The sequence below is a fragment of the Paramormyrops kingsleyae genome, chromosome 17, assembly GCF_048594095.1.
Source record: "Paramormyrops kingsleyae isolate MSU_618 chromosome 17, PKINGS_0.4, whole genome shotgun sequence".
In the NCBI taxonomy this organism is placed as follows: domain Eukaryota; kingdom Metazoa; phylum Chordata; class Actinopteri; order Osteoglossiformes; family Mormyridae; genus Paramormyrops; species Paramormyrops kingsleyae.
In genome coordinates, this window is record NC_132813.1 from 22211807 (window position 1) to 22283895 (window position 72089).

At 43.2% G+C, this 72089-nt stretch overlaps 5 protein-coding genes across 5 annotated transcripts; 2 read left to right on the forward strand and 3 right to left on the reverse strand.

The window, feature by feature from the left end:
• Positions 1-1039: 1039 nt before the first annotated feature.
• LOC111837885 (olfactory receptor 2AT4-like) lies at positions 1040-1978 on the reverse strand. The gene has a single exon (XM_023800334.1). The coding sequence runs from the start codon at positions 1976-1978 to the stop codon at positions 1040-1042; it is 939 nt and encodes a 312-aa protein (XP_023656102.1).
• A 28039-nt stretch (positions 1979-30017) lies between these two features.
• LOC111837888 (olfactory receptor 2AT4-like) lies at positions 30018-34252 on the reverse strand. Its single transcript, XM_023800337.2, has 3 exons — positions 34243-34252; positions 30588-31534; positions 30018-30071 (listed from the first exon to the last, which is right to left on the reverse strand). Exons 1-3 carry the CDS (start codon positions 34250-34252, stop codon positions 30018-30020), a joined length of 1011 nt encoding a protein of 336 aa, XP_023656105.2.
• Positions 34253-35976: 1724 nt separating this feature from the next.
• On the reverse strand, positions 35977-45667 carry LOC140579231 (olfactory receptor 52E8-like). The gene is made up of 3 exons (XM_072701635.1): positions 45643-45667; positions 36837-36929; positions 35977-36749 (listed from the first exon to the last, which is right to left on the reverse strand). The coding sequence occupies exons 1-3, from the start codon at positions 45665-45667 to the stop codon at positions 35977-35979; spliced, it is 891 nt and encodes a 296-aa protein (XP_072557736.1).
• Positions 45668-50106: 4439 nt separating this feature from the next.
• On the forward strand, positions 50107-51084 carry LOC111837890 (olfactory receptor 52E8-like). Its single transcript, XM_023800340.2, has one exon. The coding sequence runs from the start codon at positions 50107-50109 to the stop codon at positions 51082-51084; it is 978 nt and encodes a 325-aa protein (XP_023656108.1).
• Positions 51085-54405: 3321 nt separating this feature from the next.
• Positions 54406-58171, forward strand: LOC140579233 (olfactory receptor 1-like). The gene is made up of 2 exons (XM_072701636.1): positions 54406-54451; positions 57231-58171. The coding sequence occupies exons 1-2, from the start codon at positions 54406-54408 to the stop codon at positions 58169-58171; spliced, it is 987 nt and encodes a 328-aa protein (XP_072557737.1).
• The last annotated feature ends 13918 nt before the right edge of the window (positions 58172-72089 follow it).

Genomic DNA, 72089 nt, shown 5'->3' on the forward strand with positions numbered 1-72089 from the left:
TTGTCCTTAGAAGGTATATAATAATTCATCAAATGTGAATTGCATCCTGTGTGATATAAAAGAGCTTCATTAAGGAAAACAGGCCCCTGTCAAAAAATGGCAAACTTATTTTCAGTTATCAAGTATAATTGTTTATTTTTATGCTTACATTTCCTGCATTATACTTGAGTGACACCACAGAATTTTTTCTTCATGTTAAAGAAATAGATTAAAAATCCTCAAATCAAAGTAACAACATTTTGAGTAACTGAAAATACACATTTTCATTTAATGGCAAATGGCTCAGATGTCATTTCAACTATTCATACATTTTTGAAAGGACAGACAAAAATCACAGACCTTTGTATAACTATTTTCAATGTTTCTACATGAGAGGCTCCAGTCTGGTTTGTTGCCATATGCATTTTGGGATGATGGCTTTACTGGTTAAACTACAATTCAAATAACATTTTACTGAACAAAAGGCAATTAATCCTTATGGAATGCAAAGAAGCACCGATGCATTTTGGGAGCATCTATGTTTATAAATTGATAGTACTTAGGAGTATGAGGCAGTTATGGGGTACAAAGCTGCAGGACATTATAGCAGAATTTAAACAAACAAAAACACCTGAGGTAACAAAATCACAAAACAGCAAGGCTCCTGTATTACAGAAAAGCAAAATGAAGTTATGAAACTCTGAAACCACAGGCAACCAGCAGCTTCTCTACAGTCCCGTTTATTCCAACAACTGACCCTGAAACCCTGTCGGCTATTTGAGATAACACAGGCCTGTTGGGTTTCACTGACTGGCCTGCTCATCTGTTTAGGCCTGGGGAACCATCACCATGGCAACAAGAGATCAACCAAACCTGGGCCTCTCACTGGTAAATAACTGAGTAAATAGATATTAATATTTTAACAACAATGTTGCACTTTTATATTTCGACATGTTTTTCCATAAAACAAGAAACATTACTGCACTACATCACAGTACATATTCCACTACATAATGTTATGCATAATAGCTTAACAATTGTTAGCTGTTGTCCCAACCTCTCAGATTTTCCACCTTCTAACCAAAGTATCTTTGATTTCTTTTGTCTTCAAGCAGTATATCAGAGGGTTCACCATGGGGGGAAAGACGCTGTACAGCATGATCATCAGGATACGGAAATCTGCACTGAAGTTGAGATTTATGGTGTTTGCAATGTAAACAAAACACCGGGGAATGTAATGGAGACATATGATGAAGAGCTGCGGACTGCAGGTGGACAAAATCTTGTATCTTCCATCTGAGGATGCGGTTTTCATTACTGACAAAATGATGGAAATGTAAGAAAATATTATAAAAATAAGTGCAGCCAGCCATACTAAGATGGCAACAGAAAGGTTTATAACTTGAACCTCCTTTGCATTCTCACATGCTAGGCTGGTTACTGAAATATGGTCACAATAACACTGTACAATGACATTAGAGTTACAATAGGGCAAGGAGACTGAGTGAATAAGACTGTTAGTCATCCAGATCAAGGATATGAGCCAGCATATGCCACATAGGATCAGAATGGTGGAATTTTTAATAAGCGCTTGGTATCGGAGGGGGTTGCATATGGCAACATAACGATCAAGAGCCATTATCATCAGCAGCCATGAATTGAAGCCCCCTAATACATGGATAATGAACATCTGTAAGAAACAGGCATTGAAGGAGATGATCTTGTCCTCTGCCAAGTACCGGGCAATGACTTTGGGCAAGGTGGTGGTGGCAAAGATTAGGTCTGACATGGCCAGGTTGCAATACAGGAGATAAGTGGGTTTTTGGAGATTTCTCTCTATGACAATAACAGTAAGAATAAAGCTGTTGCCTCCTACAATGGCCAGATAAACAAACAGTAAAACCACAGATATGAGTCCAAAATAACTGGGCTGAAGTCCTGGAAACCCAAGTATTATGAATTCTGTGACCTTTGTTGCATTGAAGTCTTGGTACGACATGATCAGCTGAAACGTAGTGTCCCCTGAAAACTGTTAAAGGAATTGAAAGGGGGAAAAAAAAACATATCAAAATATGCAAACTTTCATGGTTTAATAATGCAAACACAGTTTTAGCCAATTTTTATAATTGTTAGCATAGTACAAAATAATTGACATAAAAATAAACATAAAATAGTTATTTGTAACTGCAATGATTTTAACTGAATTATTGCCCAAAAGGAAAAAGTCATTAATCCTTATTGTCTGTTAAGATGAAAAAATACAGTATCAACTAAAGGTCTCTGCTCTGGTGAGTCTATGGATTCTGTTTAAATGAATAATTTTAACAAATTATCCTTAATTCTTAATACGTTTTATGAATTTTCATTGTCTATTTATCAATTTGGTATGAAGTGTCCTCTACATAAATACACCATTTACACATGTATAGATTACATTATATAATTTACTCACATACTACAAAAAAAAACTACACACATTAATTTAGTGCAGGTTGAACAAAAGGATACAATCTAGTATTATTAGACCAGACATAAATTTGTGGTTTTAATTTACCATGATCTACACAAACCTCAACCCCATTTGGGTAGGAATCAAACAATGCCCTTACCTGAAAAAACACGGAGGCACTACAGTTATGGACCACACACAAGTGAGTCTGCAAGGCTCTCTGTTTTGTACCTGGTATTTAAATACTTTGTGTTGCATCAAAAAGCATTCCTGTTATCGCCTTACATAATTATTAACACCTCTTAAGGGACATTTCCACCTAAAGGGAAATAGGGCATGCAAGGATTCCCTTAACCGGCATAACCGACTGCCTGCTAGTCGCCTAGAGTCGTCACCTAGGGTTCATTTTATTGAGACTGTGTCTGTTCCCCGCATTTTTAATCATGGAAGCCGATTCCACCGTAGTGTGTGCCATAATAACTTAATAAAAATTACAATGAATCCGTTACTAGAAAACAGCTGTGATGCAGGGCTTAAACTTAAACTTGGACTTCTGAATGTAAGATCACTGGCTCCTAAGGCACTATTAATAAATGAAATGATTACTGATTTTAGTCTTGGTGCCATATGCCTCACGGAGACCTGGCTTAAACCGAATGAATTCATGGCACTAAATGAATCTACTCCAGCTGAATACAGTTATAAGCATAACCCTCGACCAAATCGCAAAGGTGGTGGTGTTGCTGCAATTTTTCAATCCAGCCTAGGAGTGACTGAGAAATGTGGTCTGAGTTTCAGCACATTTGAAACTCTTGTTCTTAGTTCTGCTGGCTCATCTCTTTCTTGCTCTTCACCCAAAATCACCATTGTTATTGTTTATAGACCACCTGGGCCGTACAGTAATTTTCTTAAGGAGTTTGCTGATTTTTTTAACTAACCTGGTGGTCAGTACTGACAAAGCTATTATTGTGGGTGAATTTAACATTCATATGGAGAAAGATAGTGATCCTTTAAAAATAGCGTTTGCAGCTATTCTTGACTCTCTAGGTGTACGTCAGAATGTAGTCGGGCCTACTCATGTCTGTAACCATACCCTTGATTTGATTATTAGTCATGGCATCTTGGTGGAACATGTATCTATTATGCCTCAGAGTCCTCTGCTCTCAGATCATTACTTGTTAACATTTGAAATCCAGTATAGCCTCCCGTTGACCACAGCTCCAAAGTACAGAATCAGACGTTCCATTGCCTCACTAACTACAGTAACATTTATGAAACAACTTCCACAGTCCTTCAGCCTTACATCTGAAGCATCGTCTATAAATGAACTTAAACAGGCGACTGCAAACATGGATAAATCCCTTCGTAGCACACTAGATCTTGTAGCTCCACTTAAGATGATAAAGCATAGAGATAAGAAACCTGCCCCCTGGTACTCTGATCATACACGTGAACTCAAACAGGCATCATTCAAGCTAGAGCGCAAATGGCGCTCAACTAAACTAGAAGTTTTCAAATCTGCATGGAAAGAGAGCCTGTCTAAATACAGACAAACACTAGTGACTGCTAGGTCTGTGTGTCTCTCCAGATTAATAGACGGGAACAAAAACAATCCAAAACTCCTATTTGAATCCGTGGCTAGGTTAACACAGAATTCTCCATTAAACTCGCAAGTCCCACAATCTCTTAAGAGTAATGACTTTATTACATTCTTTAATGGTAAAATAACTAAGATTAGACAGACCATCCAGTGCCCGTCCTTAGCTACCTATGACTGCCAGACTCCTGCTAGTCTTATGCCTATCAATAATGAGACTTTTGAATCTTTCATTCCTTTAAAAACACCCAGAACTCCTGAGCTTAATTTCCTCCTGTAAATCCTCTACAAGCCTCATAGACCCAATTCCTACAAAATTCTTCAAGGAAATTGCACCGCAGATTAGCAATACCCTGTTAAATGTGTTATCCAAGCTTAAGAGATGAGTTTATGTTCCAAGACCCGTCCTAAAGAAACCAAATCTTGAACCTAGTGTTTTCGGAAACTATAGACCGATCTCAAATCTTCCTTTCATTTCAAAGATCATGGAAAAGGTTGCAGTTCGTCAGTTGTCTTCTTTCCTACAAAAAAATAATACTAATGAATTATATCAGTCTGGCTTTAGACCAAACCATAGCACAGAAACTGCTCTAGTCAAAGTAATGAATGATTTACTTATGGCTTCTGACCGTGGCTTTATATCGCTGTTGGTATTACTAGATTTATCTGCAGCATTTGATACTGTGGACCATAATATCCTCTTGGACCGGTTAGAAGGTATGGTTGGCATTACAGGGACAGCACTCTCTTGGTTCCGCTCATATTTAACTGATCGCTATCAGTATGCATATGTGAACAACGAATCATCCAAGGCCACCAAAGTCACATACGGTGTCCCACAGGGATCAGTACTGGGCCCACTACTGTTTACCCTATACATGCTACCACTTGGTAACATTATTAGAAATCATGGTGTTGGGTTTCATTGTTATGCAGATGATACACAGTTATATATATCTGTTAACCCTGATGATACATCACTCCTATCTCAGTTAGAAGATTGTCTGTTAGATATCCGGTGCTGGATGGCAAAAAATTTCCTAATGTTAAACACAGAAAAAACAGAAGTACTGGTGATTGGTCCCAAGGCTGCAAGAAATAAGTTTCACCACCTCAGCATTAGTGGCCTTCCTACACAACCTAACACAGTGGTTAGAAATCTTGGTCTTCTAGTAGATTCAGATCTATGTTTTGATGGTCACATAAGAAGTATTACTAGAACTGCATGTTATCATCTACGAAACATAGCCAAGCTTCGTAAGATGCGCTCACTTCGTGATGCAGAAAAATTAATACATGCCTTCGTAACTTCCAGACTGGACTACTGTAATGCCCTCCTTTCTGGTTGGGGAGGAAGCCGGTCAGACCTGGTAGGCCCAAGCGCATAGTCAGGGTCTGCTGGGAACGTCTGGCAGAGGCTCCTGTTCGCTGGAGCTTTAACTCGTGCCTCCAGCAGATTTCCAACTGCATGCCGGGGGAGGTTGGGGACATTGAGTCTGAATGGACACTGTTCCGGACCTCCATTGTGGAAGCGGCCGTACGGAGCTATGGCTGCAGGGTGGTCGGTGCCAGTCGTGGCGGTAACCCCCGTACCCGATGGTGGACACCAGAGGTGAGGGGGGCTGTGAAGCTGAAGCAGGTTTACCTGGAATTATTAGCCCGGGGGTCTCCGGAGGCAGCTGACGGGTCCGCGGGCCAGGCAGAATGCAGCTCGGGCGGTCGCAGAAGCAAAAACCCGAGCGTGGGAGGAGTTCGGTGAGGCCATGGAAAGTGACTTTCGGTCGGCCTCAAAAAGCCATCCAGAGTATCAGGAGGGGGAAGCAGCTCCTGGTTCCTACTATTTATAGTGGGGGGGGGGTGCTGTTGACCTCACCTGGGGACATCACCCGGTGGTGGAAGGAATACTTTGAGGACCTCCTCAACCCTGCCTCAGATACATCTACGCACACTGCCTTTGAGACATCTGAGGGCACAGAGCCTGAGGGTGCTGGGGGAGGCTTGCACATCACTGGGGCTGAGGTGGCCAGGGTGGTTAAAGAGCTCCGTGGTGGCAGGGCCCTGGGGGTGGACGAGATCCGCCCAGAGTACCTGAAGGCTCTGGATGTTGTGGGGCTGTCGTGGCTGACACACCTTCTCAACAGTGCATGGAGGTCAGGGACAGTGCCGCTGGATTGGCAGACTGGGGTGGTGGTCCCCTTATTTAACCCCCTGGGGTCTGAGGCCTCTTTTCCACTTTCGGGGTAGTCTGACATGCCTTGACATTTTAAAATATTTCACCTATCTAAAAAACATTTATCCCAAAGTGTTACATTTGCTTTTATTCAGCACCAATAATCTGAGACCTCTTAGAATGTTATTATTCTATTTTTTGTTAAAATCAACTTTAAACATATACTTTTCAAAAACCTATTTTCAGACATGCTGAGAAATTGTAAAAAAATCACATTATAGACATTTCTAGGTAAGACTTTTGAGCTCTGAAGCTTATAGACTTTAGAGTGACACTCTTTTTCTCAAAGTCAGTGGCCTTCACAATGAATATTGATGAGATAGGTGTCCTCACACCTGTAGTAGTTTGCATACTGTCAATGGCCCATCAGTCTGGAATGTCACTGCACCCCACACCCATGACTTTGGAAAGCCAGTTTGAAATCCCTTTCACAGTTTATTGGTAGATGGAATGAAATTAAAAACTGTGACTATATAAATATAGAAAGCGATAAGTATGATGCAGTGACTTAACGCTCTGGGGACGAGGGCATCATCGACCGCGTATCTTTCTCATGTATTTCAGTTTATATCTCGCTAAAATCATTATGTAGAATCATGAAAAAAAAACCTGACTAAATCCGTTATCCGTCTTCTTTTCAAAACTTCCATTGTCGGAAGTATTAAAGTTTTTAAAATTAGGTTAAATAGGCAAAAAAGCAAATCGTGTCACCTTTCTTTGTTTTACTTGTATCGGAAGCGTGTAGGACCGCTCTCAGCTGAAGATCGCTATTCACGTTCTAAATACGCTGCGTTTGAATCGGTGACGACATGATTGCAGGCACACAGGCTTAGCCCACTGAGCCATGAACACAGGTATGAGCTTCGCAACACTGGCGCAAAGCTTCAGCGGCAGAGACGTATCCGTGTGCTATATTGTAGCCTATCAGTGTAAACGCTACCCAGACATGTGCTCTTGTTTATTTCGGTCACAATGGGCGTATTCACATATTTCTTTACCCAATACTAACTGTCGGATTATCATGTTTTTATCATGCGAATAGCGCGATTTGCAAGTGGGTGGGCGATCAGAGCCGCTTCGAGATGCAGACGCTTAAGTCAGTCACTCTTGTTCTTTCTATTTGTATCACGAAGCTGTAAAAATATATTTAGTTTCTACCTATATATATTTGAAAAGTAGACCGTCCAAGGTTTGAGGGTATTTTTAAAATGTGTATATGACAAAAACTTGCGGAGTTTTAAACGGTTTTGCGAAAACACCTCGCTGGAGGGAGTATATCTCTCGGCTAGCCTGGGAACGCCTCGGTGTAGAGAAGTAGCTGGGGAGAGGGAGGTCTGGGTGTCTCTCCTGAAGCTGCTACCCCCGCGACCCGAACCCCGGACAAGCGGCAGATAATGGATGGATGGATGGATTTTTTTTTTTTTACAAAAACACAATTATTGGCACCCCTGGAAATTATAGCGAACAGAATGTAACTGAAGTGTGTTTCCCATGTAAATTGTACATCTTTCAGTTGATTGGTGTGTATAGGAACCTTCAACATGTAATCCATGACTTTCTGATTAACGGGTAAAAATATGAGATGACAGACTAAATTCCCTTAGTCATCCATCAACATGGGAAAGATAAGTGAACACACAAACTAAATGAGGGAGAAGTGTGTTAACCTTCATAAGTCAGGGAATGGGTATAAAAATACCTACTCAGATGCCCATTTCTACTGTTAGGGCAATCATAAAAAAGTGGACATCAACTGGAGCAGTTACAAACCTATCTGGAAGAAGACCCAAGTTTATTTTGCCCCCACGTACAATGAGGAAGATTGTAAGGTCAGGTGAGATCAGGTTGGGGACCATGCACTGATGCAGCATGTTGCAATAACCACCACATGGTGAAACTCCTCAGGATCCCAGCTGGCGACCCCCCAAGCAGACACACAGTCCAGTCCCAAACTCCGGAAATGGCCATTCATCTCACATCCCCTCGGACTGGTATAGCTGTTCAGGTCCTCATAAATGAGGATCATGCAAGCCGGATCACACCAGACGGCCATAGTGATGCTCCCTCACAATGCAGGTAATGTGGCTCTTTTGGGACTCCTCCAGCAACCGCTTATTCGACACAAAGTTAAAACAGCAGTACCTAAGGATTCTCCAAAGAGACACAGTAATGAAGAAGTCCAGTCTGTCTCAGCTTACTGGATAGTGTACATGTCTCACAGCCATACAGCAAGACAGGGAGCACCAGGATTCTAAAGACTTGATATTGGGAGCACCATAAAACCCTTTCCAGCAACCTCATGAACCCCCACGCTCTCCCAATCCATCTGCTATCTTCAAAGGAAGAGTCACCAGAAACATGAATGTCGCTGCTGAGGTAAGTAAATCTCTCAATGAGGTTGACATTCTCCCCGCAGACACACACTACTGATGGCTGTGCCTAATAAGTTATTAAAGGCCTGGATCTTAGTCTTTATCCAAGACACTCGCAATCCCAGACACTCAAACTCCTCACTCAGCCTTTTGAAAGCCCCAATCAGAGCCTCCATGGAGCAAGCGAAGATCACAGCATCATTGGCAAAGTCAAGATCAGTAAATCATTCTTTACCAATGGATGCCCCACAACTGTTAGTGTGACACCCACAATGTGTGGTCAAATTTGTATTTGTATGTTGTTGATGTTTGACTACCCTTGGCATTACATTATGGTTGATCTCATTTGTTTTACGACGTATTTTAAAGAAAAGGAAGGATAATAGTCATGTTTAAAAAAATAGTGTTTTTTTTGGCATGTAAATGAAAAATAGAAACAGTGGTATACGGTCGATCAGTAGGTGGCAGTGAACCTGTGGCTATACTTCATGTACACAGGGTTCTCTCTGAACTGAGTGACTTTCATGAAGGCCAGACACGGAGTTCATTGTCTCCGTTTCCACCCTGTTAACCAGGTGAGAAATGTTAAAGTCCCTTAGTAACTTTGATTAATATTGTTGTATGTTAAACATAGACATGTATTTTCTACGCTGGTGTATGGAGCCGACACCTTATCTTGGTGGCTTTATGCCCCTGGTAGGCTAACCCAAAGCAAACAGGTCCTGGGTGAGGAACCAGACGAAGTGCACCTCACTAGACCCCTTATGGTAAGAAAAACATTGGATCCACGATTTCCCTTGCCCAGACACGGGTCACCGGGCCCCCCCCGGGTGCCAGGCCTGGGGGTGGGGCTCGATTGCCTGGTGGCCAGGCCTGCACCCATGGGGCTTGGTCGGGCACAGCCCGAACAAGGCACGTGGGTCCTCCCTCCAATGGGTTCACCACCCATAGGAGGGGCAATAGGGGTCGGGTGCAGTGCGAGTTGGGCAGTGGCCAAAGGTGGGGACCTTGGTGGTCTGATCCTCGGCTGCAGAAGCTAGCTTTAGGGACATGGAATGTCACCTCTCTGATGGGGAAGGAGCCTGAGTTGGTGCGTGAGGTTGTGAAGTTCCGACTAGATATAGTCGGGCTAACTTCGACGCACGGCTTGGGCTCTAGAACCAGTCTCCTTGAGGGGGGTTGGACCCTCCTCCACCCTCGAGTTACTCACGAGGAGAAGTGCCGAGCAGGGATGGGTATACTTATTGCCCCCTGGCTGGGTACCTGTACATTGGGGTTTACCGCAGTGGACTAGAGGGTAGCCTTCCTTCGCCTTTAGGTGGGGGGATGGGTCCTGACTGTTTGCGCTTATGCGCCAAGTGGCAGTTCAGGATACCCACCCTTTTTTGAGTACTTGGAAGGTGTGTTGGAGAGCACTCCTCCTGGGGACTCTTGTTCTGCTGGGGGACTTCAATGCTCACGTGGGCAATGACAGTGAGACCTGGAGTGGCGTGATTGGGAGAAATGCCCCCCCTGATTTGAACCCGAGTGTCGCGGCGGCAATCCCTAAACCCGCTGGTGGACACCGGTGGTGAGGGATGCTGTCAAGCTGAAGGAGTCCTATCGGGCCTTTTTGGCCTGTTGGACTCCAGAGGCAGCTGATGGGTACTGGCGGGCCAAGTGGAATGTGGCTTTGGCGGTTGCCAAGGCAAAAACTAAGGTGTGGGAGGAGTTTGGCAAGGTTATGGAAAATGACTTCTGGACGGCTTTGAGGAGATTCTGGTCCACCATCCAGCATCTCAGGGCGGGAAAGTAGTACTGCATCAACAGTGTTTATGGTGGGGATGGGGCACTGCTGACCTCAACTTGGGATGTTTTGGGTTGGTGGAGGAAATACTTCAAAGACTTCCTCAATCCCACCGACACGCCTTCCAACGAGGAAGCAGAGTCTGGGGACTTGGGAGTGGACTACACTATCTCTGGGGTGGAGGTCGCTGAGGTGGTTAAAGCTCCTCAGTGGCCAGGCCCCGGGGGTGGATGAGATTCGCCTGAAGTTCCTTAAGTTCTATTCGGCGGTTCTGGAGAGGAGGGTCCATCAGATTGTCGAACCTCGGATTCAGGAGGAGCAGTGTGGTTTTTGCCCTGGCCGTGGAACAGTGGACCAGCTCTATACTCTCAGTCTTGGAGGGTTCATGGGAGTTTGCCCAACCAGTCTATATGTGTTTTGTGGACTTGGAGAAGGCATTCGACTGTGTCCCTCAGGGAGTGCTCCGGGAGTATGGGGTGCGGGGCTTCCTTATAAGGGCTGTTCGATCCCTGTACGACCGGTATCAGAGCTTAGTCCGCATTGTCGGCAGTAAGTCGGCCTCGTTTTTGGTCAGGGTTGGACTCTGCCAAGGCTGCCCTTTGTCACCAATTCTGTTCATAACTTTTATGGACAGAATTTGTAGGCGCTATGGGTAGTGACTGAAAGAACCGGATCGCTAGTACAAGTGGCCGAAATGAGTTTCCTCTGAAGGGTGGCTGGGCTCTCCCTTAGAGATAGGGTGAGGAGCTTGGTCATTCGGGAGAGGTTCAGAGTAGAGCCGCTGCTCCTCCGCATTGAGAGGAGCCTGGTGAGGTGTTCCGGGCATGTCCCACTGGGAGGTGGCCCCGTGGAAGACCCAGGCCGCGCTGGAGAGACGGTCTCTTGGCTGGCCTAGGAACGCCTCGGGATTCCCCCAGAGGAGCTGGGCGAAGTGGCCGGGGAGAGGGAAGTCTGGGTTTACCTGCTTAGGCTGCTGCCCCCGTGACTCGACCCAGAAAAACAGTAGGAGATGGATGGATGGATAAGTGTAAAGGAGAATTAGAAAAATATTGTAAATATTGTATACTGAAATAAAGCAGAACTGAGGGACTTTCATGAAGGACAGATGCGGAGTTCGTCGTCTTTTTCACCCTGTTTAACAGGTTTTAATCTAGTAACACAGACTAGGAAACCGGAAAGTGTTACAGTAGACTGCATGACCCTCCCCAACACCCAGTCCATACAAGCAATGAACAGAGTAGGAGCAAGAACACACCCATAGCAAACACTAGAATCAACTAGGAAGAACATGGACGTTCTCCCTCCTCTCTGCACAGTGCTCGCCCTCACAGTACCAGAGTACAGGCTGGCCATGACGTCCAGCAATTTAGCAGGGATTCCGCGAAGTCTAAGGATATCCCACTGGGGAACTCAATGAACAGAATCAAATGCATGTAGGAATTATTAGCTAAGGTAAATTTTTATATCTCCACCAATATGTTTGAATTAATTAGAGTTTAATTAATTATTATGCCGAATGGTCGGCTCCTCCAAACTCGATTGCGGTATCCCCATGAGTCTGTTAATGTGAGACTTAAACGGGATTCACTAATTACCAGTATCACTTAGTAACCTGGGTTAGAAGGCTCGTCCACCGAGCTGCATCACCAGGTAATGTAAACAATTGGTAGCGAAGCCCCCCTCACGGCCGATGAGAGAGAGTCTCGCGATGTTTCAGGCGAGTTTGAGGTTCAGAGCGTGTAGCAAGATCGCACAAAGGCAGGAACTTATTATGAGACACACAATGACGGAGGCTAAAGTTGTGTAAAAGACATGCATTTATTCCTAGCTAACACTATAACTAACATAAGACAGACATTACACCTAACACAAACAACAAACACGAAATAACGGAATAAAACAAACAATGGAATTATGAAAATGCAATGACCGGATTTAAATGAGTAACCTTAAATGGGAAATACTGTTCTGCAAAGCAAGCACAGTTTGTGGAAACACGACCCTAAAGTCTTATAGCAGGTTAACAGAACAGCTTAAGTTGTTAGAATGAAAGGAAGTTGGTTTACTTGGTTGAAGAGTGGGGGGGGGGGGTCTTGGCAGTTGATGGCAGAGCTGCTGAGTCGATGGCACTCAGGAAGGCACGGCGTTTGGAGCAGCGGAGTGGAGCCCCTTTCGATTCTCTCTCCTGGTGAAGCTTTGTCTTGGGTGCTGTTCTCTGTTCAGCTGGGCCTTCACCGGAGGGTTCTTGTGGGCTTCTCTTCTCCCGGGCTGATGGTCTTTTCTGCGCTTGATGATCTGTTTGCCCCGGGTGATGTTCTTCTTCGGGCTGGCGGTTATTCTCTGCGCTGCTTTGTTCTGAGGTCCAGGGTTTTATGGTCTAAAGTTCATGAATAGAGATGACCAGGAATTCGACTCCTGGCCCAATGGCTGGCCATCCATTTGGCGGGCTTTCGGAAGGGGGTCTGTATCAGTCCTTTTGGGATTTATGGCCCGACTGATTCTCCCTTTACTGATGATTTTCATTAAGCTGTTATAACTTTTGATACATCCATTTTTATGGTAATCACTGACCAGATTTGGAATCAGGGGTGATTAACAATCAGTTTGACACCAAACATGCCATACCAGCTTCACAGGTACATACCTCATACCATCTGTATTAATTGATTAAACAATTAATTATTTTATCTATGTGACTGATTCACATCAGTATAGGATACAGGTGTTTTGGGTTGCACCTCAACAGATGTTACACTTTGTGCGGATATTACATCAAATATTCATATTACAAACAGCACATCTTATCCATAGATAGGCGTGGCCGTTAGTTTGTGGTAATATCAATATAAGTTGCACATCTGGAAACAACATATTTTGTTTGGTGTGGCTTATGCCAATTAATCTTCTCCAGAATGGATAAGATACACCTTAATTCAGTTCTTTTAACATAGCATGGTAGAAACAAAGAAACTTGGTGACTGTCCAGCAAGATCAGATAAGGACCACAAAGGAATGTTGGAAGAAAAGGGGGGGTTTTAACAAAGAAGACTCTCTAAAAGTTAGGACACATTGGTTACACTCACTTTCCAGATTCTTCTGGTATACCATGAGAACATATATACAATGTTAGCTATACCTATCTATTTATTTAAATTTATATGTGTTCAAGTGCAAAGGGGTAAAATAGGTGATACTCCGTGAACATGGTTATAAGGGTGGCACACAAAACACTAAGATTGTCTAAGGACACATACAAACATAACGTATCTGTATATTGAGACTAGTAGTCGTGAGTAAATCAATATACAGGGTATACAAAAGCCAAACTTAAATGAAACTTCCTTTAGGGTGTTCGTCTGTTGGGTGAGTGATATGTAAGGCAGAGTGTATGTGAAGGGGGGGACCCCTGTCCGTGAAGTCCACTCTGCTTGTCTGTACGTCCCTAAATCTTTGGGCAATAAAAGTTGGAGTGCTGGGCTCCCTTGTTATCTCTGTGTGTGTGTGTTTATGTGTGTAACCCCCCTTTGGTGCCTCTCGTACCAGGCTCGGCCTTGTCTCAGGCCACCTGGAATTTAGGCCCTGTGATATGTGCATGTGTGTCCTACATGCATTATGAAAATCAAAGGCTGCAAAGAACCTCTGCCAATATTCGCAGTTGTACTTGATGAGAACCATCAGTGCTAGATTGATGGTAGACTTCTTAGGCATAAAACCAGACTGCTCCGGTCGCTGACAGGTGAGTAAGTGATCACAGATCCTGTTAAGGATGACCCTAGCAATGACCTTACCCAGCACTGAGAGCAGTGTTATCCCCCTGTAGTTGCACAATCCAGGCGATCTCCCTTCCCTTTCCAGATAGGGACTACAAATCCCGTTTTCCAGTCAGTTGGGATGACGCATGACTCCCAAATGGAGGCAAAGTTTGCCGGCAATGCCAGGAGGACAGCCTTACCACCAATCTGGAGAAATTCACCCTGGATACCACAGATCCCTGTGGACTTCCCTACCCCCAGCCTCAGTTTTTCCAGTTTCTTAAATTTAATCATTTTAAATCCAATTAATGACCTGAAATGGTGGAGGTAAGCAGTAAACTACCAGACATTGATTTTGTTTTTATTTTTTTTAAAAAAGAAAGCTTAGATTAGCAAAAACTGAAGAAAAAAATAATAATTTCAGGGTAACACAAAAAGGCTTTTTCAGGGGACAAGTAAAAAACTGTAAATTTAGCAACTTACAGTTGTTCTGCAGCTATTAATGTATATTAAGCCTTAAAAAAAGTGTTCATAAGTACACCTGGCATCACAGCACCCTCAGCCACAGCTCACCGATCGATTTTATAATTGTATCTTTGGACTTCCGTCTACATGTTTTGGACACCTGGGTGAAGAGAGGTGCTGAGCTGTCAACCAGAGTTGATATAGGTTTTCAAATATGCATTAGTTTTTTTTTAGTTTTTCCATTATGTCCAGTTTTATTTTAGTTTCAATTCCTTTTAAGAATGTACAAATATAGTGTCATTCTTATTTTAAGAACATTTCTACTTTTAGTCTAGTTTACTTTTAGTCTTTTATTTAGTTTCAGTATTTTTGTTTTTAGCACTATGTTTTCACACCACACTGGAAGTGACTTAAACACTTTCACCCTACACAAGAAACAGCTAAGGAGAAAGTGTGAAGCATTTTGTTTTCTTGCTGTAACCCATCACCTCTTTCCTATAACACCATCATGTTTTTATAGTTATGAAGGACCTGGTGTTATGGACATAGGGCATGGAAAAAAGAGGGGACTATCCCCTAGTGGCTCCAAAACAAAATGGGAGCTGACTCACAGGGTAAAACTACAAAACCAAATAGGACACAAGGGGTCAGAAAACAAACAGGAAAAAGTAACTAAAATCATGAAATACCTAAGAACCTAAGCAAAAGCAAAAGCACAGGGACTAGACCACAACAGCGCACGCACGCACGCACGCACGCACGCACGCACGCACGCACGCACGCACGCACGCACGCACGCACGCACGCACGCACGCACGCACGCACGCACAAAAAAGGACCAACCACACAGTAACATTCACAATGGCAGATTAAGAAGCAGGACAAAGGCAGGCACTTAAATAGGAACTGGCAACTAACTAACAAGAAGACAGGTGTGGAACATTATAATTAACCAATCAACCGAGACACAACAAGCGACAGGTGGGGTTAGTTACAATAATGGCAACAGAACCAGGGAACTTAACATTCAGAAAGCTAAGAACACTAATCGATCCTAATAAACCGACTAACACTGGGAATTGGGCAGGAACCAACATAGAAGCAGAATACTATAAAACAAGGAAGAAGTGGGGCAAACTAAACGCAAGAACAACAGCAAAGACAGACACATCAATCCAATAATACATTTTAATAAAGGTAACAAAATAGGTGAGAATAACTTGAAATATAAATTACAAAACAGGCAAGACTGGTCTCAAGCCAGCCTTGAACCCACAACACAAGGAAACTGAATCTGAACCACACACTCAGCCCACTGACCTGTGTGGCAACCTTGGGAATGGAGAAAACACACTAGGAGCTAGGCACACTGGGGCTGAAGGACAAGAAACAGAGAAAATGACAGGATGGCCTACTGGCCAGCTAAACAACAGCTAAATTGTGTTTTGTGTACATAGTATGCTGTATTGTATTGTGGAGCTCAAAATGTGACTGTACCTGACAGAAGTTTAAGTGCAGCTCTAGCTTATGATAATGACATCCAGCCATCCAACATTAGTGTGCACTGAAACTGAGGGGAAGAGAGTGAGACGAGTAGTGACAAAATTTCTGGATCCCTGTGTTGTTGCTGTGATGGTTTCTTTTACATACAGCTTTGTGTTTGTGATGCTACAGCATTGTGATATTTTGCTTTTGCTAAATAAAATACGTACATTAAACATATGGTTGTGTGTGAGATTAATTAACAGTCAAGCGGTTATAAAAATTGAACTTTATTACTAATCAAAAATCAACGCTACATCATTTGCCTTTTACCTTTGGCCGGGGCAGCGGGTCTGGCTTTCCACCAAGAACCTCCGGCTCCCAAGGTGCTATAAAATGGCGCCTTGTTATATTGGACTGTTCCGAATCCTCAGTCAGGTAGGCCCGGTGACCATCTGCAGCTCCCATACAGTATATGGCAAAACCCCCATATAGATTGGAGAAGGGGAGCGATCCTTAACTGGGCCCCGTTGTGTTTTGCCCAATGTATCACATTATCCTGTCGAGTGTCATCAGTAGAAAACCCCCTTCCAGAGGGACATGCCCAGATTCCCCCCAAATACCGAGGCTTCATGGATGTCTTCAGCAAGTCTCAGGCCTTTGGGTTACCGCCGCACTGCAGTTCAGACTGTGCCATTGAGCATGTGGAGGGTGCCATCTGGCTAAGAGTACGCCTCTATGCCTTGTCCCAACCTGTGGAGGAGGCCATGAGGACATATGTAAGAGGCCCTCGCACAGGGAATCACCCGTCCCTCCACCTCTCCCTTCTCCTCGGGTTTCTTTTTTGCAAAGAAAAAGGACGTAGATCTAAAACCTTGTATTGACTACCGAGACCTCAATGCCATCACCCACAAACGCTGGGAGCCCCTGCCTCAAATTCCTCCAGCTCTGAAGTAACTTAGGGAGGCCAGAGTCATCCCAAGCTTGATCTGCAGAGTGCATACAATCTAGTGTGCATTTGGGAAGGCGATGAATGGAAGACATCTTTCATCACTACCACAGGACAATATGAATATCTGGTCATACCATATGAATTAGTTAACAGCCCATCCATTTCCCAGAATTTTATGTCGTAGGTGTTGGCAGATATGCTCCAGTGCTTTGTTATTGTATATATTGATGATATCCTTATCTATTGCCCCTCTCTCATTCTCCATGTGGGACACATCCGATAGGTACTACAATGCCTTCGAGAAAACCACCTATTTGTGAATGGTGAGAAGTGTGTATTCTATCTCCCATCAAGTTCTTGGGATACCAGATCCAGCCGGGAGGCTTGGGGATGGATGAGGAGAAGGTAAAAGCCATACAGGAGTGGCCCAAACCCCACACAGAGACTTCTAACGGTACTTAGGACAATTTTTGCCTCCTATATATAGCTGCACCCCTGATCTCTCTCCTTAACTCTCTGGGGTCTAGGGGTAGGAAACACACTTTCACTGACTGGGGCATGATCACACATTTCTTCAAATATCATAAACTTAATTCATGGCAAATAGATTATTTCTTATATATTTGTTTTGCCATTACACTCATCTTTATTTTAATATATATTGTAAATATGTCAGATTTTTGTTAAGTTTGAAATTTGACATCAAAGTATAGACATTTCAAAATGCAGTTTGGAACACTTGCAGAAACATTATAAAAGTACATAGTAAGCAATGCTGGCAGTTTGTTTTGATCCCAGATATCTGATCACCAAAGTCTTGGCTACATGAAGATGACTAAATGGTGTAGATGCAACATTCATTTGGATAAATAAATAAGAAAAACCTAACTCATGTCACTATTTCTGGCTCCTTTCATTGAATATGTAGCAACTTTCATGTGTATGAATGAGCCATTGTCACCTGGCCACGTCGCCAACCCCCTTTTATGGCGCTGAAGGGGATGTATCTGGATCGCGTTTCACTGTTGCGCTGTTAATCAAATTACCATGCGAATGCGATTTGAATACGCGCTAATGCGGCTATTTATAATGTGAATAGCGATCTTCGGGTGAGAGCGGTACTTCACGCCTCCGATGCAGGTAAAACAAGAATGAAAGATGACATGGTTTACTTTTTTGCCGATTTAACCTAGTTAAAAAAACTTTAATACTTCCGACAATGGACGTTTTGAAAAGAAGACAGATTACGGATTTAGCCAGCGTTTTTTTCATGATTCTACATTAAGATTTCAGCGAGATATAAACTGAAATAGACGCGAAAAGTACGCGATGTCGCCAACGACATACTCGACCCCGGTGAGTTAAGGCCAGGGGGGCCCATGCCCAGTGGACTACAATGGCCGAGGCAGCTCTGGAGACGCTTAAAGCCCTATTTAGCACCACTCTCGTCCTCCAGCAGCCGGCTCCTTCGAAACCCTTTGTGGTGGAGGTAGATGCCTCCGAGGTAGGGGTGGGTGCGGTATTCTCCCAGCATGCTGCTGATGGGAGACTGCACCCCTGTGCCTTCTTCTCCAGGAAGCTATCACCTGTGCAGTATAATTATGACATTGGAAACCATGAATTGTTGGCTATCAAGGATGCCCTGGAGGAATGGTGCCACTGACTAGAGGGGGTCATCCACTCGTTCCAGGTCTTGACAGACCATCACAATGTGGAATACCTGAGGGCAGCCAAACACCTCAACTCTCGACAAGCTAGGTGGGCCCTTTTCTTTAATAGGTTTGATTTTAAGGTATCTTATATGCCAGGAAAGAGGAACGTGAAGGCTGACACCCTATCACACCAATTGACCCCCGACGGAATCTGAGGAACCTGTCCCGATCCTGCTATCCTCCTGCTTCTTGAACCCTGTCTCGTGGGACCTGGAAGCTACCCTGCATGCCCTCCCGCCTGATCAGCCGGCACCAGCGAACTCCCTGTCAAACAGGAAGTATGTGCCGGTCCCACATCAGCAGGCCATTAAGCAATGGGTATACACTTCCCTCAGCTCCAGATATCCTGGAGTAGCCACAAGCACTCGCCTGGTGGGGCGGCGGTATTGGTGGCCGCATTGGAGGGAGGAGGTAGAGGAGTACGTTCCGTCTTGCCCATTCTGTGCTCAGCATAAGGCTGATCTCCAACCTGTAGGGCTCCTCCAACCCCTGCCGGTGCCCCAGCGTCCCTGGTCCCATGTGGCCCTGGACTTCATCACCAACCTTCTTCAGTTGGGACACATGGTAATTCTGACCACCACAGATTGGTTCTCAGGGTTGTGCAGGCTAAGTCCTCTAGCAAAATTGCCCGAACCTATGGAGCCACATCCTAGAAGCGAGAGCCCGTCGATGGTAGCATCAGGCGGAGCGGCGCCAAAGCCCAGGCCCTATTCTATGGCCAGGCCAGTGGGTCTGTCTTTCCACTAAGAACCTCTGGCTCCCAGAATACCGTAAGTTGGCGCCCTGCTATATTTCACCATTCTGAATTCTCAGTCAGGTAGGCCCGGTTGTATGGGCGGGGGGGGGGTCCTGTCTTGCCCCCCTCGCAAACTGCTGATCAGCAGAGATCCGATGCACCTGGGGATGACCGCATAAAAGAGTTTGCCCCTCGTCACTCCAGTGTAAGGTATTGTTGATTCCATGTGATGTACTGACCAATTCTCTCTTGTCCTCTGTGCAGCCCTGACCCAGTCTCCCCGTCGTGCTCCTGCTTCCATACCTGCCGTATCTCCCCAGACCCCTGCCGTGTGTAAACCTGTAATCCTGTGCCGCCTTTGTTGGACAGACCCTCCTGGCTTTCTCTATGCCTGCTACCCCAACCACGATCTCGCCTGACGATTCTGTCTTTGGTTGCCTTCCATATAATAGACGTTTCGCGGTTACAGAGCTTTGAGCCTCTCTGAGTATTCTGTGGTAGTGAAATGCAGTGTTTAGCTGCATCCTCTTGAAAATGGAATCAGCATCAATATCACTACCATATTATATCCTGTTTTGCACATACTGTAATATAATTGTAGTCAAAGTAATCCAATTGTGGAAAAAAAAGTACCCTACAATATTGCTTATTAAAGTTATTATTACATATAAACTCACCTATAGGATTATTAGGAACACCATACTAATACGGTGTTTGACCCCCTTTCGCCTTCAGAGCTGCCTTAATTCTATGTGGCATTGATTCAACAAGGTGCTGAAAGCATTCTTTAGAAATGTTGGCCCATATTGATAGGATAGCATCTTGCAGTTGATGGAGATTTGTGGGATGCACATCCAGGGCACGAAGCTCCCGTTCCACCACATCCCAAAGATGCTCTATTGGGTTGAGATCTGGTGACTGTGGGGGCCATTTTAGTACAGTGAACTCATTGTCATGTTCAAGAAACCAATTTGAAATGATTCGAGCTTTGTGACATGGTGCATTATCCTGCTGGAAGTAGCCATCAGAGGATGAGTACATGGTGGTCATAAAGGGATGGACATGGTCAGAAACAATGCTCAGGTAGGCCGTGGCATTTAAACGATGCCCAATTGGCACTAAGGGGCCTAAAGTGTGCCAAGAAAACATCCCCCACACCATTACACCACCACCACCAGCCTGCACAGTGGTAAGAAGGCATGATGGATCCATGTTCTCATTCTGTTTACGCCAAATTCTGACTCTACCATTTGAATATCTCAACAGAAATCAAGACTCATCAGACCAGGCAACATTTTTCCAGTCTTCAACTGTCCAATTTTGGTGAGCTCGTGCAAATTGTAGCCTCTTTTTCCTATTTGTAGTGGAGATGTGTCAGGGTCAGCCCCCCACTGTGGTCCTTCCGTGCCCCTTCCCCGTTTGACCAGCAGGTGGTGCTGGTCATTCCATCCTTCACGTCAGTCCTTGTTCTCCCCTGTCTCCTGTCTGGTCTCGTGGCTCAATGTATTAAGCATGTGCTGTCTGTTTGCCCCTCGGTCCTGAGTTCCCTCTTGTCTTGTGTTCGAATCCCACCTCCTCTGTTTTTGTATTTAGCTCCCTGGTTTTTTCCTTTGTGCTTGTTAAACCCTGGTGTCTGATTTAGTAATCGGTTTTGGTTTTGTTTCTTGTTCCCCTGCCTGTGTTATTCCTATGTACTTCCCTAGTGTTGATATATGCATTCTTGGTTAGTTCTTAGTTTCCCTGATTGTTAGTTTCTTTGAGTTAATTGGTTTCACCTGTGTCTTGTTTCCCTAGTCCTTGTTAATCAGTCTCACCTGCCCTGTGTTAGTCATTACCCCTTGTAGTATATTAGTTCCTGCCTTTGTTCTGTTCCCCGCTGGTTCATCGTGTCTAAACTATTGTCTAAGCTCGTGTCTCTGATGTCTACGTTTGTCTGTGGTATGCCCTTGTCTCTGGTTTTCCCCATGGTTGGATTTTACTTTAGTGTCTTGCTTTTCTAGTTAGTTTTTCCATGTGTGTTATTTAGTCTAGTTTATTCCTCCCTGTTTAGTTTTGACCCCTCGTGGTCTTTTGGTTTTCTTGAGTTATCTGTTTGATTTAATAAACCCTGTTTTGTTTGCTGGAGCCGCAAGTGGGTTGTCCGCCCCTTATTTGTGCACCATGCCCCGTTCCCGTGCCCGAGATGCCCGCAACCATGACAAGATGAGTGGTACCCGGTGGGGTCTTCTGCTGTTGTAGCCCATCCGCCTCAAGGTTGTGTGTTGTGGCTTCACAAATGCTTTGCTGCATACCTCGGTTGTAACGAGTGGTTATTTCAGTCAAAGTTGCTCTTCTATCAGCTTGAATCAGTCGGCCCATTCTCCTCTGACCTCTAGCATCAACAAGGCATTTTTGCCCACAGGACTGCCGCATACTGGATGTTTTTCCCTTTGCACACCATTCTTTGTAAACCCTAGAAATGGTTGTGCGTGAAAATCCCAGTAACTGAGCAGATTGTGAAATACTCAGACCGGCCCGTCTGGCACCAACAACCATGCCACGCTCAAAATTGCTTAAATCACCTTTCTTTCCCATTTTGACATTCAGTTTGGAGTTCAGGAGATTGTCTTGACCAGGACCACACCCCTAAATGCATTGAAGCAACTGCCATGTGATTGGTTGATTAGATAATTGCATTAATGAGAAATTGAACTGGTGTTCCTAATAATCCTTTAGGGGAGTGTATATCCAGCCCTTGATATTGCTTATTCACCTTCTAAGTATTAATAAGCTATTGTGTCTACTTTTAGAATTTGCTTCATGAATTGTAGATGAATGCATGCACAGTTTACCTCTGTGATTGTGGTGGTCATTATGAAGTGTTGTGCTGGGGTGTGTGTATGGAAGGAGTCATTGTTTTTATTCTGTTAACCATGGCTTTTTTTTTTTATATTAGCGGTCACTTGAACGAGTATGACTGTCCTCTTTGTATGGTTATCTACATGTGGGTCTTTAGGTGGCTGTATAGGCCAATCCGCGATCCACATATTTTGGTGCAGTGTGGCCAGGGGAAAGTAGAGATGGTGAGTAGTGATGGAGCCTTTTTCTTTAGATCCTTTCGGATTTGTCGCTTTACTTCTGTGGCACGGCGGAGTTCAGTTTCGTGGTGTGTCACACCTCCCTGAACTGCTTTTCTCTAGCATTGTATGTCCATAGCCAGATCCTCCCAGTTACTCAGTTATGTTGAACTAAAATTTGCCTTGATGTTGTCTTTGAAGCATTTTTTTGGCCATCCGTGGGCTCGCTGACCTTCTTTTAGCTGGGAGTACAAAATCTGTTAGGTAGACGGGTGTCGGGCATGCGGATGACATGGCCTGTCCAGCAGAGTTGGTGCTGCATTATGGTGGTTGTGATACTGGGCATATTTGCCTCCTCCAGAATGCTGATGTTGGTGCGTTTGTCCTCCAGTTGATCTTTAAAATTTTTCGCAGGGACCTTTGATGGAATTGTTCCAAGGCTCTTAGATATCTGCTGTACATGGTCCATGTTTCTGCTCCATACAGCAGAGAAGGGAGGACTACAGCTTTATAGACCAGGAGTTTTGTTTGTCGTCGAAGATTCTTGTTCTGAGTCTGGCATAGGCTCCACTCGCACAGCTCAGGCGATGATTAACCTCAGAGTCTACTTCAGCTTTGGAGGAGAGCAGACTGCCAAGGTAGGGGAAGTGATCCACATTTTCTAGTGTAGTATTGTGAACTTTAATGGTGGGCTGGATTAAAGGCTGGTTGGGCAACGGTAGGAACAGGACCTGTGTCTTCTTGATGTTTAAGGCCAGACCCAGGGCACTGTATGAGCAAAGGCATTCAGAATGCCCTGGAGTTCTTCTGGGGAGTGTGATACAATGGCATTATCATCTGCATATTGAAGCTCCATAATAGTGGTGTTTCTGATTTTACTCTTGGCTTTGAACCTGTTAAGGTTGAACAGCCTACCATCTGTTCTATAGAGGATCGGGATTCCCTGTGGCAGTTCTTGGCCAATAAGGTGGAGTATGGCTGCAATGAAGATGGCAAACAGATTGGGTGCAATGATGCAGCCCTGTTTAACTCCTGTCTTTACCGAGAAAGGCTCAGATGTAGAACCACCATTGCTGAGCACAGTGGCTGACATGCCATCGTGCAAAAGCCTTAGTATACAGATGTATTTATCATGGTATCCAAACCTTGAAAGTATGCTCCATAGAGCCTGACGGCCAACAGAGTCAAAGGCCTTCGTCAGATCTATGAAGGCCATGTACAGAGGCAGCTTTTGTTCACGGCATTTTTCTTGTAGCTGACGGGCGGTGAAGATTATGTCTATTGTTCCTCTGGATGGGCGGAAACCACATTGTGATTCTGGGAGTAAATCCTCAGACAGTGGAAGCAGGCGGGAGGCAAGGACACGAGCAAGGACTTTGCCTGTTGTTGACAGGAGTGAGATGCCCCTGTAGTTTCCACATTCAGCTTTGTCCCCTTTCTTGAATATGGTGACAATCTGGGCATCCTGGAGCTCTGAAGGGAGTTCCTCTCTTTCCCAGACCTTAAGAAGCAGCTGATGTATGTGGTGCCAGAGCTTTGTTCCTCCTTCCTTTACGATTTCTGTGGGGATCCTATCAGGACCAGCAGCCTTGTTGTTCTTTAGGCTCCTAATGGCATTAACAACCTCAGTTTTGGTGGGAGGTTCCCCCAGGTCTTCTCTGGTGGGTTTTTGGGGGATCCGGCTCACAATGTCTGAAGCAGCTGAGCTGTCACGATTCAAAAGCTCTTGAAAATGGTCTTTCCAGCGTGCATTTATGGCTAAATTGTCTTTTAAAAGCATCTGCCCATCATTTGAGTGCAGGGGATTTAAGCCGTGGGTGCTGGGGCCATAAGCAGCTTTTGTGGCTCTGAAAAATCCCCTTGTGTCGCCAGAGTCTGCAAGTCTCTGGAGTTCTAGAGCCTTTTCAGTCCACCAGATGTTCTTTAGCTCTTTCACCTGTCTCTGAACTTTAGCCTTAGCCCTGGAGTGAACTACCCTTTTGGCCTTGCTTGTTGGATCATTTTGCCAGGCCCGGAAGGCTTTTAGTTTTTTTGAGATAAGATGTTCATTCTCTGTGTCGTGCTCATCAAACCAGTTTTGGTGTTTTCTGTACTTCACATGAGTCAAGGATGGTGGATTTCAGAAGGCACCAGTGCTTTTTGATGTTATCAGGATATTCTTGCTGAAGGCTTTCCGCAAGTCAGTCCTGGAGTTGCTGCTGGATGGCAGTGTCCTTTAGGCTGTCAAGATTCAGTCTTCGTTGGGCCTGCTTCCTTTGAATCCTCCTTGTTTTCCTAAGTTTGATGGACATTGTGGATCGAATGAGGAGATGGTCTGTCCAGCAGTTGTCAGAGTTGATCATAGCCCTTGTGATGTTCACATCACGGCGATCGCTGGCTCTTACAATGACATAGTCAATGAGATGCCATTGCTTGGAGCGGGGGTGTCTCCAAGATGTCTTGAGTTTGTTTTTCTGCCGAAACAGGGTGTTGGTAATTATGAAGTTGTGCTGAGTGCATTTACTTAGAAGCAGCACTCCATTTGAGTTTGTTCCCTAAACCTTCCTTGCCAATATTGCCTTTCCAGAGATTTTGATCCCGGCCGACCCTGGCGTTGAAGTCCCCGAGGAGGATGATCTAATCCTCCCTGGGGATTTTAGACAGGATTTGCTCTAGGCAGGCATAGAAGGCCTCTTTTTCTTCTACATCAGAGTCTAAGGTGGGAGCATAAGCGCTTATTAGTCGCCATCTGGTTGTTGGTCAGAGCCAGACGGATGGTCATAAGGTGCTTGCTGATCCCCACGGGAAGCTCAGAGAGGTGGCTGACAAGCTGGTTCTTGAAGGCAAATCCAACCCCATGGATCCTAGGCTCATCAGAGTGTTTTCCCTTCCAGAAGAAAGTGTAGCTTCCCTTCTCCTCCCTCAATTGCCCTTTGTCTGCCCGTCGGGCTTCAGACAGGGCTGCTATGTCAATCTGGCATCTTCGTAGTTCTTTAGCGATGATGGCGGTTCGTCTCTCAGGTCTATCACTGGAGGTGTAGTCCATCAGTGTGCGCACATTCCAGGCTCCAAAGTTGATTATTCTTTGTTTCTGACCACAGTATGGTGTCCCTCTGGACGCGGTAATCCAGTTGGGTGGTGTAAGGCAAGCTATTTTTAGGGTACCTTTTCTAGCCTCTTCCCCATGTGGGGGTAAGCAGAGTGGATCCTAAATAGGGCTGCTCAGTCATGGGTGCAGCTGCCGAAGGACTCTTTTGCCTTGGTCCAAGAGCCCAGCAACTGTATCTAGCACCCATCGACTAATGTGCCAGCTTGTGACTAGGGGCTTCCAGATTACACAAACCTGACCCTGTCGCCATTTGCTGATCGCCATAGGACTTTGATCCTAGATGTAAGGGATTCCCTTTTGTGGAGGACGCTTCTGCATGGAATTGTTTAATGTGGGGAGACTGGTGCACCGACAGCCACTGCAAGGTCCTTGGCAGGTCTGGGGCAGGATCCAGTGGCATAGAATCCAAGACGACTGGGGACCCATCTCTGCTGCAGCCTTCATCCGCCTTTCCAGCTGTTGTGATGCTCCCCACAGGTCAGCCATCATCATCCGCCTGTTCTGCCGTTGAGGTCTTTTGCTTTTCTGTTGGGGTGTGCTCCCTTAGCCGTGCCTAAACTAGGCTAAACCACAAGGCAGTGGGGCTATTTACCCATAGTTGGGGCAGTGGTTGGCTGGTGTCAGGACGTGTCCACCCCATGGTGGGCCTGAACACCGCACCTCTGGGGCCCACTGCTGCTCCGAGATCCCCAACAGTTCGACCTGGGTCTGCAGGGGCCCAGTTACCATGTGTGGCCGTGAGGAGGCACTGTAGGAGTCTTGGCAGTGGAGAGGCTATGTACCATCAGGAGGAGACTTACGCACTTGGCTCCTCTTTGCCCTAGCAGAGCGGGCTAGCTGGTGGCAGAAACTGCAAGCAGAAGCAGCATGCAGCGTGCAGCATGCACTAACTACAAGCACTACTACTAGCACTACTGCACTGACACATCACACATGCCCTGTGCCATAGGCACACACCCACTAACCATGGCTACCTGCAAGGAAACACATGCAGTCATTGCATTTCACAAAAAGGGCTTCACAGGCAAGGATATTGCTGCTAGTAAGATTGCACCTAAATCAATCATTTATTGGATCATCAAGAATATCAAGGAGAGAGGTTCGATTGTTATGAAGAAGGCTTCAGGACACCCAGGAAAGTCCAGCAATCACCAGGACCATCTCCTACAGTTGATTCAGCTGTGGGATTGGGGCAGCACCAGTGCAGAGCTTGCTCAGGAATGGCAGCAGGCAGGTGTCAGTGCATCTGCATGTGCAGTGAGGTGAAGACTTTTGGAGGATGGCCTTGTGTCAAGAAGGGCAGCAAAGAAGCCACTTTTCCCCAAGAAAAATATCATATCATTGTTGGAGAAAAAAAGGTGAGTGCTACCATCAGTCCTGTGTCATGCCAATAGTAAAGCATCCTGAGACCATTCATGCGTGGGGCTGCTTCTCAACCAAGGGAGTGGGCTCACTCGCAATATTGCCTAAGGACACAGCCATGAATAAAGAATGGTACCAAAACATCCTCCCAGAACAACTTCCCCCAGCCAGCCAAGAACAGTTTGGTGACAAACAATACCTTTTCCAGCATGATGGAGCTCCATGCCATAAGGCAAAAATGATAACTTAGCTCAAGGAACAAAGCATCAACATTTTGGGTCCATGGCCAGGAAACTCCCCAGATCTTAATCCCATAAAACTTGTGGTAAATCCTAAAGTGGCGGGTGGACAAACAAAAACCCACAAATTCTGACAAACTCCAAGCATTGATTATGCAAGAATGGGCTGCCATCAATCAAGATTCAGCCCAGAAGTTGATTGACAGTATGGCAGGGTAGTTGCGTAAACTAAATGTATTTGTCAGTAAAAGCCTTTGACACTTATGAAATGCTTGTAATACTTCAGTATACCATAGAAACATGGCAAAAAGATCTACAAACACTGAAGCAAACTTTGCGAAAATTAATACAGTGGTACCTCAGAACTCGAATTTAATCCATTCAGAACTCTGGATCAAATCCTAAAAAGTTAGAGTTCTGATCGACTTTTCCTCATAAGAAATAATGGAAAACCAATTAATTGGTTCCCGGCCCCGAAAAAATTACACTGAAATATGTTTTTTTTTAGCATTTAAACACAAAATGAACCGGACAAAACAAGAAAAGCATATACTGCACTAAACACATCTAAGCACATTTATCAAAACAGTAATTTTTAAGTAAGAAAAGAAATGTATCTAAACAATGTTTTTTTTAACTTTACACAATGTGTCATGCTCAGATCGTCCGCTCCTTCCGTGTGCCACACCCCCTCGTTAACCCTGTGTGGAATCCCCGTGTGATCAGCTATTTCTGATTGTTGTCATTAGTCCTCTGTATTTAGTCCGTGTTTCAGTTTGTTTCCCCAGTCCGGTCATTGTATTTTCCTTCTGCGTTTTGCCTGCCTTACTTGTAATTAAACCCCGTATTCCCTGATACCCTGACGTCTGCGCCTTTGTCTCCGTTCAATATTATTATAATTAAATGTATTAATGGTTTATTATTAATATTAAAGTAATCTTTATTTTTAAATGTATTTTATTATATAATAATAATAATTACTGTTACTGTCCATCTGTCACACTTCGGCAAGCAGGCGAGCGGGGAAGCAGCAGAGTAAGCCGGGAATACTCGAAAGGGGTTTTATTCGGGGCTGACAACAGGCAAACAAGACACAGCATGACACCACAATGACGGATCTGACGAGACGTACTCAGACGTAGACTAAATACACAGGAAAGAGCAAACGAAACAAGGCACAGGTGTTGACAATCCGGGAATCACACGAGGTAACGAGGTGGGCATGGCACACCCGAGGATCGGACGGAGCTGGGTGTGACACTATCATTGTCTAAATGTATTTTTACTGTCTAAATATATGTATTCAGCTAGTGTAAACATGCACGATGTTATCACAGCGAATGTGAGGCTGAGACTGAAGCTTTACCCTTTGTTTCCGCTGAGAGATATGCCGCGTGACTCATTTCCCCGCACGTACAAGTTATCTTAGGTCGGCGTTCACGATTTGACTTCTGAGATTCAGATCGAGTTATAGGTCATTTTTTTTTCAAACTGGTTGGTTCGACTTTTTTAATGAGGTACCACTGTATTTGTGTCATTCTCCAAACTTTTAGCTACGACTGTAAACAGTTCAGTAATTTAATTTGTATAGTACTGTAATTTGAAAAGCGTTTGAAACAGCTGTACTCTATTTTGAAAGTGTCAATAAAATTCACTAAATAGCGACGCTGTCTGTTTAATTACCTTATATTCGTGTAATAAATGTCAATTGGATGGTAATCTGCCCAAGACAGAAAGAAAAAAGGAAAAAACGGTTATAATGATTATCCACCTATAGTGATCAGTTTCACCTAGACAGATGTAATCACTATACTGTAAATGGCTTCCACTGTATTAAGAAGTGGATAAATTCAGGAAGGACACCACTGAAGGCCTAGGTTTGAAATTCACGGCCCGCCACTGCATTTATGTCATGTCAGGGTAATTATAATGGCTCACATAAAGTGTCTTATAGCCATAACTGTCACCCCCACAGGGGCGGGGCAGCACAGTGGCTAGCATTTGCCACAATTCCACCACACTATTTAAACCCAAAGTGAACTTCTGCAAGTTGCAAAGTATTGTTGCCATGGTTATGACATCTACTGAGCTTTTCTTTGTCTCGTGTCTTCCCCGCTTGCCCTGCCTGCCTTGTCATGCCCTACTGTCTCGCCTGCTCTGCTTCCCTGGTCGATCCTGCCTCCCTGCCCGGTCCTGCCTGCCATGCCTGCCCGGTCTACCTGCATCCTCTCTCCTGTCCCATCGTCTCCACATCCCATCTCTGCCTGTAGGACTGATCTTTCCGGCTTTAGACCTCCTGCGATCGACCCGACTACTTGCTTGGATTTCCCCTTTGCTTTTTGGTGCACTCGGCTTTTTTTCCAATAGACCCTTCTCCCGCATTACGGGGTCTGCCTCTTCTCTGGTGCCAATACACCACAGTAACTTTTAGAACTCAATAATAAATTTACATAGATTGTTACAAATGTTACAAACACTGATTATTGCGAATATAATCACTTAAATGTAGTGCTCACGCAAAAGCACACATGCATGCACACGTCTTATTTTTGTACCATGTTTTATGTATTTGAACTGCAGTCTTTTTCACAGGCAGCACATGAAGTGCTTATGTCCAAAGTGCACTGTGGCATTTTTTATAATGGCTGATGAATTTCAACTTACATTCTTTAACATGTTAGTTCAAACTACCATTATTTCGTTCTTACTTTTGTGACAAATTTATAATGCATATATCGTGCTTATGTTACGTCAGGGTAATTATAATGGCACACTAAATTTGTCATTTAACTTCTTCTTCTTAACTTTCGCAGACTTCAGGAATACTAGGGTTAACAGAAATGCTTTCAAAGTGATTGTACTACAGAGAGAAATAACGTTGCATGGATATTTCCTGTTACAGGTACTGCCCACATTTCTCTTGCACTGTCTAGTTTTACGAACACACAGAATGGGTTTTTGCTGTGAATGTTTATTTTTACCCTGTAGAAACTCATGTTGAATTTTCTTTGCACTTCTGTTTGCACTGAGCAGGAAAAAAATTCTCAGGTTTGATAGGTCATGATACAGGTAAAAATCTCAATACAAGACAAAACGAAAACACTACCAAAGACACGGCAGCTGAAAATAATTCCAATTTATACATCTTTCCACAAAAGTACTGGATTAGTGAACTTAATAATTAACAAACACCTGAAGAAAAAAAACATTGCGCTATATTTTCATACTATCTTGCATTTACTTACTGCATCAACTTACAATATAGCTAATTACCTTATCTTAGGTATGGCCAGCTATAGTCCCAACCTTTCTGATTTTTAACCTTCTGACCAAAGTATCCTTAATTTCTTTGGTTTTGAAGCAGTATATCAGAGGGTTCACAATGGGGGGAAAGAGGCTGTACAGCATGATCATCAGGATGCGCACATCTGTGCTGATCTTCAGGTTTATGGTGTTTGCAATATAAACGAAACACCGGGGGAGGTAATAGAGGCCTATGATGAATAGCTGTGGACTGCAGGTGGAGAAGGTTTTGTGCCGTCCCTCTGAGTCTGCAATTTTTAAAACTGAGATAATGATTGAGATGTAAGAAAATATTATAAAAGCAAGTGGACCTAACAATATAATCATGGCTTCAACAAAAGCTGTCATTTGAACATTATTTACATTGACACATGCTAGGTTGGTTATCTGGAAATGGTCACAGTAGCACTGTACAATGATGTTAGAGTTGCAGTAGGGCAAAGTGACTGAGCGAATAAGTATGATGACCATCCACATAAATGAAAATAGCCAGGATATGCTGCACAGGGTCAGAATGGTGGAATTTTTAATAAGCATTTGGTATCTGAGGGGGTTGCATATGGCAACATAACGATCAAGAGCCATTATCATCATCAGCAGTGAATTGCAGTGTCCTAATAAATGTATAATAAACATCTGTAAAAAACAGGCAGGGAAAGAGATGATCTTGTCCTCTGCCAAGTACCGGGAAATAACTTTGGGCAAGGTGGTGGTGGCAAAGATTAGGTCTGACACAGCCAGGTTGCAATACAGGAGATAAGTGGGTTTTTGAAGACTTCTCTCTATGACAATAACAGTAAAAATAAAGCTGTTGCCTCCTACAATGGCCAGGTAAACAAATAGTAAAACCACAGATATGAATCCAAAGTAACTGGGTTGAAGTCCTGGAAACCCAGTGAGTATAAACTCTGTGACTTTGGTTGCATTGGAATACTGGTATGACATGACCAGCTGACACCAGTGTTCCCTGAAAACTGTCAATGGGATAAACAAAAAAACAGTATTAATATGTTGAAACATTGTCTTTCAGGGTTTTAAGATTCAAGATGCAAACAATCTTTTAAAATAAATTCTGGTACTGAAATACAGAATTATTATATATGAAGAATCATTAAGTTAATGTTGTTAGAAGTACAAAATAATTAAAATAGAAACAAATATAATAACAGATAACAAATGTAATAGAAATATAATACTGCAGTTAATTAAGCCTCTTTGTCAACTAATGGTCACATTATACTGGCTGGAAATTCTATGAATTCTGGTGAACTACGTAACCTTAATGTTTAAGAAACTTTCATTGCTTACTTAGCAGTTTGGCATAATGTATTCTGTACATAAATACTCAATTTTAGCATTATATAAATATATAAACACATATCAGACATTACATTGTATTATGCTCATATATCTGTATCATAGAAACTAAAATTTATAAAAACTGCTTGAGTGCAGATCCAGCACAAGGATACAAACTAGTATTACTAGATTAGATGTACAGTACATTTCTACTTACGGTCAGGCCATGATCTATACAAACCTCAACCCCATTTTAGGGGAATCAAATATTTCCCTTACCTGCAGAAACGCAGAGCTGCTAGAGTTATGGATCACACACACAAATGAGTCTGCAGACCTCTCTGTTTAGTACCCGGTATTTAAATGCTTTGTATTATTGCCTTACGTAATGATTGACACCTCTTATATATATTTCCATCTAAAGGGAAATGGGTCATATGAGGATTCTCTGAAGCATCAATAATTTCACCTGTAATGATGACTTTGTAAAGGCCACACTTTCTTTTCAATATAACACATTCAATATAACACATTTCCTATTTTTATGTATTTCTATTCAGTATCACAGACTTTTCAATATAATGTACAGTGTAAAAAGTGCTAGGGTTTATTCATTTACAATAAATACATAGCACAGCTTGTCACAAGCAGTTAAAACCCATATGAAATTATTTCAAGCTTTTTGTTTGTTTTGCTTGTTCACATGATAAACATTAAAAAAATTGTCATCTTCAACATTGGTTGAAGGTATGGGTATCTGGTATGGGTGGTGTGTGGGTCTGACTGGAAGGTCAGTTAGTAAACTGGTGAAATTTGCAGATGACACCAAGGTGGGTGGTGTAGCAGATACTGAACTAGCGGCTCAGCAGCTACAGCGGGATCTTAATTTAATTAGTGACTGGGCTGACACCTGGCAGATGAAATTTAACATAGACAAATGTAAGGTACTCCATGTAGGGAGCAGAAATATAAAGTACAGGTATTTTATGGGACCTACTGAAATAAAGGTAGCTGATTATGAGAAAGACCTTGGTGTGTATGTTGATGCTTCCATGTCTCATTCTCGCCAGTGTGGGGAAGCAATAAAAAAGGCCAATAGGATGTTGGGGTATATCTCCAGGTGTGTGGAGTTTAAGTCAAGGGAGGTAATGCTAAGATTATACAATTCCTTGGTGAGACCTCACCTAGAATATTGTGTACAGGTTTGGTCACCATATCTTAAAAAGGACATAGCGGCCTTAGAAAAGGTGCAGCGTAGGGCCACAAGAATGATTCCTGGTCTTAGAGGAATGTCATACGAGGAAAGGTTATTTGAGCTAAATCTGTTCAGCCTCAAGCAAAGGAGACTGAGGGGGGACATGATCCAGGTCTATAAGATTCTAACAGGTTTGGATGCTGTTCAACCGAATAGTTACTTCAGCATTAGTTCAAATACAAGAACTCGTGGCCATAGGTGGAAATTAGCGGGAGAACATTTCAAACTGGATTTAAGGAAGCACTTCTTTACACAGCGTGTAGTCAGAGTATGGAATAGTCTTCCTGATAACGTAGTGCAAGCTGAATCCTTGGGTTCCTTTAAATCAGAGCTAGATAAGATTTTAACAACTCTGAGCTATTAGTTAAGTTCTCCCCAAGCGAGCTCGATGGGCCGAATGGCCTCCTCTCGTTTGTATAGTTCTTATGTTCTTATGTTCTTATGTCTCTGGTTCAAATTCTGTGGCCGGCAAGAGTGTGGCCTTTAACCCCGAAAACTGCTCCATGGTGCTGGATAAAGGGCAGAAATGAGGTGACAATCCACTTGCGGTCCCAAGAGACAACAAGGGCTTTATTAATGAAACAGAACATAGTTGGATAAACTACAAAACAAAGGACCACGTGAGGTCAAAATTAAACAGTGATAAAACACTATTAACAGAACCATAAAAAGACCTACAAAGGAAAATGGGTAATAAAGAGAACAGAACTCAGAAACCAGTCAACATAACAAACACAGAGCTACGCCAAAGTCCAGGAGCAGGAAGAAACGCACAAGGGTAAAGGACTCAAAGGCAGAGGGTGGGATGGTCATCAACACCTACTGCCCAAACAGGGAAGAGACAAGCTGAATCCTTGGGTTCCTTTAAATCAGAGCTAGATAAGATTTTAACAACTCTGAGCTATTAGTTAAGTTCTCCCCAAGCGAGCTCGATGGGCCGAATGGCCTCCTCTCATTTGTATAGTTCTTATGTTCTTATGTTCTTATAAAGGACAGGACAGAAAACCAAAGGCCAGTTGGGATGTATATCATGATATTGGTGTGAGTTAACAGACTGCATCATTGAAGATGCTTGGCTCTGTTAAACCACCCTGCAATCATCTCAGGATATACTGACGTGTACTTTACCTGATAACATGATTCAGGCATTAATTATTTAAAAAGGCACAAGATTTTCCAGCATTCCCATGCCTTCCTATAATGAATGAACAGTACTAATGCTGCCATATATGCTAACATATCTATACTCGCATACCTGTCACATCAGTATCAGTATGAATCCCACTGCAAATTTCATTCCTCCACCCCATGCCTGGGTACCTCAATGCTTTGGGCAAATACCCACAGATAATTTGCCGCAAGATCTGGAACTCTAAGCATCTCTGTATACTCTAAACTGTAAACTCTAAACTGAAACCCCCCCCCCCCACACACACACACAACATGTCAGACTTGATTATATATTAGTCATTGCTATAAATATTATAGTGCATGGTAAATTATTCATTATGCTGTAGTCCTAAACATTTTCCACTGGTTGCTAATTTCAATCAAATGCAGCTCTATTCAGTCTATCCTGAACCTTCAATTTTGTAACTATTCACCTGGTGTGCTGATGCTTAGAAAGTGATACTGACGAAAATTGTGTTTTTAACCTTTTTCAACAGGTGCAGTTTATTTTCTGAAATGCAATCATACATACATAAAACATGTACGTATTTAAATAAAAGGAGTGTAGGATCACACACACACATTTGACAGGGCTGTTTATAATGAGTTCAACCATTATTGCATATTGAGATAGAACTGAGTTAAAGGGGTTTCATTTGAAGCATAAACAAGATCACTTAATCATTTATGGAAGGTGCTTTATATGCCATCTGTGGCTTCTCTCTTTGATAACATCCAAAGCATGAATTGCTGAACAGAAAACACAAATAGAAATCGTTTCAGGGCAATTGCATTACAGGGGAAAATAAAGTTGTTTGCTTATTTTCTATGACAAATATTGTCCGCATTTTTCTTGTGTTGTCAGGCTTTCTGAACACACACAGAATGAGTTTTTGTTGTTGATCTTTTTTATACACTATCAAATGAGGAATTAGGGTTAGTGTGAGTCCTTATGGTTTATGTAAAAGACACTGTAAAAAAGTAGAGCAACAAACTCACAAATGATACAGCAAAAAATAATTTAAAATTAAGCATATTTTCACAAAAGGTACAAGGCTGTGATTGACAGTTAAAAGTCTGAAGAAAAACACCATTTCACTACATTTTCATACTAAAGAGATACTGCATAGTTTTATGTATTCACAACACAGCTAAGTGCTATGTCTTAGCTATGGCCAGCTACCATAGCTGTCAAGTCTCCCATTTTGGCCAGGAAACTACCATATTTTACCCCTCTTTCCCGCCATCCTCCTGTATTAGTATTTTCCCGTAAATCTCCTGTATTATAATATCATTTAGAAAAAATTCCTCTGCTTCTCCAAACTGAACTGCCAGTAGCCTCATGAGAACTGCCACCTGCAGGTCTGCAGGTCATTTACAACATTAACCAGGTCATAAATGCGGAGGTTAAAATGGCAATTCTGTGTGCCAAAAACAACGTTACTTTCACCTTCTGTGACGACTTCAACAAGGATACAAAGTCTGCAACAAATCTGTATAATAAGTCATTAGTGAATGCCAGAGAGCCACATGAGTGAACATGAGAAATTAAAGGAAAATGTGTAATGAAAATAAAATGTAAATGACAGGTGGTTATTTTAGATTTCTTGTACACCTGTCTTAAAATGTAAGGGATACTGGAGCTTGGTTGGGGTGGTGGGGTGGCTCGCGGTGGGTGCCGGAAAATTTCCCTTATTTTCGAATCCAAAACTTGACAGGTATGCCAGCTACAGTCCCAACCTTTCTGATTTTCCATCTCCTGACTAAAGTATCCTTGATTTCCTTGGTTCTGAAGCAGTATATCAGAGGGTTCACCATGGGAGGAAAGAGGCTGTACAGCATGATCATCAGGATACGGAAATCTGTGCTGATCGTCAGGTTTATGTTGTTTGCGATGTAAACGAAACACCGGGGGAGGTAATAGAGGCCTATGATGAATAGCTGTGGACTGCAGGTGGAGAAGGTTTTGTATCGTCCCTCTGAGTCTGCAATTTTGAAGACTGATATAATGATTGAGATGTAAGAAAATATTATGAAAGCAAGTGGACATAGCAGTATTGTCATGGCTACAATGAAAGCTGTCAGTTGAACCTCCTTTACATTTTCACACGCTAGTCTGGTTATACCGATATGGTCACAGTAACACTGTACGATGACATTTGAGCTGCAGTAGGGCAAAGAGACGGCCTGATATACAAGCAAAGCCATTAAGAAAAGACATATGAGCCAAGCCAGGCCACACAGGGCCAGAATGGTGGAGTTCTTAATGAACACATGATATCTGAGAGGGTTACATATGGCAACATAGCGATCAAGAGCCATTATCATTAATAAAACTGAATTTACAGACCCCAAAAAATGAACCAAGAACATTTGCAAGAAGCAGGCAGTGAAGGATACAGTCTTAGCTTCAGCCCAATACCGGGCAATCATTTTTGGCAGGGTAGTGGTGGCGAAAGCAATGTCTGAAATGGCCAGGTTACAGTATATGAGATAAGAGGGCTTTTGGAGGCATCTCTCCTTGGACACCAAAATTAATATGAAACTATTACCTGCTATAATGGCCAGAAAGACAAAGAACATAAGGGCTGAGACAGGTCCATTGTACCCAGGCTGAAGTCCTGGGAACCCTAGTACAACAAACTCTGTTATGGAGGTAATATTAGAAGATGGCATGTCCAGATGAAAACGAGGCACACTGTAAAATGTGAAAGGAAGAGAACACACATGAGAAAATATTCATAATATATTCCATTTTCTTTTGCTAATAGCCAAATGAAAATAAAGATTTTAAAACCCATATTAGCAATTATGCAATTATGAATTTTTTACATACATAAAGAATAGGTCAGAGCACTTTCCTATTTTTATGTATTTAATGCATTTGTTTGAGTTTTGAGGATTTCCCTTACCTGTAAACACGCTGAAACACTACACTCATACACGGCTAGATTTGTTTGCAGTATTTAAGGACTACATCCTATGACAAGAGGCATGTCATACCAGTCTTAAGGGACTAAATGCATCTGACAATTCCCACGAAAGCTAGCAATTTCCTCTCTTACACAAACACCTGCAAGTAAGATCACACATAGTGTTCATGGTGACTACTATTGTATACAATAAAAAAAGAAAAGTTAATAAAAGAACGCATATATGCACAGCGTTGCCAGTGCCGACACCAGAACAAATCTGATGGACAGGCCCAACATTTTCACGGTGTGCCACGTGGGGTGGCAACGCATGTAGGGCTGGGTAATATGAACCAAAAACCAAGCCTCAATATTTTTAGGTACACAATACACTGTCCACCCTAGGTAAAGGTAAAAGTCCTTGTTGGGGGAGAGAGGCCAGTCACAAATCCTGTGGCCTGGCTCCAGAGTGTCAGGTAGGAAAGGGAACTCTATGGCTCTGTAATGATTTCCAGAAGCTGAATGAGATGTTTCTGTTCCATAGCCATCTGATGCCCAGAGCTGATGAGCTGGATCTCACCATGGGCTACTGGCAAGTAACAAAGGTACAGAGCTCTAAACTAATTAATAAATCAGTGAATCAGTTAAGTAAACTGAACAACGTATCTAAAGAAATATGAATTGAGGAAACACAAACGGGAAACACAAAGCCCCAGCTTGTAGTCTGGGGATTCACAGGGCCAAAGTGAGAGCGCTGCCGTGACAGTACCCCCCAGCCAGTAGGACCCCAAAACTTAGGAGGGTGACCAGAGTGGGCTGATAAGATCAATAGTCTAGCACATTGCAAGCTGGGACCCAACTCTGTTCCTCTGCCATATCCCTCACAGTCAACCAGATACTCGAAATAGTCCTGGTGGCACTGGGAGTCGAGAAGGACCTGAATGTGGTGAGTTGGGGCCCCTCCTATCTCCAGAGCATGCGGCAGTACCCCCACTGGAAAGACACCCGCCATGAGTCCCTAGATTATTGGTTTGAGGAGGGAAACATATGAGAGATCTGGTACTGGGAGGGGAGTTTTGACCAGTAAGTCAACAGGGTTGACACGACAAATTATACAAAATGGGCCTACAAACCATGAAGGCAGTTTTAGATGGAAGTTTGAGATTCAAGGTGGAAAGGCACACAGGGTGCCTTTTTTGATATTCCATTATGTTGCGCCTCTGCTAGTCAGCCAGGTGCCATAAGCACTTAATAGCAGAACTGATGGAGTTGTGGCCACATCTCCAGATTGCCTCTGATGAGTGGAACCAGGGGTCGACTGCTGGGACATCAGCAGGAGTAGGATCCCAGTATACTTCTCCCCTATGACCCAGACGGTACTGGGGATCCCAGGAAAACCTATTCAGGGGATATTAAACATTTTCGGGAATAGTTGGCAGCTGATTGCCAGCCCTGCATTAACTGTATCAACCTCTCTCATGCAGCAGTGCCACAAATAGGGTAGTCAAAGATGGACCTGAATGCCAAGAGCAACCAATCATAATTCGATAATGCACCATGTCACAAAGCTCGAATCATTTCAAATTGGTTTCTTGAACATGACAATGAGTTCACTGTACTAAAATGCCCCCCACAGTCACCAGATCTCAACCCAATAGAGCATCTTTGGGATGTGGTGGAACGGAAGCTTCGTGCCCTGGATGTGCATCCCACAAATCTCCATCAACTGCAAGATGCTATCCTATCAATATGGGCCAACATTTCTAAAGAATGCTTTCAGCACCTTGTTGAATCAATGCCACGTAGAATTAAGGCAGTTCTGAAGGCGAAAGGGGGTCAAACACCGTATTAGTATGGTGTTCCTAATAATCCTTTAGGTGAGTGTACATGGAAGCTGTTAAGCTGAGGCGTAACAGAAGCCAGGGGAAACAATAACCATCAAGTGACCATCAAGTATCAATGACTTGAGGGCTCCGCAGGATTTATAAACCTGCTACAGTCAGAATTGAGAAAACACTTTGGATTGAAGGGTGAAACATTTTCAAAGAACTAAATAAGTCCAGTTGCCCTGAATAACCTTTCTTGGGCTCCATACCATGTATCACTTCAGTGTGTTTCAACAAAAATATGTTTGCAGCACTTATCCTGGTTTAATGTTCTTAATGATTGTGTTCTTGTTAATTTAGTAATCTTATGTGGTCAGTCCATAGAAATGTGGCTACATTTTTGTGATATCTGCACATCTCCAGGCCTGTGCAGGCCTCTGAAATCTCATTTGATTGGGGAATATCACTTTTTAGCTTTATATTTTGGATGGAACCTACTAAACACGTTTTGGTTTTGCTCCACTGGAAGCTTAATCTCAATTAAATACAGCTTCAGTGAAATGGTCTGTTTTTGACGTGACCTTAATTTACAGATTCTGTTGGCAGCCATGTAACTGGTCATCCACTGTTAAATAAAGTTAAGGGTGTGTCACTGCTCTGCACTGCAGCTTCACTTGTTTCTATAATGAAAATCACCATACCTGTATGTGCATTTGGGTCTGCATGCATTTAAAGGTAAGTTGTATGGCTCTGCTAGGTTCAGGCTAGGAATCTGTGCTTATGTCTGGTGTATCTGATGTTCAATAATATCACTGCCTTGCACCCGTAGCTTCCAGGATAGACTCTGGACTCTGGGTTTCAGAAAATGGATGGATGGGTGGATGTTTGGACGGGTCATAATATCACTATTGAGCCCGAGAGGCCTTTAATCCCAAAAATCTATTACAGGGTGCTGGAAAAATGGCTGACCCTGTGATCTGACCCCAGTGTTTATTCTCAGTTGAAACTGCCTAAACTTAAGTTACATAAAGCTTCAAATTATAAATCATGCCTTCATTAGAAATATGTAGTGTTGGTGCACATTCAAGAAACTGGTTCGATAACTGTACGTCTCTTGGAGTTCACTGACATCAGTGACTAAGCAATAGTTTAAAATAGCATTGTTGCTCACTGTTGGTTTCCTAACTCAGGTGTGGGAAGTGCTTAATTACATTCTGCTAATTAGGCATTTGTTTACTGTCAGGAGTTTGATGGACTAACTGTACCTTTGAGAATATTGTAACCTTTGTGCTTATCATTGTGAATACATAGTCAGTTGAGGTGACCTTGTTTACTAATACACTGTCACACAGAGAAAAACACACATACAGTAAGAGAATAAGAAGGCCTTACTACCTTTACCCCATTAATGTATTGGAACTGTTTAAGAATTCACACAAAAGTAGAGTAAGGACAGTTCATAGAGAGGCTCAAAAGGACAATGTAACAAAGGACAAGAAAAATGTTGAGACACGGAGTCCCACCAGGTAACATACAGTGCTCCGATCAAATGCATACCCTACACTTACATATTGTTGACAATCTGCCCATTTTTAGAATTAAAAAAATACTCCCCACTGATTACACAAAAATATGATACAGTAACTGCTCAAAAAAGAGAACATCCACAAGATCATCAAATGTCCAGCTGGTCAAGACCTGCCTTGTCAGCCATCAAACAGATAGGTCTCAGGTTTCTTTCGCAGACTTAGAGATTCCAGGGCCTGAATATTATGCTTAATTGTGAATCAAAAAGTAAGTCTGACTATTATTAAATTTCACAAATCATAACTGATCATTCTTCAGATCACTGATAAAAATACAAGATGTCATGGTATATTTACCCAGTATATTGAGGGAACAGCAAAAATTGTTTATTTAAACCATTTATGTAGATTTTTATGAAAGTAGCATGTTTCTGTACCAGATAAACAGTAGGACGTAAAGAAAGAACAATAGGAAGTAAAGTAAATACAGCTGACGTAATTCTAGTACTGTGACAGCTGTGATGAGAAAAATACATTTAAAGATTTCCATTGTCTCATATAGTAAATTACTAGCAGTTCACACCAGGTAATACCCTGACATGAAAAGGTTATATGTTTCATTTCATGACACTTAAGGCTGAAACAAAGCATGTAGCCAATTTTCCTTCCATAACATATCATTGGTATCAAGCAGTGTTATTTGCACAGAACAGCAGACTCTAGGACCTCCTGGGAGTAATAAAATGGCCCAGCAGCCTAACTAGCTGGTCTTTAACAACACAAATCCCACATGTAAATAATTAGATTCTCTAACTACCTCATATCTGAACTGCCCCCAAAGCTACAACATTTGTTTATTAATTTTATAATGAGCTAATAATTAAATCATATACTGCTCTCCACTCTCAGGAGTGAAAAAGAAATTGCTGTTTATTGTCCATTTGTCCTTCTAGCTGCCTATTCTGGTCAGAGCCAACAGGAATAGGGTGCAATGTTGGGGTTCAGCCTAGATGGTAGGTCTGCCCATCACAGGGCACACTAACAGACAATAATCCAACTTTGTTTGCAAACTAGAGAGGCCAGTTAGCCTAACTGTGTGTCTTTGGACTGGGGGAGATAAATAGATACACATGGGAGAAATGGGATCCAAACCTCCAGCCCTAGAGATTTGAGAAAACAGTACTAGCCAGTGCTAGTGCAAGTAGAAGCTGTTTATCATCATTTTATTTAGCTGTACAAACTACTGCAAATCATTTCTTGTTTTGAAGTTTGTTGGCTAGGCATATAGTATATATACACACATAAACACACATAAAGAATCAAACAAAGCAGCACATTATTGCTGAATAACTGGTGGGAAGCTCAATCAATGAATTATCATTATTGATATACTACCTTATTATTACTCCCAAGAAGTACAAAATGTGCCTACCCCCCATTTACCATAACCCATAAACCATCAGTCTAAATCAGTCTTAAAATAACACACAAACATAGTCCACTTAATATAATACATAACTTCAAAACTTTTGTTCCTTATGGAAATCAGAGTAACAATAATGGTATTAATTCACATTTGCATATACATTTTATAGTATATTATTATAGAAATATGAAATGAAAATAAAGACCAAAACAAAACTAAAACCACAAATAAGAGAAAAGTGAAGTATCATTGTCCCCTTAGATTTCATTTTATGACAGTGCAGCAGCAGACAGAACAGTTTCATCACCTTTGGTTCTCCACATTGGGAAATGGCATCTATTAGAGGCACCATTTGTCATGCAAGTCAGCTACTCAGGTGTAACATTTTTCAAGAAGCTCTGCTAATGATGTGTTGACTGTTTACAATCAAGTCTGTGGAGATGAATTAATTATTCCTGTGAGAATATTGCATTTGCCAATTTGTTATTACATGCGCCCTGTCAGATGTGAATACAGTCAATTGAGAGGTAATTGGCATGAGGCACAGTCTCATTGTTTGTTTCATCTCACAAGTGTCATCTTTATCCTTAGGGAAAATCATTAAACACTCTCCACATCATTAGTGTTTAGTGCATGTCTGTGTTTCATCAGTATAAGTTGAAAAACAGTGTCTTTATGAATTGAATGTTAGCTCCAGTGAACATTGCTCAGAAGTTACACTGTTAGCAACAAATATTGCATCATGGGTCTTTGTATCATGTGCAAGCTACATTCCCTTATCTCAAAATGATGGCTGTTGTTCTCTAGTATCCCATGTCTGATGAGTGCAATACTATACTGTCACATCTATGCAACTGGAAATGCAGGAATTTCCAGTAGTTACAGACCAACAAAAGAGAGGAAAAACTATATGGACAAAAGTATTGGGACACACCTCTTAATCATTGAATTCAAGTGTTTCATTCAGACCTATTGCCACAGGTGTATAAAATCAAGCACCTTGCCATGCAGTCAGGTTTACAAAAATTGGTGAAAGAATGGGTTGTTCTGAAGAGCTCAGTGAATTCAAGTGTGGTACAGTCATAGGATGCCACATTTGCAATAAGTCAATTTGTGAATTTTTGCCCCTGCTAGATTTTACAGAGTCAACTGTAAGTGATATTATTGCAAAGTGAAAGCGTTTAGGGACAACAAAAAAGACCAGGTAAAGTAAGAGACCAGGTAAAGTAACAGGGTGCTGAGGCACATAGTGCATAAAAGTCTCCAAAACCTTGTTGACTCAATAACTGCAGAGTTCCACTCTTCCTCTGGCATTAAACCCACAGGGCAGATCAGACAGACATGGCACTCACAGGCAGGGCAGGAACAGAACGGGAGAGACAACAGACAAGGTGGTTGGAGTCCTCGGTAGGGCTCTAAGAAGGGCCACAATACTTTGCACTGAGTGTGAGGACGAGTGGGGTTTTAAGGCCTGAGGTAGGTAGAACCCCTGATTGGCACTTAATTGGTATGCCTTGCCCTGCTGGGTGTGACAATAGAATGCCACCTTTCCAATACGTCAGTTTATTCCCTGCTAGATATTCCACAGTCAGTTGTAAGTTGCATTATTGCAAAGTGTACATGTTTAGGAAACTCAGCCACAAAGTGGTAGACAATGTAAAGTAATAAAACAGGGTCACACAGTGCTGAGGCACATAGTGTGTCAAAGTGTTGACTGAATAACTCCAAACTTCCAAATTTCCTCTGGTATTAACCTCATCACAAAAACTGTGCGCGGGGAGCTTGATGGAATGGGCTTTCATGGCCTAGCAGCTGCATGCAAGCCTCACAGGTATAATTCCAAGTGTTGGATTGAGTGGAGTAGAGCTGGGCTCAGGAGCAGTGTAAATATGTTCCGTGGAGTGACAAATCACACTTCTCTGTCTGGCAGTCTGATGGATAAACCTGGGTTTGGCAAATGCCAGGAGAACATTACCTGCCTGACTGCATTGTGCAACTGTAAAGCTTAGTGGAGGAGGGATGATAGTATGGAGCTGCTAGTAGGAACAGTTTGGGGGAAGCCCTTTCATGCTCCAGCATGACTGTGTCCCAGTATACAAAGAAAGGTCCATAAAGTCATGGTTGGGTGAGCTTGGAATGGAAGAACTTAACTGGCCCACACAGAGTCCTGACCTCAACCCCAACAGACACCTTTGGGATGAACTAGAATGGATATTGTGAGCCAGACCTTCACGTTCAACATCAATTCCTGACCTCACAAATGCTCTTCTCAATGAATGGGCAAAAAAAAAAAAAAAAACGGAAAATTTTGTGGAATGGCTTCCCAGAAAAGTGGCAGCTGTCATAGCTGCACAGGGGGAGAGGGACCAACTCCACACAGATGGCTATGGATGTAGAATGGGATGTCATCAAAGTTCCTGTAGATTTAATGGCCAGGTATCCCAAAACTTTTGTCCATATAGTGTACCTTTTAATACTTTTGTAATTATGCATAATAGTCAGGCCCTGGAGTCTCTATGTTTGAGAAAGAGGCCTGAGACCCCTCTGTTTGATGGCTGACAAGGCATTTGTGAATGTACATCTTACATGTGCAGGACCTGACCAGGTGGACACTTGGTGATCAGACAAATGTTCTTTCTTCTGAGTAGTTAAAGCGTCATATATGTTGTATGTAACTGTATCAACAATATATAGGAAATATTGTACAAAATATTTATTACATGTTACCTGGTGGAACTCTTAATATTTTTATTGTACTTTATTACTTTATCTTTCAAGCTTCTCAATAAACTGTCCTTATGCTACTTGAGTGAATGAGTGCTGAGTGAATTCTTAAATGATACCAATACGTTAATGAGTTAAAGGCAGTAATAAGGTCTTAACATTCTATTATTATATGACTGTTTTCCTCTGCATGACAGTGTATCAGTAAACAAATATCACCTCAGTTGACTGTGTATTCACAATGATAAGCACAAAGGTTACAGTATTCTCAAAGGTACAATTAGCCCACCAAACTCCTGATAGTAAACAAAGGCCTAATTAGCAGAATGTAATTAGCACTTCCTGCACCTGAGCTAGAAGACCAACAATGCTATTTTAATATACTGCTAAGTCATATTATTCTTTTTTGACAGAACGATGATATCAGTGAACTCCAAGGGATGTACAGTCATTGAACAAATTTCTTGCATTTGCGCCAACACTACATCTTATTGATGAAGGCATAATTTGAAGTAGTTTAAGTTTAGGCAATTTAAACTGAGAGTAAAGCTTAGGGTCAGATCACAGGGCCATCCATTTTTCCAGCACCCTATTGCAGATTTTTGGGATTAAAGGCTTTTCTCAAGAACCGAGTAGTGATATTATTACCCTGCCTGCATTTTGGTCAAACAACAAACAATCCAGTCATAAGCACAGATTCCTGACCTGCAGAGCCATACAACTTACCTACCTGCACATACAAGTATGATGATTTTCATTATATAAACAGGTGCAGGTGCAGTGTGACACACCCTTTTATTTATTTACTTAACAGGCCTTAAATTCATTTAATAGTGGATGACCAGTTACATGGCTGCCAATAGAACCTGTAAATTACGCTCATAATGAGATCAGACCATTTCACTGAGATTAAGCTCTTAAACACAGCTTCCAGTGGAGCACACCCAGTATGTGCTTTGGAGGCTCCATCCCAAATTTCCACCTTCATTTGTTCCTTTATTAGCCCACCTGGCTCATTACTATCATCACCTTTTGTTTTATATAAGCAGGGTCAAGCATCAATAATAAAGGAGCTTATGCATAGGCTTGCAGAAATGTAGATGTCTTCATCACAAAAACAACAGCCACATCACTACAGCAGTTTACTAAATTAACGAGCAAGAATACAGTCATCAGAAAGATTAAACCAGGAAAAGGTGGGTTGCAGACTTCCCTGCTAGGACAGGTTCAGGCCATTTCCCCACAAAGACCCAGACTAGCACACATGACTAGAAGGATGGATTTTGTAATTAGTAATTTCTATATGGGTAGAAATTAATTCTCACCCCTGAGAGCTGCATATGATTAAATTATCTTATTACAAATGTAATAAACAAATGTTGTATCTTTGGGGGCAGTTCAGATATGAGGCAGTTAGAGAATATACTGTAGTTATTCACATGTGGGATTTGTGTTGTTAAAGACCAGCTAGTTAGGCTGCTGGGCCTTTCTATTACTCCCAGGAGGTTCTGGAGTCTGCTGTTCTGTGCAAATAACGCTGCTGTATACTAATGATAACATGTTATAGCAGGAAAATGAGCTCCATGCTTTGGTTTCAGCCTTGAGTGTCAAGAAATGAAATACATAATCATGTCATATCAGGATATTACATTGTTTATATTGCTAACACATCTACTACATGACAACAGAACAAGACTAGAATTAATTCAGATACTTGTCTTTTTCTCATTAGAGTTTAATTCATCCATCCATCTTCTAACTGCATATCCCAAACAGGGTCACAGAGATTCTGGAGTCCATCCCAGGAAGCACAGAACACAATAACACCCAGGATCTGATGCCATTTCAGGGTACATACATGAAATCATTTACATCACATTAATGTAGGAGATGCTTTTATCCCTAGAAAGCAGGTGTCAGACCTGTGAAACTAATCTGCTGGCCTTAGGATTTGAACCAGCAACTATCAGATGAGAGGAAAAGAGGTACCAACCCTCTGAGCCAAACACTGCAATTGCAAAAGGCAGTTCAGAGATGCCAGTTCACTTTATCAATCTTTATACTGTGAGAGGAAACCGAAGTTTCTGCAGCCACACAGAACATGCAAACTTCACACACACAGCAGAGGCAGGAGTCATGCCCCCAGCTCTGGAGGTGTGAGGCTACTGTTCTACAAGTATAATGTTTACTGTTTGATTTGCGATATGCCAATTCCAATAAAAACTGATTATTGTCAATGAATCTATCCAAACATCTGTCTTTTTTCTTTTCTGTTCTACATGAGGTGTCATTGACATTGGAGAGTCATGTGATTCATGCATTTGATAACAGTAACAACATGTGGAAAGGCAGTATTCTCATGGGTATAATTATTACATGCATCTCCTCAGGGTCCATGATGAGCAGAAAAAATATCATTAGAGCAATAGAGGCCAATGAAGCACCTGAGCATCAGGTTTGCTTCTCAGTTTTGGCACCTCTACACTTGGGGGCAAAACCCTTGTTTGTTTATTACAAGAGATGATGCAAAACTGTTCTTTAATTGCATTATGACAATATGAAGTCATTCTTAACAATCTCTTTATAACAACATCTATGCATCCATCTTCCAACTGCTTTTCAGTCTATCCTTTCAATCTGTCATAAGGGGTTAATGTTATACATAATAGTTACAATTATATATGGGCTATGTGTCACAAACAATTCATATCTCAACACATACATCTCCAAAATATATTAAACACAACACTGAACCTACACTAAAATATTTTATTGAAAAGAAATTAATAAATGGAAATTCAACAAGTGATACTGAGTCATTAAGCTTTCACAGATACCGCATAAAATAAGGTGGGTCATTGAGAAGAATTCCCACATTCGTATCTGGTATGACCTCCATTTTCGTGTTGATCAGGTTCTTGATCATGGATTATGTAATATTGTCCCACTGTACAAATTCTGTGTGATATCTAATATCGATGTGCTGTCCTGCATCTGGGCCATTGTGTTGTTTAAAACAACTGCACATTTATATTCCTCATAATTAGAACTCCTGTGTGGTGATGCCACATCTGTGCAGCAGGCTGATTATCAATACACTTAAAAAGGTATTTTATTTAGCTAAATTTGAAAGGCATATGCTCTTTATATCTTGGATTTTTTTTAAACTCAAAACTCAAAGTGTATTTATATGTTTGTTGAATATGCCTTTCTACTGCCACAGCTCACTCAGCTGATACTTTATGGCCTGTAGCTTTGTGCCAAGTTAGCCTGTATGCTCTCAGGGAGGTAGGCTGGTCTTAGGCTGTCATTCACGCTCTCCCACTCATCTCCATTGTCCAGCCACAGCTTATTTCAGTTGCCCTGATGATGATTTAATTCACAATCATTAGTAGATTAAAACTGTACACTGAAAACTGGAAAAGGGATTAAATGTTAATGGGAAAATAGCCATCTTAACAAGCAAATTTCTATTCCAGGGAACAACCCAGGATGGGGTGCCAACCTATCGCAAAGCACACTCACACTCCAGTCACTGACACACCATCCACTCACACATACACACCTATGGGCAACTTAGTAACTCCAATTAATCTCAGCATGTTTTTGGACTGTGCGGGGAAACTGGAGTACCTGGAGGAAACCCCACAATGACACGGGAAAAACATACAAACTCCACACACATGGAATTCTAGCAGAGACTTGAATCTAAGTCCCAAATGTGCAATGTGACAGCACTATTCACTGCACCACCATGCCACCCCCCAAAACCAATCTATTGAAGCCTAATTATAAGTTCTAATATCTAATTTGCTAGGTCAGTGCCTTATTAAAAAAGGCAAATTATTTTGTTCTCATTCAACATTTGTTTGGTTTGGGTACATGACAACACCTGAAATTTGCATCTCACAGCCCTGAGATGAACATGAGACTTGACACTTACGGTTTTGAAAGGAATGGGAGGGTATGTGATATTGTGAGAGCAACAGGCTTAAAGGAATTGGCTGGCTAAGTTGGCAACTGAAAAGTATTCTCATCCTCTGCAGTGCCGGTACAGAAGAGCTAAGCGATATAGGGTGCCCTTTGAAGTACTCATGCCCTCTGCAGTGCCAACGCAGAACAGCGCTGACTTGTGGGGGGAGTGGAACTGTATTAAGGATGTTGTTAGGTTGAGTGACCAAAAAAAAATGTAAGTGAAATGGCAACAAGAAAATCAACATTTTAAAACAAGCAAATATTGTTACTAGGGCCGTCAGGGAGCTCAAGATATCAAACAAACTAGCTGAAACATCCACTGCTGACATTTACACTCCCCTACTGAGGGGAGTGTAAATTTTTATTCATATACTGTTAATTCAAATTCAGCACCTCACTGCTGGACGTTTGTGTATGAGGAACATAGTTCCAAAGCTCACATAGAAATTCAAAGGGTATGGCCATGAAAAACTTTATAATAAAAGTATATATATATATATATATATATATATACACACACACACACACACACACACACGCACACACACATACATAAAAAAGATATTAATTAACCATTTTGGTGATGTCACACACAGACCATCATGGAGCCAAACATATATAAGTCTTGAGTTTTTTGCAAGTTCACTATCAGTTTAAGGAACAAGCAGGCAAACGCTTCCTATGCAGAGGCAAAGACAAATTAAATCATCGGAAACTGCTGGTTTTTTGGCAGCATAGGTAAGATTAAATCAGAGTAATATACTTAAAATAGCCCTGAAGTAGGTTTATAGATATGGAAACTCATTTAGTTTAAAACATTAGTAAAGCATATAGTTTACAGATCTTCAAAAGTGTTGTGTAATATTGTACAGCTTAAAAAAAATCCTTAGTTCCTTATTTATTCCTTAGGTAGAATTTCATTCACAGATTATATGGGTTATTGGACATATGAAGAAAATGATTTACTTCATTATTAACATTTTTACTTTTTCATAAGTTGAGAGTTTGTACATTCAGAGATGCCTTTCCGCACACTGTCGTGCTAAGATTATTTTTGCTGTTCTGGGCATTCTCCTCTGACATAGGTAATGACTAAAATATAGTTACAAAGCTGTTTGTGTGTGTGTGTGAGAGAGTGTGTGTCTGTATGAATAAAGAAAATCAAACACAAAATCACAGAGGTCAGAGCAGAATGCCAAAAATAAATATATATACATAAACAAATATTCATGTATATATATTTTCTTTTGTAACTGTACATATATAGATTTAGATATAGATATACACACGTACACACACATATACATATATACACATACATATATGCACATGATGCAAAGAGTGAATAAGTTAGACAATTTTCTTAAGACTAACAAAATGCTACTTTTTTTCTTTCAGGTCAGAGTACAACAGCTCACAATACTGTTCTTGCTATGACATCATCCATGAACTCAAGTTCGAATTTCATTGTGCGACCTATGTCCTTCATTATCAGTGGTTTCTCCAGTATTCCCAATATTAAGTACTACTACGTTTTCCTCAGTTTTATTTATACTGCCACAGTGTTGGGAAATTTATTTGTCATGGTAATAATCTACGTAGACCAAAACCTCCACACTCCAAAATACCTTGTGATTTTTAACTTGGCGATGGCTGACTTGGGAGAGAGCACCGCCCTTATTCCCAAAGTGATTGAAACCTTTCTTTTTAATACACAGGAAATTTCCTATGGTGCCTGTTTGGCCAACTTGTTTTTTGTATTTTTCTTCAACTGCATGCAATCCATCACTCTCACTCTCCTGGCATATGACAGATTCGTAGCAATTTGCGTTCCACTGCGATATAAAAGCATCGTCACAAATGCATCAATGGCTGTCATTCTCACAGTGTTGTGGCTGTTTGATTTAACAATTATCTTGTTTACAGTGGCCTTGATCACCAGACTGTCTTTCTGTAAATCCACAGTAATTGATAGCTACTTTTGTGACCATGGGCCAATGTACAGACTGGCCTGCAATGACAATTCTTTAAATGCAGTGATGGCAATATTTAACATAGTGACATTCATTTTTCTTCCATTGACATTGATAGGACTGTCATATGCATGTATTTTGGTTTCACTTTTTAAAATTGCATCATGGGAGGGACGTCTAAAGGCCTTAAAGACCTGTTCCTCCCACCTGATACTGGTGTTGGTATTTTATATTCCATTAGTTAGTACCTATATAGCTGCCAGGACCACCTCCATCCACCGTGATGTCAGGATAATTAATACATCACTCTCATACGCCATTCCCCCCATGTTGAACCCCATTGTATATTCTCTGAACACTGCCGAGATCAAGGACTTTGTAAGGAAAATGTTCAGAAGGAAGAGACACAATGTTATTGGCACTGCATTTCAGAAATGATCAGATGCAGGGGAAACTGAAAACAGATCCATTTTTATGCTTGACCAGTTAGTGGTTCAGTACTGCCTTTGTTTTTCTAGTTCTTCTAATTTTTATTAATGAATATGATCATTGTGATCATATGTGCTATAAGGGCCTGAAAGAGCATACACCTAAATATTACAGTAAAACACATCAGATTGGGACTACGAAACTTTGCATACACCAATAAGTAAGCAAATAAGCCAAGAGAAAAGTTTCATTATAAGATACTTAAAATGTTAAACTTGGGATGTATCCTTTAACAATTGCTACGATATCAGAAACCATCCCAAATTGAGAATATACTTTTTTCACTTCATATTTAGAAATGGGCCTTATTGATAAATTTCTGTGCTACATTAGGAGTGAGAGGGGTGCTGCAGTGGTTAGCACTGTTGCTTTATACCTTTAGGGCTGGGGTTCGAGCTTTATGTGTGTGGAGTTTGCGTGTTCTCCTCATGTCATCATGGGGTTTCCTCTGGTTTTCTACCCACAGTCCAAAAACATGTTAAGGTGAATTGGAGTTGCCAAACTGCCCATTGGCATGAATGGTGTGTGTGCCCTGCGATGGGTTGGCACTCCATTCTGTGGTATTCCCTGCCTTGCTTCCAGATCCACGCAACCCTGTATAGCAGAAGGACAGATGGGTGGATGAATTACATTACTATTAAAACAAAAACAACTATCTGTTATTAAGGCTGTAATTTTCATCTAGAATTTTTATTTTGGATACAGTACTTCTTTACAGCCTATTTCAACATGAACTTTACATTATAATTTATTAATAAATCATTTTTTAAATGCATCTGGACTGTGCATTTTCATATGCTTTAACAACATCCTGCTTCATGATACAGGCCCCAGGGGGGTATTCCATGAAAGTAGCTAAAGAAAGGCAGACTTTCCCGAAAAAGTCAGACTCAAACTAGCTCCATCTCTAAACTTAGCCTCATGTCGTTCCACAAACACAGATCAGTTTTAACTAATCAAGGCTCATTCAAGACAGACTTGCATAGTCTCAGTGCGCACACCTGTGATATTTAAGAAGCCCAAATAAATGGATGAACGATAGATCGACCAAATGAGTCGGAAAGCCTGTAAAATGTTTCTTTCCGCTGCAGAACAAACGCTGCGGATGGAGCTGTATGAAAAATGGCCCCCTCTCGTTTGTAAATTTCTTATGTTTATGTATGTAATCGTTAAAAAAGGCAATACTGTGGCCATAAACACAGCCAAGGAGTTGGCTTAATTGGCAATGACTTGCAAACAGACTAAATGCATAAGTTACGTAAACATTACAAGTGCATGGTATGGTGGTACAGTGGTTTATGCTATCGCCTTATAATGCGAAAGTTGCTGGTTCCATCCCCATAGCCAATGAGGAACTTTCTGGCTTGACTTCACCTGTCATTATTACTGTATAATATTATTTGATCTCCGTAAAATACTTTACATCACATCCGTGTTTAATGTTCTGCACAAATAACCGTATCTTGTCTTTGCTATTTTAGTAATAAACTTTCAAAGATGACAATGACTAAACAAAATATAAAAATATCTTCCTGTTCATATTATTGTAAAGGATTTTTTCCCAATTACAGTCATTGCATTTCATGTTTCACCCTTGTAATATGCGTACACTTTTATTTTACAGTAAAATACCATTATAACGGACTTCAAGGGACCTGGCAAAACAGTCCATTATATCCAGAGTTGCTGTATGCCCAGAACACAACTACAGGACAGCATTTACTTATGCCACACATCAGCAGACACACTTGTGGTATAGATTATTATATTGTACATGTAGTAATCCAACTTTACTTGACCAGATGCGTGACTATTAGTAATCACGAATACGTACGTATCTGTGCTGGATATCACCGGCACGACACATGCCTTAATTGTAGGCGGAACTGCATGTCCGTTATAGCTGAACAAAACTACAGCTAAAAGCGGCCCTGGGGACCAAATTCTTAGTCCATTATAAGCGAAATTCCCTTATATGCGAGTCCACTATAACGGGATTTTACTGTAATTATTTTGGAATTAATTGGAATGCTAAGACGTGATTTTATAGGCTTTATTATATTGATAATGTAGCAATCTCAGCTCTGTTCTCCATATTATGGAAGTATCACGCAGAGAATTACTTCCGAAAAGCTGATTTTTATTCTCTGCTTTCTCATCTTGCTTTTACTCACAGCACTGACTACTGTCACACCCTGCCTGTACCGCCCTCATGTGGACCATGTCTACCTCGTTAACCCCGTGTGGAATCCTTCCGTTTACCTGTTGTTTTGCATTTCCTGCTTGTAGTCCTGTGTATATTAGTCCGCGTTCAAGTCTGTTTCCCCAGGTCTGTCATTGACGTTCGTATGTTGTGTGCTCCCCTATCTGCTTGTCAAGTCGAAATAAACCCCGCTTCATGAGGGTGGCCTGAGGGCCTGACACCCTCTAGTGGGCCCTGTGCTCACTGTCTGACACCGTGGAACTCGATTGGCATTTGCCACAGAATACCAGAATTGGCAGGTCTGCCACTGGCACCCTGTGCTTTTCACAGATGAGAGCAGGTTCACCCTGAGCACGTGACAGACGTGAAAGGGTCTGGAGATGCCGTAGAGAACATTATGCTGCCTATAACATTGTTCAGCATGACTGGTTTGGTGGTGGGTCAGTGATGGTCTGAGGAGGCATATCCATGGAGGGACGCACAGACCTCTACAGGCTAGACTATGCCACCATGACTGCCATTAGATATCAGGATGAAATCCTTGGACCCATTGTCAGACCCTATACTGGTGCAAAAGGAAAAAGATAATGAGCAAGCAGGTCCTTTAAAAATGAACGTGAAAGACCCAGGGAAGATCAAGATCGTCCATTTGTTTGTTCGTAGATCTCTCACCCTCATCTGGATTACAACTTGACCACCTTGGTTATAGTTTCCATGTGCTGTCGTGTGCCTGCTTGTCCATGTGAGTTCGTCTTGAGTGGATATGTCTTCGTCTGGGAAGCTCCAAATCAGGGCTGTAACTCGATATGAGGTCACTGAGGTCTGGACCTCGGTAATTTTTTTACGAACTTAAAATAACATTGAACCAGCTCTATACTCTCTGCAGGGTTCTGGAGGGTTCATGGGAGTTTGCCCAAACAGTCTACATGTGTTTTGTGGACTTGGAGAAGGCATTTGACCATGTCCCTCGGGGAGTCCTGTGGGGGGTGCTCCGGGAGTATGGGGTGCCGGGCTTCCTTTTAAGGGCTGTTCAGTCCCTGTATGACTGGTGCCAGAGTCTGGTCCGCATGGGCAGCAATAAGTCGGACTTGTTTCCGGTGAGGGTTGGACTCCGTCAGGGCTGCCCTTTGTCATCGATTCTGTTCATAACTTTATGGACAGAATTTCTAGGCGCAGCCAGGGCGTTGAGGGTGTCTGATTTGGTGACCTCAGGATTAGGTCTCTGCTTTTTGAAGATGATGTGGTCCTGTTGGCCTCTTCGGACTGTGACCTTCAGCTCTCGCTGGGACAGTTTGCAGCCGAGTGTGAAGCGGCTGGGATGAGAATCAGCACCTCCAAATCTGAGACCATGGTCCTCAGTCGGAAAAGGGTAGAATGCTCTCTCCGGGTCGGGGATGGGATCCTTCTCCAAGTGGAGGAGTTTAAGTATCTCGGGGTCTTGTTCACGAGTGGGGGGACGATAGAGCGGGAGGTCGACAGGCGGATCGGTGCGGCGTCCGCAGTGATGTGGGCGCTGCATCGGTCTGTCATGGTGAAGAAGGAGCTGAGCCAAAAGGCGAAGCTCTCGATTTACCAGTCGATCTACGTTCCTACCCTCACCTATGGTCACGAGCTGTGGGTAATGGCCGAAAGAACGAGATCGCGAGTGCAAGCGGCCGAACTGAGTTTCCTCCGCAGGGTGGCTGGGCTCTCCCTTAGAGATGAGGAGCTTGGTCATTCGGGAGGGCCTCAGAGTCGAGCCGCTGCTCCTCCGCATTGAGAGGAGTCAGATGAGGTGGCTCGGGCATCTGATTAGGATGCCTCCTGGACGCCTCCCTGGTGAGGTGTTCCAGGCATGTCCCACTGGGAGGAGGCCCTGGGGAAGACCCAGGACACGCTGGAGGGACTATGTCTCTCGGCTGGCCTGGGAACGCCTCGGGATTCCCCCAGAGGAGCTGGATGAAGTGGCCGGGGAGAGGGAAGTCTGGGTTTCCCTGCTGAGACTGCTGCCCCCGCGACCCGACCTCGGATAAGCGGGAGAAAATGGATGGATGGATGGATTCCCCTGTAATAAAGGGTTTGTGTATTTAAAATGGCAAATACGAAATACAAAAAAATTTAAATGGCAACACCTCCTAAGTTAAACTAGCAAAGAATATGTGCTAAGGACAATCCCTAGATTGTGGCTGTTAGCATCTGGGGGCCAGTGACGTGAGTCAGGAGATCCAATCATCTTTGTTTCCCTGTTTTTTTCATAATAAAGAATAATGTATAAAAGGACAACTGATCACCATTAACCTTAACCTGAAAAGAAAAGCTTTGAAGAGAGATTTACAAGTAATATTTGTTGTCTTCGACTTAAAGTGAGTATCATGCATATATTTTTTTTACTCTCAAGTTTTTAACAACATATTAATCTAACAAAAACTTTTAAACATTTAGGTGACAGCCTTTAATATTTGTGCTGTACTGTAATTTCTATGATTATAATTAGATTTTTTTTCTAGAGACGTATTGATAGCACATATAAAGTGCTGGAGATCTGCAGCTGCAGTAGAACAGGTAATGTATATTAACCAACCCTGCAAAACATTTACTTATTCATGTATCCATGCATTTATCTCCAGTAACTGCTTAACCTGTACATAGTTGCACTGCCAGAAAACAAAATATTACTTTAAAATATAGCCCTACTACTTTTGTGTTCAAATAAACAAAAGAATAGAATCGGCAATATCTTAATACAGTTATTAAGTACATGTACACTTTAAAATAAGTAACTATTATAGAATCCTTCTTCCTACCACTCACCCTGAACTTGCTTGTTGGGCCCTGGAACCTATCCCAGGCAGCATGGGGGGGATATACTGTACATACAGGATATGCATGCAATGCAAACTCCATACATTCAGACCAGGGGCAGGACTCAAACTCGCAACTCTGGCCAACATGACATCCGTGATTATTGTCAGGTTATGTTCATGTCATTAATATATCCATTAATACACAGAGTAAAAACTAAGTTATGCAATGTTTTATACAATAAAGGAAAACACTGTCTTAAATGTATCAGTATTGCAGGTTTACTTTTAGAAAAAAGACCAGCCATTTTAAAATATGTATTTATGTAATATTTATGTATTTTCCAGGTGTCTGTGTGCCACCAGGCAAGTAATTACACGCCCAAAAAGTTCACCATAATTTTAAATTTGAGTACACAGCCATTAATATTTATTAGTTTCATGTAAATATAACAAAACCCTCTATTTGATGTAGACCAACTAATAATTAACTCAGAACTGAATTGAGTTCTTAGACTCATAAAATGCACTCAGGCTTGAGACAAAAACTCCTGTTTTAATAACAACTATTACAATAAGAATTATGTAATAAATTAACAGACAACAGTTTTTAATGATAAATTTAGCATTAACTTGCAGTGTTTTTTGCAGGTTGTTTTAGACATTGTATTGTAGATTTGTATATAAAACAGAGTATTTTTCTGCATAAAGTATAGGCTGGTGTTTTCAAATAGTCTAAAGATCGTGATGATAATCCTCTAGAATCTAGATGGAGAGGTGTATTGTGTAACTAATTTTCCTCTGCAATATTCCTGATAAATATATATATATATATATATATATACATATACATATATATATATATATACATATATATATATAGTGTGTGTGTGTGTGTGTGTGTGTGTGTGTTAATATTTACCCAGGATGTACCCTCTCTCGTGCCTGGGATACAATTGTGGCTTTGCAGACAGTCTGCATTGGAACTGGAGGATTGGATTTTCAGAAATGTTAACAAGATTTAATTCCCAGGACTGTGAGGACTGAAGAAGATTGATGCTGAGAGAACATGTCTGGGATAATTTACCAAAACGATACAGCAAAGTCTTTAGTGCGTCCAGATTTTTTCCATATCAGTGGATTTTCTAATTTGCCTCATGCCAAATATTATTTTTTTTTTTTGTGTTTAGTTTACGCTGTGACTGTATTGGGAAACTCCTTGGTCACATTTATTATTTACATAGACCGTAGTCTACACACCCCAAAGTATATGGCAGTATTTAGTTTAGCTATAGCTGACTTGGGTGAGAGCACAGCTATTTTTCCTAATGTGGTTCAAAATATTATATTCAATATACATGAAATTACCTATGGTGCTTGCTTGGCAAATATGTTTTTTGTATATTTCTTCAACTCCGTCCAGTCTGTCATGCTTACTGTTCTAGCATATGACAGGTTTGTTGCAATTTGCTTTCCATTGAGATACCACAGCATTGTGACGAATAAATCGATGGGTATTATTGTCACTGTTGGATGGATATTCAATTGTACCTACATGATTGTTGGAATAATTTTCATCATCAAACTGTCCTTCTGTAAATCTACAGTGATCGATAGCTATTTCTGTGACCATGGACCTATATACCGGTTGGCATGTAATGATAATACTCCAAGTATAACATTAGTAAAGGTATACATTGTATTACATCTATTTTTACCAATGTTTGTAATTAGTTTATCTTATGCAAGCATTTTGCTGGCACTGTCTAAAATTGCCTCCTGGGAAGGACGTCTGAAAGCCCTAAAGACCTGTTTTTCTCACCTAATATTAGTGTCAGTATTTTATATTCCGTTACTGGGCATTTACATAGCTGGTATCTATATTCCAATTAACCCCAGTGCCAGGATAATTAATACATCACTCTCATATGGTGTTCCTGCCATGCTGAACCCTATTGTATATTCTCTGAACACTGCCGAGATCAAGGAATTTGTAAAAAAAATGTTCAGAAGAAATAGACATAAGGGCATAGTACCCACCATAGTTAAGTGATAAAATATTTTTATCATGCTTGCTGATAGTATCCAATTCACTGAGATAATGGTTGCTTAAATAGCCTGACTTTCCCCAGGGGAAATTATAGGAGGGAGAAGCTGAAAACGTAAGGAAATCTGCTAACCAGAATTACAACAGATCCCAGTTCAGTACACGAGGGTTACTGTAGTCACTTTGCAATATAATCTTGAATTAGCATGTATAAAGATAACAATTAAATCATTCTATGCAACTATTGTACACTATTACACCTATATAACTATTAAACTATTAAAGCGTCATAATTTATGGATACTGTATTTAATCATTAGTCACTTTTAATCTTAGCAAAAATAAAAAACAAAACATTTTAAGTTAATAAAATATTTTTCTAGCTGAATAAAATAATGATGACTGCAAGATTTTTTTTTTACAATATTCCTTAATCTGTTGTTTATGTGTCTATTGATACACTATTTGGAGAAAAATATTAGGACCATTGGTAATTACACCTACACGGTCTTTTATGACATTCCATTCCAAGTCCATAGGCTGGTGTTAGTCTCCCCTTTGCAGCTACAACAGCTGCCACTCTTCTGAAAAGGCTTTCCACAAGTTTTGCAGTTTGTCTATGGGAATTTTTGCCCATTCATTCAGAAGAGCATTTGTGAGGTCAGGCACTGATGTTGGACATGAAAGCCGGGCTCGCAGTCTCTGTTGTAGTTTATCCAAAAGCTGTTTGATGCGGTTGAAGTCAGGCTCTATGCAGGGCAGTCTAGTTCTTCCACACCAAACTCAGCTAAGGTCTTTATTGACCTTTCTTTGTGCACTGGGGCACAGCCAAACTGGAAGAGAAATGTGCTTCCCCAAACTGTTCCCACAAAGTTGGAAGCATAGAAAAATATTAATAGCATAGCAAATGTCACGATCGGACGATAGGCGAGCCGGGAAGCAGGCAATCGGAGCCGTAAATGCGGACAGAAGGGGTTTATTATAGGCTGACAGACGAGGAAACAGGACCAACGCATGACACTACAATGACAAGTCTGGGGAAGACTGACTCAGACGAGGACTAAATACAAAAGACAAGCTAGACTTAATAGGACACAGGAGATCACAATCAGGGCTGAACACGAGGTAACGAGGTGGGCGTGGCACACATTAGGATCGAACGGAGCAGGGTGTGACAGAACCCCCCCCCAAAGGCGCGCACTCCGGGCGCGCCAGAGGAGAGGCGACGGACGAGACGAACCGGGAAAACAGGACCTGGAAAACAAAGCAGAACGTCAACCAAAAACAGGGAACAGAACGGAGACGCAGAACAAGAACAGGGACGAGAAGAAAGACAGGACCTGACAGAGGACGGGGAACGCAGACAGACAGACCAAGAAGGGAGACACAGAAGGGGAGAAAGGCGGAACAAAAGGGCCAGGAGTGAACGGAGGAGGAACAAAGGGACGAGGAGCAGAAACAGGCGGGACCAAAGGAAAGGGAGGAGGAAGAAGGGGAGCCCGAGGGAGCCCAGGCGGGCGACGGGCAGTGGCCGGAGGGGCCGCAGGGGAGAGGGAGGAGGGAGCAGGAGGGGACCACCCAGGGGCCAAGGGAACGGGACGAGGGAGTGACGGAGGGGACACGGAGGGAGCAGGAGGGACCACCGGTGCAGGCAGGCAGGAGGGGGAAGCCGCAGCAGGCGGAGGCACCGTCCGACGCTCAGCCGGAGCAGGGGGGCCCGGAGGCGGCCGACACGGAGGCGGGACCGAGGATCCAGGGGGGGACCCGGAGGAGACCGCCGACCCCAAGCCGGAGGACCCGCAGGCAGCCACCGAGCCACAGCCAGGGGCCGAACGGGCGAGCCAGGGGGCAGGGCGGGCGGGACCCGGGCCCGACGCCTATGTCCCCGTCCCTTACGGGACACCGAAAGGCGGGGTCCTGGGGGGCGTTGGCCTTGCCGGGGTAAGGGCGAGGGAGTCAGGAGGGAGGACAGAGCCGGGCGGACAAGAGTCAGGGCCTCTAAGGAGGCAACAGGCGGGGCAGCCGGAGCCGCGGGCATGGCCGCAGGTGGGGCAGCCAGAGCCGCGGGTGTGGCCGCAGGCCGGGCAGCCAGAGCCGCGGGCGTGGCCGCGGGCAGGACCGGAGAGGCGGCCTTAGGCGGGGCCGCGGGCAGGACGGGAGAGGCGGCCTCAGGTGGAGCCGCGGGCGTGTGTCCAGCTGGGGGCGCCTCGGAGGGCACCTCCATCATGCGGCCAGCAGGGGGCGCAACCGCGGCCACATCAGGCAGCTCAGGCGCCGGCAGGACAGGCGAGACAGGCAGTTTAGGTGAGTGTCCAGCAGGGGGCGCCGCGGGCAGAGCGGCATCATCCTCCGCAGGCGTGCGGCCAGCAGGGGGCGCCGCGGGCAAAGTGGCATCCTCCTCCGGCGGTGCGGCTGCAGGTGAGCAGGGCTGGCCGGGCAGGACAGGTGAGACGGGCAGGTCAGGCGAGTGGACAGCAGGAGCCGCCGCGGGCAGAGCGGCCTCTTCCTCCACCGGTGTGCGGCCAGCAGGGGGCGCCGCGGCGGGCGCCGCCATCACGCGGCCAGCAGGGGGCGCAACTGCGGCCACCTCGGGCAGAGCTGCAGGCAAAGCGGCGGCCGCAGCAGCAGGTGTAGCCGCTGTCTGGGCAGGCGGGTCAGGCAGGACAGGCGGGTCAAGCAGGACAGGCTGGACAGACGGGTCAAGCAGGACAGGCGGTGCCGCTGGCAAAGCAGCGGAAGCTGGAGGCTCACCAGGGTGGAGGCTCACCAGGCGGGCAGCGGCGATGTCGTCCCAGGCAGGGAGAAGAGAGCAGGCTCCCAGGAAGAGCGTTGTCTCTCCCTCATGCTGCGCTCTGCGTGGCTTTCGCCGCTTCCTTCCGGAGCGGGGGGGGTGAGCGGCCGAAGCCGCTTCAAGCTCAGCCGTGCGCTGTTTGGCGGAGGTTGGAGCCCTTGCCGTCTTGCTAGCGACGGGGAAGGAGGCAGGTGGTGAGTCGGGGGGCGGCTCCCAGGAGGCGTATCCCAGGGGGGACAGCCAGGCTGCCGCTCTCTCCCTCAGCTGCTGTAGGTGTCTTCCCACCTTCGCCTGCAGCTGCTCCTCACCGATCTCATACCTCTTTCTCAGGAGCCTCCAACATTTCTCCACTAACGGGCGGGCCACTGGATCCCCCTGAAGTTCTAGCATGTTGGTCCAGTGGATCACCTCTTCGTCGATCGAGAGGTCGCTCCCGACAGCGCTGAGCTTGGTTGGGAGACTTGTCATTCTGTCACGATCGGACGATAGGCGAGCCGGGAAGCAGGCAATCGGAGCCGTAAATGCGGACAGAAGGGGTTTATTATAGGCTGACAGACGAAGATACAGGACCAACGCATGACACTACAATGACAAGTCTGGGGAAGACTGACTCAGACGAGGACTAAATACAAAAGTCAAGCTAGACTTAATAGGACACAGGCGATCACAATCAGGGCTGAACACGAGGTAACGAGGTGGCCGTGGCACACATTAGGATCAAACGGAGCAGGGTGTGACAGCAAAAGAGTTCCTAGCCAAACCCCAGAAAAACAGTCCCATACCATTATACTTCACCCAACTTTACAGTTAGAACACTGCAGTCTGGCAGGCAACCAGCAAACCCAGACTTGTCCATCAGACTTCTAGACAGAAAAGCATGATTTGTCATTCTACAGAACACGTTTCCACTGCTTTAGAGTCTAGTGGCAACATTCTTTACACCAATCCATCCGACAGTTGGCATTGTACTTGGTGATGTGAGGCTTGCATGCTTGCAGCTCATTCCATGAAGCTCCTGGTACAATGTTTCTGTGCTGAGGTTAATGTCAGAGGAAGTTCGTAACTCTGCAGTTATTGGGTCCTATTTTGCATCGGCGGAAAGCATGACTCATTTTCATGCCATGCACACATTATCTAAAATGCAAATGATTTTGCACCTGTGTCCCTTTTCCCAAAGGTGTGGTTTTGCTTTTTCAGTGCACACTGAAATGAGTGGTGCATTATTAAACGATATTTGAGCGCCGCATTAGAAACGTGTGGGTGCATGACGCTCGTTACAGAGACATAATGGCTTTTTATTTAATTTTATTTATATATGTGTTATTATAGAGTACATCTGGTTCTTTCATGTAATCATACTGTTTAAAGAATGCCAAGATTCATTGGGTTCAAATTGTCAAAGAGTGGTTCAAGGAGCATGAGGAATCATTTTCACGCATGACTTGGTCTCCACAGACATACAATTAAAGAACTACAATGGTTTCTCGGATTTGCTAACTTTTACCGCCGGTTTGTGAGAAGTTTCAGCCAGGTAGCCGCTCCATTCACCTCCCTCATCTAAGGAAAAAGGCCCCGACTGCAGTGGACCCTGGAGGCGGACCACACCTTCCAGAAGCTTAAAGATGCCTTTTGCTCCGCACCCATCCTTCGACAACCACATCCCGAGGATCCTTTTGAGGTGGAGGTGGACACATCTGAGGCTGGAGTGGGAGGCATCCTCATACAGAGAGACCCGGTAACCGGTCGCCGACACCCCTGTGCGTACTTCTCTAAAAAACTCACCCCTGCCGAACGGAACTATGAAGTGGGGAACCAAGAAATTCTGGCAATCCAACTAGCTTTAGAGGAATGGAGACATTGGTTGGAAGGGGCTCGTCAGCCCTTCCAGGTCCTCACCGATCACCGGAACCTCAAATATTTGCAAACCGCTAAAAGACTAAATCTTCGCCAGACCCGCTGGGCTATGTTCTTCACTCGGTTTAATTTTGTAGTGACTTACCTTCCAGGACCGAAGAACATCAAAGCCGATGCACTCTCCCAGCAGTACGACCTCACGGCAGAGATGGATCGCACTGTTCCCTTCCTAGCCCCTTCGAGCTTCACGGCCACCATCTCTTCGCCTGTAGAAGAAACCCTCCAAGCTGCTAACGATCGTACAACTCCACCTGCCAGCTGACCCCCTGGAAAATTGTATGTACCTACCGCACACAGACCAGCAGTCCTCAGGTGGGTCCATGCCTGCTATAGTCCAGGCACCCGGGGTCTCCGCAATGCTCCGGTTGGTGGCATGAAGGTATTAGTGCCCAACTTAAAGCATCACACTTACTTCCGGCCGGGCTGCTTCACCCACTGCTGATCCCATCGCGTCCCTGTTCCCATATCACGATGGACTTTATAATGGAGCTTCCCCTCTCGAAAGGGAACAGTGGTCGACCACTTCTCCAAAATGTGTCGACTTCTTGCTCTTCCTAAGCTTCTGACTGTGACGGACCTGGCCGGGGTATTTCTCATCCCAGAGGATGTAGTATCGGATCGTGGTCTGCAAGTCTCCTCACAGGTGTTTCGTGCCTTCTGCGCTAAACTTCACATCTCCCTAAGTCTGTCTTCTGCCTACCACCCCCAGTCCAATGGACTGGCCGAAAGAACCAACCAGGAGGTGTCCAAGGCTTTGAGCTTTTTATGCAAAGACAAACCCGCAGAGTGGGCTACTCACTTAGTATGGGTGGAATATGCCTAAAACACTCGAGTGAACCCAGTTGCTCACTTATCCCCTTTCAAGTGTGTGTTGGGGTATCACCCACAGATCATCCCCTGGGATTCAACCACCAGTGATGTGCCCCCAGTCGACGAGTGGTTCCAGAGTGCCCAGGAGGTGTGGCATCGGACACAACTTGCCCTCTCTGCTCAATCCTTGAGGACGAAGGTACATGCGGATAAACACCACCGCGCCGCCCCACCCTGTCATGTGGGACAATGAGTTTGGCTATTGACCCAGAACCTCAAACTCCCTGCATGCCATAAATTGTTGGCCTGCTTTATTGGGCCGTTCAAGATCGCCAAACACGTGGGCCCTGCTTCTTTTCGTTTACAGCTGCCCAGGGTGTACCGTATCTGCCCTACGTTCCATGCTTCCCTATTGAAGCCAGTGTGGTACAGTGCATCACATCCCCCTGCTGACGTAGCAGTCCCTTCTCCAAGCCCATTGCAGGATGGCTACATGGTGTTCCAGGTTCGAGCTCTCCTGGACTCCCGCCACCGTGCAGGGCACCTCCAATACCTGGTTGATTGGGAGGGGTTTGGTTCCGAGGAACGCTCATGGGTCCCTGCGACAGACATCCTGGACCCCAGCCTGGTGGCCGACTTCCACGCTGCCCATCCATCGTAGCCTGCTCCATGGCCGCGGGGGTGTCCGCGTCACCCGACTCAGCCTCCAGGAGGCGGCCATTGGGGGGGGGTTCTGTCACCAGCTGATCGCCCCACTTCTCGGCGTTGCCAATCTTATCTTGCATTGCGAAGTATTGTTTCCATTTTCAAATGAGCCATACCAAGCGTTTTGTCCTGCCTTCTGTCTTCTGTGTCCTGCCTGCCCACCTGCATGCCCTGTCCTACCCTGCTACCTCGCCTATCCTGCTCGTCCCATCCCCTCGTCATCTCCTCTCGTCCATCGGTGTAGGACTGACTTCCCCGGTACTCGATCTCTGCCTGTGACCCGATCACTCTCCTGGATCACCCCCTTGGATTTGTCAGTGCCCGGTTTCTAAAATAAACCTGATTGCTCCCGCATTTTGGGGTCTGCCTTCTCCATTTTTGTCTGTTGTCACACTTTGGGTATTTTGTGATACATATTTTCTGTTTGTCATATTTTCATCATCATTAAAACAACTCCAAGTTGTTGTTGTAAGGTGTTTCTAAATTACACTTTTTCACACTCCTGTAGTTCACAATGATAAGATACAGATGCAGCCATTATAAAACTTAATTCTGCATTACAGTGTTGCACTTGAGTTCACCATGGTGTAGCAGATACTGAACTAGCGGCTCAGCAGCTACAGCGGGATCTTAATTTAATTATTGACTGGGCTGACACCTGGCAGATGAAATTTAACATAGACAAATGTAAGGTACTCCATGTAGGGAGCAGAAATATAAAGTACCGGTATTTTATGGGACCTACTGAAATAAAGGTAGCTGACTATGAGAAAGACCTTGGTGTGTATGTTGATGCTTCCATGTCTCATTCTCGCCAGTGCGGGGAAGCAATAAAAAAGGCCAATAGGATGTTGGGGTATATCTCCAGGTGTGTGGAGTTTAAGTCAAGGGAGGTAATGCTAAGATTATACAATTCCTTGGTGAGACCTCACCTAGAATATTGTGTACAGGTTTGGTCACCATATCTTAAAAAGGACATAGCGGCCTTAGAAAAGGTGCAGCGTAGGGCCACAAGAATGATTCCTGGTCTTAGAGGAATGTCATACGAGGAAAGGTTATTTGAGCTAAATCTGTTCAGCCTCAAGCAAAGGAGACTGAGGGGGGACATGATCCAGGTCTATAAGATTCTAACAGGTTTGGATGCTGTTCAACCGAATAGTTACTTCAGCATTAGTTCAAATACAAGAACTCGTGGCCATAGGTGGAAATTAGCGGGAGAACATTTCAAACTGGATTTAAGGAAGCACTTCTTTACACAGCGTGTAGTCAGAGTATGGAATAGTCTTCCTGATAACGTAGTGCAAGCTGAATCCTTGGGTTCCTTTAAGTCAGAGCTAGATAAGATTTTAACTCTATGGAGGGCACCAGGGGCCCCTTGCATGGGGGGGCATTTCTTCCCTCTTTGGAATAATTACCTTATAACTTCAGATATAAAAGTCACAGACACATGCCTGATACCTAAAATCAAAGTTGACCCCTTTACAATTGATTGTAGGAAGTTCAATAACGAAATGAATAACCTGTGTATAATTTATGGACATGCGAATATAACAAAAACAGCTGGAAAAATACAAAAACCTGTCTTTGTGTCTTGGATTTTTGTAAATATTTCAAAAACTACATGATGGAATAGGTCCAATTTTAAAAATCTGGTTCCCAAACTTGTTTTCTACATGTGTGCCCAATTACATATCATTTGATGCAGCCCAACAGGTTTTACGGAGGAAAGAGCAAATGGTGCAACTGGGAGCCTTTCCTATCCAAAACCTAACCTAAACTAATCTGAAACTTATCCAAAATGGCAATAGTGTAACTAGCAGTGTTTTTTGGGGTAGCAACTTTCTTTCTAAATGCATTACCACTTATAGGTCATAAGTAACAATTTGTCACACATCATCACCACACATTTGTAGGAAAATCTATATTTTATTCACACGACTTGTGCCAAACTTATCCAAAACCTATCCAAACTGGCCACAGTGTAACTAGCAGTGTTTTTTGGGGTAGCGTCTTTCTTTCTAAATGCATTACCACTTATGGGTCATAAGTAACATTTTGTCACACAAAATCACCACACATTTGTAGGAAAATCTATATTTTATTCACACGACTTGTGCCAAACCTATCCAAAACCTATCCGAAATGGCCGCAGTGTAACTAGCAGTGTTTTGGGATAGCGTCTTTCTTTCTAAATGCATTACCACTTATGGGTCATAAGAAACATTTTGTTTCTAACCCTAACCCTGCATAACTGTGCCCAAACAAAGCCCGACAAGTGCCCCGCATAACTGTGCCCAAACAAAGCCCGACAAGTGCCCCGCATAACTTTGCCCAAACAAAGCCCGACAAGTGCCCCGCATAACTTTGCCCAAACAAAGCCGACAAGTGCCCCGCATAACTTTGCCCAAACAAAGCCGACAAGTACCGTACATAATGTTGCCCAAACAAAGCCGACAAGTACTGTACATAACTTTGCTCAAACAAGGCCGACAAGTGCCCCGCATAATTTTGCCCAAACAAAGCCCCGCGTAACTTTGCCCAAGTGAAAGCCAAAAGCGCTGCATTACTTTGCACACTTCAAAGCTTGACAAAGGCGATGCGGAACTTTTCCCAATGTACCACAATACAAGTGTTACCAAAGCAAATGTTAATTGTAATTTACTGAATCACGGAATTATAAAAATCTATAGAATAAAAGAGTAAACTGTAAATAAATGTACTTATGTCGAGCGTTGCATCCTCTCCGCACAAAAAAGCGTCCTCCTCCATCGAATCAATGGATAAAAGCGACACTTTCTTCCCCCGAACCACTCTTCAAAATCATCTTCTGTGCTTTCTCAACAGTGAAAGTCATCCGAGCCATTTTTCTTCAGTCAAAAAAGTTGTTGTCCGAAAATAACTGGGTAAACTCACGGAGACTACGTGCGCAATGCGTAATCGAGACACTCCCACAAATACTGCACCTGCAGATAATAAGTTGCGCATTCATGTCCCCAGCGCGAAAAACAATGCCCAATCAGCACATCCCATACCATTTTGCAAACCTTAGACACACCTCTATTGGATGAAGCAAATGACACTGTAATTTGATGTTCATGTAAAAAGTTTATTATGGTGAAACATAACCATGGGCAAAGGTTCAGTGCGTAAAAAATAATGTGCTAGCAGGGAAGCAGAGCATATATCTGAAAAAATACTTGACAATGAAGGATTACAGTGATTGATTTATGTACATAAGAGATCAAGCTTTCAAACGAGGGTAACTTTGTCATTTTATTCATTGGTTTTCTTCTAAAACTCCGAAGATAAAAAACATTGCACGAATGTACAGAATGCCGACTGACATTTTTCCGCGATGAGTGAGCAAGCTATTTGAGAGCATTACAGTCATATTTATGGAAAAATGCGTGTTTTGTCTTAATACTGTGACAGTATATGAAGTATTGGCCGTGAAAGAAATAGTTTGAAGTGCTTAGTTTTCATTTTATTAACACTTATATTTTACTTCCCGACACTCGACCCGTTTAAAGATGGCTACCATGGTCATTTTATTTTTACTTGTTACAAAAAAACCATGGCACAAAAATTGCGCAACTTTCTACAGATATTATCTGAAAGGTTTTTTGTAGTGTAACAAGCCGTTTTTGGTTGATTTGATACATTTGTTTCTTTTATTGAACGTCATTTTTTTTTGTTATTGAAAATTTGGACGTATGCGTCCGAACCACTAGGCGGCGACAATGAAAGAGTTAACAACTCTGAGCTATTAGTTAAGTTCTCCCCAAGCGAGCTCGATGGGCCGAATGGACTCCTCTCGTTTGTATAGTTCTTATGTTCTTATGTTCTTATAGTTGAGTCTGAGTCAAGACCATATTGTTAAATCATGTTCGAGTCACGACCAAGTCCAAAAGGGGGGAGCTAGTCCAAGACAACACCAAATCGATTACCGGAGCTGGGTAGCCCAGTCCATTAAAATATAAACTCAATTTTAAACTCTAAATCTGAATTCAAAAACTATACTAAATGGACATTTATTGGGACACATCTCTTAATCTCATCTGGGTAAATGGGCAGATATTCCCAAAACCATATATTCCCAAACCACACTCAATATTGATGCTTATAGATTTAGAATGGGATGTCATAAAAGTTCCTGTAGGTCGGGCCAGGTGTCCCAATACTTTTGTCCATATAGTGTAAAAATTGAGGACTAAACAATGAAATTAAGTTGTCAAACACTTTTACATTCAGCAACCTGTCAGCTTCGGGATCGCGAGAACACAAGACTACCAAAGGGGTGAACAAGAGGTAGCTGGGTGTGATTAACACAAAGGCAAGAATGACAGGCAAAACAAACAATATAAAAGCATGGCCCAATGAGCCACACAAGGGAGGAAATAGGAGGGTAGAATAGGCAGGGTGTGACAGTGCCCGCCCGCCCCCAAAACATGCTCTCTTGGCACAAACGATCAGAGGAGGGGACATTTTACATTTACAGAGAAGATAGAAGAACAGGAACTCTTTGAAGCAATGTCTGAAATAAATTACCTCAACTTGACTGCAAACTCAATTGCACAACCTGAATATTTTTTAATAAGTGGTTTTTCAAACATGCTTCATGTGAAATACTACTTTATTTTCTTGTGTACTGTGTATGCTATCACTTTACTGGGCAATTCCTTTGTCACGCTTATTATTTACATAGATCGTAATCTTCATACGCAAAGTACAGTCAGGACCATAAATATTTGGACACTAACACAAGTTATACTTTTTACCTGTTTACTGAAATATATTCTAATTGAAGTTATACAATGGCCATGGACATAACATGCAGACTCTCAGATTTTAGGGTATCCACATTCAAATTGGATGAACAGTTTAGGAATTTCAGCTCGGCAACATGTGCCACCCTCTTTTTAATGGGGCCAAAAGTAATTTTACAATTCACTTAAAAGCTATTTCATGGACAGGTGTGGGCAATTCCTTCGTTCTTTCATTATCAATTAAGCAGATAAAGAGCCTGGAGTTGATTTGAGGTGTCTTGTTTGCATTTGGAAGATTGAGGTGTGAACATACAACATGCAGTCAAAGGAACTCAGTATGCAGGTGAAACAGGCCATCCTTAGCCTGCGAAAACAGAAAAAAACAATTTGAGGAATTGCCACCACGTTAGCAGTGGCAAAATCCACAGTTTGGTACATCCTGAGAAAGAAAGAAAGCATTGGTGAATTCAGCAACGCAAAAAGGCCTGGACGTACATGAACGACAGTGGTGGATGATCGCCGAATCATTTCCATGGTGATGAGGAACCCCTTCAGCCAACCACGTGAACAACACTGTCCAGGAGGTAGTCATATCAATATCCAAGACTACCATAAAGAGAAGACTGCATGTAAGCAAATACATTGGGTTCACTGCAAGATGAAAACCACTCGTAAGCAGAAAAACAGGGACAAGGTCATAGTTCTGGCATTTGCTGTAAAATATTCAAATTTTGTCCCCCTAGAAATTTCATTTTTCATTGACTGTTTTGGCTTTGTCTGCTTTCACCTTTTCTAGTTCCAGTAAGAGGGATTAGATCTTCCTTTAAATGAGAATTTTTAGCACAGGACAAAGCCTGTATGTCAAATAATGAAATTTAATTTGCCACTGTGTATGCAGGAGTAACAAATATACATACAAATATATGATGTTTTATGTATATATACACTCACCTAAAGGATTATTAGGAACACCATACTAATATAGTGTTTGACCCCCTTTCGCCTTCAGAACTGCCTTAATTCTACGTGGCATTGATTCAACAAGGTGCTGAAAGCATTCTTTAGAAATGTTGGCCCATATTGATAGGATAGCATCTTGCAGTTGATGGAGATTTGTGGGATGCACATCCAAGGCACGAAGCTCCCGTCCCGAACATTATGCTGCCTATAACATTGTTCAGCATGACCGGTTTGGTGGTGGGTCAGTGATAGTCTGAGGAGGCATATCCATGGAGGGACGCACAGACCTCTACAGGCTAGACTATGCCAGCATGACTGCCATTGGGTATCAGGATGAAATCCTTGGACCCATTGTCAGACCCTATGCTGGTGCAAAAGGAAAAAGATAATGAGCAAGCAGGTGAAAGACCCTGGGAAGATCAAGATCGTCCATTTGTTTGTTTGTAGATCTCTCACCCTCCACTGGATTACAACTTGACCACCTTGGTTATATTTTCCATGTGCTGTCGTGTGCCTGCTTGTCCATGTGAGTTTGTCTTGAGTGGATATGTCTTTGTCTGGGAAGCTCCAAATCAGGGCTGTAACCAGATATGAGGTCACTGAGGTCTGGACCTCGGTAATTTTTTTACGAACTAAAAATAAAATTTGAAGCTAAATATTCACCTGAATATAAAAAAAGTACATTCTTAATTCAGTTTGAGTGTGTTATTAACAGTGTCTGCTGTGTGTGGCAGAGAGAGAGAAAGAGAGGCTGCACGCACCATGAAGGGGATGGGGGAAAGCCTTCGGGAGCCCCATCCCCGGATGAGATGAAACCGTCAGAGAGATAATAGGGTCAGGCCTGTTGGGGATCAGGGCTGGTGTGGTGCCTGCTGCATGGCAGTACTTGGGTCCCAGTTTGAGGTGACCCATCTGGGTAGGTGTGTGGAACATCTTGTCTCTCCGGCAAGATGACCATCTTCCTCGCCTGTCGGGGGAGCTTCGTAGACTCTACATTTCGGTGGCAGCACTCCCTGAGGTACACAGACCGGGTAATGGTCAGATCTCTGTAGGTGGGTATACCTACTTTTGGTCTTATCGGTCTGATGGCTACCATACTCAGGGAGTAGCTTTTCCTGTAGCGGATCGGCTCCTTCCGATGGTGTCTGATGTCACTCCTTTCAACAAGAGTATTATGACACTCAGGCTATGGCACTCTATGGGTGTCCTCTGACCGCGGTGAGTAATGTCTTGTTGAGGGAGACATTTTACTTGCAACTTCGCTCGGTGAAGGGTGCCCATAAGATGACATTCCACTGGTCATGAGTGATTTCAATGCAACCACTGGCAAAGACAGGGCTGACTATGAAGATTGTGTTGGTCCCCATTGGTCTGGAGACTGCGGTGAAAGCGGCTCCATGTTCCTTGACGTTGTGAAAGGTCAGGGGCTGCAGGTTGCTGGATCCTGCTTCCAACGCCCTGAGCCGCATCGTTGGACTTGGTACACTAATACTGGTGGTGCGGCAAAGGAGGTCGATCACACCCTTGTGGGCAGATGTTGCAGGGTCTTCAGAAGTGCCCAATTTGTGATTGCTACTCTAAAGATTAAGCTTAGATCCAGTAGGCTACCACCTACTAGGAGAACGAAGCTGGATTTAGCCAGACTCCAAGATCAATATGTGTGAAGAACTTGCAGATTTGGGTGCGACTGCTGACTCTAATGTGATGTGGGAGACCTTCCATGATAAGACCCTGAAGGTTGCCAAGGGTTGTGTTGGTGTTGCTGGTGATCCCAGAAGGAGGTGTTTCATCTCGCAGTGCACCTTGGATATTATCGAAAGGAGTCACAGTGCAGGACTTGGTGGCAACTCCAGGCTGTACCGGGAACTGAGAAGGATGGCTGTAAGGGCTGTGAGGGCAGATAAGGTGTTTGTTAGATGAATCTGTGAACAGGTGACACACCATCTGTGGTCTAGTGACCCACATCCTGTTTACAGAG

Bases quoted from the DNA above. Each gene is read 5' to 3' on its own strand.
- LOC111837888 (XM_023800337.2), bottom strand. The intron at 30,072-30,587 runs GTCAGAAGGTTA...GTATTCCTGAAG, and splicing joins AAGAAATTAAGGATACTTTG to TCTGCGAAAGTTAAGAAGAA.
- LOC111837885 (XM_023800334.1), bottom strand. From the start codon at position 1,978: ATGTCGTACCAAGACTTCAATGCAACAAAGGTCACAGAATTCATAATA.
- LOC111837890 (XM_023800340.2), top strand. From the start codon at position 50,107: ATGACATCATCCATGAACTCAAGTTCGAATTTCATTGTGCGACCTATG.
- LOC140579231 (XM_072701635.1), bottom strand. From the start codon at position 45,667: ATGGAGCCTCCAAAGCACATACTGG. The intron at 36,930-45,642 runs GTGTGCTCCACT...CCTCCATAACAG, and splicing joins GCCTCCAAAGCACATACTGG to AGTTTGTTGTACTAGGGTTC. The intron at 36,750-36,836 runs GTAATAGTTTCA...TGGCCATTTCAG, and splicing joins CTTTCTGGCCATTATAGCAG to ACATTGCTTTCGCCACCACT.
- LOC140579233 (XM_072701636.1), top strand. From the start codon at position 54,406: ATGGGCAGCAATAAGTCGGACTTGTTTCCGGTGAGGGTTGGACTCC. The intron at 54,452-57,230 runs GTCAGGGCTGCC...CAAAGTCTTTAG, and splicing joins TCCGGTGAGGGTTGGACTCC to TGCGTCCAGATTTTTTCCAT.